The following is a 67729-nucleotide window of genomic DNA, read 5'->3' as shown; positions in this document are numbered from 1 at the left end:
CTATCTGCATAAGAGGGAAACCAGACGGTTTCTCTCTTAAATATTGATGCATTCTTTTTCACCAGAGACTGTGGCCAAGGGGCGCCATCTGCCGGCCACAAGTGGCAGTGTCCCCATTGCAGCTGTGGCTGTGTGGACACAGGGGATTGGCTTCCCAGAGTCCTGGTTCCTGCCCTCTGACCCCATCAACCAGGGAGTCGGGGAGGAGGGGTCTGCTCCTGCTCCTTGGTGACCTTCCTGACTGGTTTCCTGTCTTCCTTAAACATTCACTGACACCTGGGAATCAGTGACACCTGTGCCCTGGAGGGGCACAGGAACATGCCAGGTGCGGCAGGAGTACCAGGACTGGGGGACTAGTTCTGCCTAGGGCTGGAAGCCTTCCTGGAAGAGGTGGCATCTGAGTGCACCCTGAAGTTGGAGTTTGTCAGCTATGAGGGGGAAGTCCAGGCAAAGAGGACAAAAGAAGTTGAAGGAGCGGAGCCCAAAGAGGAGGAGGTCCAGGCTGGGTGCCTTGCGGGCTGGCTGAGGGACCACCACTTTCTGTGGGGCACCTCAGAATTTCTACTGGGGCTGGGAGCCTTGCAGGCTGGGCTGGAGGGCCAGAGTGCTGCTGTCATGGTGTGGCCACTGATTACAGGGTTTGGGGACCACTCGGTGCCACGTACATTTCCTCTCGGGAGCTAGGGAGGTGCAGACAGATCAGGAATGCTTCCATCTGGGCCAGGAAGTGTCCTCAGGCGGGTCAAACCCGCTGACCTAGGGCTGGGCTGGGCGGGTCTGGGCAAGTCATCCCAGGGTCGGGGTCTGACCCTGCAGCCTTGCTCTGGATCGGGTGGGAAGGAGGGCCAGTGTGAGGAGGCCAGAGCAGACATCCAGGTGGGGGGCCAGAAGGGCTGCACCCAGGAAGGGGATGGAGGGCAGGGGCCCCTCTGCAATGGGACTTCACACAGGAATTAGCAACAGAAAGGATGCCTGGGAATCACGCATGCCTTTATTTCTTCAACAACCATCAGTGGGGGTCCACCCTGTGTCGGGTATGAGAGGAACAGCTGATTTTCTAATGGGATGATGCGCAGTAAACAAGACAAATAAGAAACAGTCATAGTAACACAGGGTAGGTGCTGAGGAGGAAAACTAAAGCATTGCAGTGCTGGGGAATATTGGGAGGGTTTGGGGTTTTAGGTAAGGTGGGTAGGGAGGGCTTTGCCAGGAAGGTGACCGTCCAGAAAAGAGAGAGAGAGCAGAGTGGATGTCTGGGGAACAGCGTCCCCTGCAGAGGGAACAGGAATGAGCCCCTGAGGGGGCCGTGCTCAGCAACAGCAAGGAGTCTGTGAGGCTGTGGGACGCTGGGGCTCCCAGGGCATGAGAAGGGAAGCAAAAGTCCTGAGCAGAGAGGTGGTGTGGTATCACCCACCGGCTCGAAGGCACCCCTGGCTGCTGTGTTGAGAGCAGACCCAAGGAGGTGGCAGTGGTCACAGAGCCTCCAGTTAGGGGCCCCTGCAGTAAACATGACGGTGGCCGGGACAGGGCATGGGCAGCGCAGGCTGTGCAAAGCAGTCTGACTCTGGTCATTGTGTCAAGGGCGCGGGAACAGGAAATCCTGATGGATAGGACCCAAGGGCGCCGAGAGCAAGCAGGAGTCAAGGATGACTCCAGGGTGATTGAACTGAGTGAACGAATGAGCGAGTGAATGATGGAAAACCCAGCACCCAGGAGGCCCCTCCTCCACTGCCCTTATCTGAGCCCATCCCCACGTGACTTGAAGAAAGGGCCAAGGGGTGGGCCCTTGCGCCACGGCGCTGGCCGAGGTGCTGAAACCACGGTGCTGGAGGTGGTCCCATCTTTCTGGACCTGGGGCTCCTCCTGGCGTGGGGTGCTGGGCAGGGGTGCGGGCAGAGGGCAGGGAGGGGCTGGCCCAGTGACCAGTGAGGGTCCCTGTTCCACAGGGCGCTGGCCTGACTCTGCTGGTCTCTCTCTCTCTCTCTACTTGACACACCCTTATCCTGCAGCCCACTGCGGCAGGGGTGGGGGTGGGGATGTGATCATCCTCGCCTCCTGCTTCTGACCCCCGGCTGAGAGCCCCCAGGTCAAGGCCATGTCCTGCCCTCCACAGCTGCCCTACTGAGGCCAGGCCCTGGGGGTGAAGGGGCTCCTGCACAGACGCCGGATCCAGACGGCCTGGGAGGCATTCTGGCAACTTAGTTCCCCACTCTGCCTGTTTCCTCATCTGTGTGCTGGGGGTCGCAGTAACACCCCCTGCTAGAGTTGTTGTGAAAATTAAATGAGTGGCCCCCAGCACTCAGCCACCCCTGAAGGAGAACTGGGAACATGGCTGATCTTCTCCTGACCTGAAGCCTGCCCCCCCAACCCCCCCGGAGACCCTGCCCTGAGCCGAGGTGGGCTTCCCTTGCGGACACGGTGGGGCTGTCATCACGGGCCGCCCTCCTGAGGCGCCCCTCACCCACCCCAGACATGAGCCCAGCCTCTTGGAGGGGTGCTGAGGGGGCGCCTGGCGAGCTGACCAGACTTGGAGAAGCTGGGAGGGTCCCAAGCCCCCCTTGAGATAAGGGGGAAGGTTTCTTTCCCTCCCCCACCCTGCCCATGGAGGGGAGGGAGGGGCTGCTCCATGCTGAGTGGGGTCCTAGTTCGAGGACCTCAGATCATCTTATCTCCGGCAGCTTAGGCACTGCAATCCTTTTTTTTTTGGCGGTACGCGGGCCTCTCACTGCTGTGACCTCTCCCGTTGCGGAGCACAGGCTCCAGACGCGCAGGCTTAGCGGCCATGGCTCACGGGCCCAGTCGCTCCGTGGCATGTGGGATCTTCCCGGACCAGGGCACAAACCCGTGTCTCCTGCATCGGCAGACGGACTCTCAACCACTGTGCCACCAGGGAAGCCCTGCAATCCTTCTTGAACTCTTTATTAAACACCCACACTCATGGTTTAAATGCCCTGCAAGAGTTAAAACCACACGGGGGGGGCGGGGAGAAAGTGGAGAGAAGCCTCTCCCCGGCCCACCCTCTCCTCTCCGCAGAAGCAACAACTCCTACCTGTCCCTTGCGTCTCTCCCAGGAAAGGTCCAGGCCTTTATGGGCATAAATGTTCTCTAGAAACGCAAACCTGACCCTGCTGCACACGGTGTCTGGGCTTCTTTCCAGGATCCCTTGGTTTTTGACCTGTGTCTACTGTCAGCGAGGATCGAGTATTAGGATCTGTTGGCCGTTTCCCTACTGGTCCCCTTTGCCACCATCATAGAGGCTGCTGCCAGGCATTCATCTGCCAAAGTGCAACGTGGACGCATGTCAGGATGCCGGCCCAGCTCTCAGATTGCTGGCTGGAAGGGCTTGGCCCCTCTTAGAAAGGCTGGCTGGGGGTGGGCTGGAGACCACCCACGGGAACTTGGGTTGCATGTGGAGCTGGGGGCGTTTCCCAATGTTCCCAGCAGGTCGTGGTGAGGTGGGGGTATGGCTCAGGCTCCCCATGCCCGGTCCAGGACTCTGACCACTGCATCCTGGTGTCCTCCCGCTGTCCTGAAATACTGCCATGTGGGGTCTGATTGGAAGCCGAGTCCAGCAATTAATCCTGTCAGAGCTCCACTCAACTGCAGGGGTTTTTCTCCTTTGCTCCCTTGGCCTAGATTTCCCCGGGGACAGCTCTGACTGGCCGTGGCGTGCTTGGTAAATTAAATGTTAAAAAAAATCCCCACGATGGCTTTAATCAATCCACTGAGAAGGTGGCAGCCCCCTCCCAGAAGAGCGGGGTCCACAGGAGGAAGTGCCCCAGGATCAGGGTCTTGGAGAGGTGGGGAGGGAGGAGGGTGGGAGGTCCCCAGGGTGGCCTCCAGTGGCCGACAGGAGGGGCTGAGGAGGGGGAGTGGGCGACTCCGGGCCTCCTTGTGGCTTTTGCCCTGATCTCTGCCCCAGGCCAGGAGTGGCCACGGGGATGGGAAGGCGGGCAGCTCCTCCCGGGGTGTCTCTCCTGACGCGAGGCCCGGGTGGGGCAGAGCAGTGGTAATGGCCAGCCCTGCGCCGGGCAGATAAGGTGTTTATGATGAGTCCTTCGGGTGCAGTCAGGTGGAGACAATGTCCTCCAGTTGCCACTGGAGTGTCAGGGGAGGAACGCCGTGAAGCAGGAGGGTCTCCCGGCGGTGGAAGAGGGGTGAGTAGGGAGAGTCCATGGTCCTTTCCAGGGGGCAGAGGGGGCTGCGGGGCTGGCCCAGCCCAGCTGTCATTTCAGGCCATCTGCGCACCTGCGCCTCTGAAAGGGCCCAGCGCTGTGACGTCCAGGCCCTCGCTTCTCTGGTCTTCTCTCCATGCCTGCTTACCTTCCGCATCCTGTTCAGGTCCATCTCCCCCGGCAGTGTTGCCTAATACCCACCCCACTAACTCCCAAAGACCTCGCCGTGGGCCTAGGTTGTTTAGGAAACCCTGTCCCGGGGCTCCACCCTCCCCAGGCAGGCGTCCCGCCTCCTGGCCTGCGCCCACAGAGGGCGCCCGTCAGCTTGCGAGGCTGGGGGGCTGCGCACTGAAGGAGCGCGGGATTCGGGCCTGAGTTTGTATCCCGGTAGAACCCAGCCCCTGATCCCCGAGCGTCCCGCCACGGACTCCGAAATTTGGTCGCGCCTGGCGAATAGCAGGGATCCTCCAGCCCGCAGGAGTTCCAGGAACGGCCGGAGGTTCAGGTCAAGGGCAGAGAAGGCTGCAGGTGGCTGCGGAATCGGGGTGCTGGAGTGGAGGCGCTCTGAGGTCCTGGTGGGACGGGCCTTAGGAGTCCGTTGACCGAGGCTGGGGTGTGGGATGGGGAGCTTCTGAGGAGGGGCCCCAGACAGGAGCGCTGTGGAGCATGGGGAGAGGGGGGAGCGCAAGGTCACTGGGCTCCCTACACATGTCTAGGGACTGGGACCCCCAAGGCGCGGAGTCCCCAGGGCGGATTGGAGTGGGAGGGGTCACGACACGCCCCCTGTCCGCCGGGGTTTTGCGGAATCCCGTTAGGCGCTGCCGCCCGGACCCTGTGCTTCCCGGCCACAGCACCCGGTAGGAGGCGCGCGAAGCAAGGGGGTGCGGACCCAGGCCGGGTCCGGGCCCCCATCCTCCGCCCCAGGGCCAGCAGGGTACTCGCCCCCCGCCCCTCCTCCTCGGGTGTGCGTGGCCAGGAGTCTGGCTCGCCGCTCTGGCGGAGGGGGCGCTGTCGGCGCGGGCGGGCGGGGCCGGAGCGCGGGGGCGCGCGGCGCGGAGCCAGCGCAGGGGCCGCCGACGCGGGCCGCGGAGGACTGGGGACCTGGCGGGCTGCCCTGCGCGGTGCGGAGCGCGGCGGAGGCGGGCGCGCGGCCAGTGAGCGCGCGGGCGGGGAGGCGGCGGCGGCGGCGGCGGCGGCGGCGGCGCCGCTGCTCCCCGCGCTCCGCTCTTCCATGGCGCTGCCGGGGCCGCCCGAGCCGCCCCGCGGCGCGCCCCGCAAGGCGCCCAGCCTGCTGGAGATGGGGGCGCTCTGCCTGGACTCGGAGATCATCCTGGGGTTCACCAGCCACCTCCTGCGGCGGCGAGCCAAGGTGAGGGCCGGGCGGCGGGACCCGGCTGGCGGCAGAGGCGCCGTCCCGCTACTTCGCGGCGCGGCTCCCGCGGCCCAGGGTGCGGCGCCGGGAAAGAGGCGGCAGGTCCCGAGCAGCGTCGCGCAGGCCGGGCCGCACTTTTCCCCCTTAGTGCTGTCCTATCTCTCTCTCTCCCCTCAGCGAGGCGTCCTGAGCGGGGGACTGTCGGCGAGGGAGGAGAGCGCAGCGCAGGGACTCCGAGTCCCACCGCGCGCCTTGCTGGGGAGGGAAAGGCTGGGGGCCGCGGGTCTCGCGGCTGATCCCGAGTCCCGAGGTGGTCCAGGTTCCGCGGGACCGTGTCTGGCCGTCCCCGGGAACCCGGGTGTAGGGTGTGAGCGTGTGCTTCTGGAAGCGCCGCAGCCGTGCGGACAAACGAAGTTGCGGGTGTGGCCGGCCCCGGGGCATAGGACAAGGGCTCCTGGGGCCGATGTGTTTCCGGAGGTGCAGGTGAGGAGTGTGTGCGTCGGCGTGCTATAGAGTCGCGCTTCCCGGGCCTGCGTATGTGTGTGTCTGTGTCCCAGAGCAGTTGAGGGGCGGGGGCTGCGATGTCCCGCTGTACCCAGATCCGGACGGGGGTGACGCCCCTTTCCTTCGAGGAGCTAGAAAAGGAGAAGAGCTTCGGCGTCCAGGCCGAGTGGAAAGGGGCTGGACGACGTGGGACCGTGGAGTGAGAGTGGGGACCCTTTGCCCACTTTATGCTCCCCTCGCCGCTTTGCAGGCCAAGAACAACTGGGAGAGCCAGGAGGGGCAGATCACCCCGCTCCACTCTTTTCTGGGGAGTGAGTGCGTAGGTGGAGAGGACCTTTCTAGTGAAAGGCAGGGTGGGCAAAACATAAAGAAGGAGTCGCTTTGAGGGGCTCAGGAGAGGCGGGGAGCGGCTCGAATCTGTGTGAGGGTCGCACTGCGTGCCGGGGAGCTGCGGTTGGGGTCTCCGCCTGGGCCGCGGTTTTCCAGCCGCCCTCTGCTCTGGCTCCGCTCCTTCTAGCCCCCCTCCCCCGGCGTACCTCTTCGCCCCGGACGTGTGGCGCGAGGCCTCTACCGAGCCTCGCGGCGGCGGGTGCCCGGCGGCCAGCAGGGAGCGCTCGCGTCGCGAGAAACCGGGTGGCCGCGCCCGCGGAGCCCGACCCTGGATTTCTGGCTGACCCAGAGCCGGACCCGGATCCGCCTGCCGCCTCGGATAGCGAAGACACTTAGGGCTGAGCTGGAGCGGGAGCAACTGGTCGCCGGAGAAGGGGGGCGACCTCCCAGCCGGAGACTAACAGGCAATTAATTCCGGAGCTAAGTTCCCATCTGCCCGGCCGGCTGACAACAGGTCCCGCGCACACCCCCAGGGCCACCTCCTCCCTCTTCCCGGGCGCACGGCGCGCACACCGGCCTTCTTGCACACGCGCGGCTGCAAAGACTCGCGTGCCGTGTGCAGACACGCCTAGGCACAGATAGACTGGCATGGGCGCTGCACGTTCCGAGGCGCAGAGCCCGGCGATGCTCACCCATGCGTGACAGTTAGACCCAAAGTGTGGCCACCGACACGCGGAGTGCGCTGGATTTTCAGGAAAAAGCGATCGGGAGCCTGGGGGCCGGGGTTCCCTTCCACTTTGTTGTGTGACCTTGGGCAAGACCTTCCCCTCCGCGGCCTCAGTTTTCTCGCCTGTAAAGTGACGAGTGGGTTGGGGCCTCCCAGGAGACCCCAGTGTCCCAGGAGAGGAGCAGGAAGGCGCATACGCGCGCGTGTACGGGGTATCTCACCGCGGCCCCCAGCGCCCCTCCCTCGGGCTGGGACTCGCCTAACAGGTTGGGGGCCTCGGAGTGGGTGCGGCCGCGCGGCGCTGCGGGACCCCCTCCCCCACACACTGCAGAGAGAGGGCTTGGGCGGGGCGGGACAGCTCTCCCGGAGCCCCGCCCCTCCCCGCCCCCGGAGTCCCCGGCCCCGCCCTCGTTTCCGAGCGCGCTCGCCGCCACAGCCATCGCGCTCTCCGCCACTTGCCTGCTCCGCGAACTTCGGAGCGGCCGGCCTCGCCATGGGGGCGTCCTCAGGCCGGATCACGTAGCCGCGGCGACCCCGGAGAGCCCTCGTGGCCCCGAAGCGACGGCCCAGCCCTTCCTGCGTCCCGGCCATGGGCAGCCGCGGCGCCCCCCTGTGTGCGGCGCAGCCCGCGGTACGCGCAGCGGGGCACGAGAGGGAGGCGGGCGACGGGGGGCCGGCGGACGGCCCGGGACCGAGCCCGGGACGCAGAGGACACTGGCAGGGTGCGCGGCGGCCCCTGGGGGCCGGGCCTGGAGCGGAGCGCGGGTGGCGACGGGCCTCCTGCTGGGGGGGGTGGCGGGCAATGAAGCCCTCCCGGGATGGAAGAACACGTTGCGCTGCAGGTTCGTGCCCAGCGCTCGTAACTTTGTCGAGTGAGTCACTCGGCCTGGGTCGCTCTGAGGTCGGGAGTCTCCGGTGCTGGGTACCGGGGTGGCGCCGCCCAGCGGCCCAAGCTCACTGTCCCCTTCTGCCCCCCCCACCAGGTGACAGAGGGCGGCCCGGCCCGCGAGACGTTGCAGCTGCTGGAGGTGCCCCCCCGCAAGAGGCTGACCGCCGGGCCCGAGCAGAATCCATGCGGCAGCCGCCCTGCGCCCGAGGGCGCCGGGGCGGGCGCGGAGCAGGGCCACTCGGCTGGTGGAGGCGGCTGGTGCCGCCACTGCCACACGAAGCTCGCCGAGCTCAAGCGACAGGCGTGGAAGCTGGTCGGCGGGCCCGGGACACCCCTCCGGGTAAGTGACCCTTCCTCAGGCCGCCCCCTGGGACGGGTTCTATGCTGACACTTGGGAGTCTTCGGGGCCCGGAGGGAGGCGAGGTTCCACCGTGGATTTGGGGCCAGTCCCTTCCCTTCTCTGGGCCTCGGTTTCCCGTCTGTTAACACCTTGTGTGTGAGTTGAGGCATTTCATCCTAAGAGGGTCCCACTGTCTGATGGGAGGGGCTGGGTGGGCGTTTCTGCTGCAGATGTCCCACAGCTGGAAGCCAAGTGTGTGTTTGGGAGAGGGAGAAGAGGGGGAGGCGGCGGGGCCTCCACCCCGGGCGGGACAGCTCCTGCCTTGCCAGCGGCAAGAGGTTATTTGGTGCGTTGTTGCCCTTGGAGCACCTGGGCCCCCAGCCAGGTGTCTGGAAACTGCACACCTGGGGCAGGAGGGCTTGGAGGGCCAGAGGGTGGGCCAGCTGCTGTGAGGGGGGCCCCCCTCCCTGTCCCCTCCCAGGGCCATAGCTAAGAGTTGCATGTGGCCCACAGCCTGGGACTCTGCCACTTTAGGCAGTGGCCACCCATCTGGCCTCCCAGGCTCCAGACCCAGCTGCCAAGGTGTTGGCCAGGGGAGGGCGCTCTGCCGACTTCTGTAGCCAACGGGCTTGCCCTGGTCTTGGAAGGAGCAGGGACCATTGTTCCAGGAACAAAGGGCTCTGGAAGTTCGCACAGCCTGGGAAGCTGGGGGCTGGGTGGGGGGTTCTCCAGAGGAAGCCCTTCCCGCCCGACCTGCAGCCTTTCTGAAAGCTGTCCTGGGAAGTAAGCCTGCATAATCCCCATTGAATCTAAATATAGTTCTCCGAGGAGGCCCTGTTGTCTGGGCGAGACCCCGGCCTCCTGGGGTCCAGCGGTGTTCCCCGCGGCATTGGGAGTGGGGATGTGAGTCTGGTTTGTGTCCTGGGCACCCTCGCTCTGCGGTCAGGGGAGGGGGCCTGTGGCCCGTCCTGGGGTGGGGCTGCACGCTCCCGCATCTGCTGCCCTGAGCAGGGTGCAGCCTTGCCACGCTCTGTGCCCCACATGGCCTGAATCTGGTTGAAAAGACGTGAGAAGACCTTCACGGCCCCAGGAGAGGGTGTTCTGGGCTAGACTCCTGGGGGCCTGACGGGGCCACAGGGCCATCTTACTACCCTGTTAGGGGAAATTGAGGCCAGAGAGAGGAGAGGCTTTAGTGACTGAACTGGGCTTTGCCTGGTGGTGCTGGACATGTGGCCGGTGGGTCGCAGGTGGGCAGGGGATCCTGGTGGAGAGAGCTGCAGGTCACACCAGTCGCCGGTGGATTCGGGGTCCCTCATCTGGATGTCTCAGTGGTCGTTTCCTGCAGACAGCTCATCAGGGAAGGCCCTGGACCACCCATAGTGCTCACCTTCCACCTCCCCTGGCCTCCCCGAGTTTGGCGTTTGACACTGGGCACCCCTCAGTGCCAGGTGAGGGCTCACCCCCTTCCCCAGCTGTCCCTGGCACCCAGCGGCCTGTTCATGCAGCAGACCAGGGTCTCTGGCTTTGTTGATCTCTTTGGGCCCTTCCCCCGCTGCATTTCCTCCTTTGTCAGATGGGGGTAGCCTCCAGCGGCCCTTCTGGGGTGCTGTCCAACCTGTAGGGTGCTGTGCCTGAGGAAGGGAGGGCCCCGTCATCCACTGTTTCTCCAGAGAGGGTGGGAATGGGCCCAAGGGGGCTTCAGGCCCTTGGGCTGAGCCGCCCGGGCCGTGGGACATGGGACAAGGTGGCTGGGGCCTTGGCGGGTGTCATTGTCCTGTGTGACCCAGGCTGATGCGCGCACAGCCTGCAGCCTCACCCGGCCTGCCCCAGAGCTTCCTGCAGGCAGGCTGGGGAGACGGTGCCCGGGATGGGCTTGTGCAGCTGCTTCTGCTTTTGGTTTGCGAAGGAGGCTGGGGCAGCCGGGGGACCCGCGTGTGCCCGGCTCTGGGTGAGCCCCAGGGGGGCCTCCCAGGAGTCTGGCCCGATGGTCCAGGGGCACTGGGCTCTGCTCTGAGACTGACAAGGCACTGGAATGTAGTTTGTGGTCTAGAATTTTCCCTAGGGCCCTTTCTTGTTTCTCATCGTGAGGAGATGAGCTTTGTGAGAACAGCGCTTCAGTTTACAGAGAACTTTGCTGGCTGTCATCTCACTTAGTCCCATGCTTGGGGCATCTGGGGAGGCCCCGGGCCGGAGGTGGCTTGCTGGGCTCCCCTGGCCTGGGATGAGGGTGGAGCTGGGACCCCAGGCTGGCTGAGAGGCCCTTGCCCCTGCGGTCCCTGCCTGGTCTCAGGTGGGAGGGAGCCTTGCAAGGGTCGAGGGACGGCCACCCCATCCTCTGCCTGAGGCATCCCTGCCGGGGCTCGACTCCCCGCTGGCTTCTTGCCCACCCTCCTGCCAGCTGCCAGCTCCAGGCTGGGGCCTTGGGCAGGTTCGCTGAGAGCTCGTGGCCTCGGTTTCCCTCTCTGTACCTGGGGCCACCTTCGCACCCCTTTCACAGGTGTGTTGGGCCACGTCTGGCACGGGCTGGCCCGTACGCCTCAGCCCTTGTTGCTTTTGCTGGGATGTAGGCTCGGGGGTCATGCTGTGCCCAGGTCTTTGGTGCCCATGGGAGGTGGGCGGGCGGCCTGGGTGGAGGGCCCGCCTCCCCCTTGCTGCCTCTGCTCCCTTCTCCCTGCGCCTGCCTCAGTTTCCGCACCTGGGCAGTGAGGATGACCGTGGTTCCTGCCCAGGGACCTCATCCATGCGGAGCAGATAGGACTGTGCCCCCTGCTTTGGAGCCCCAGTGTCCCTGGGGGCCGTGGGGGAGGGAACATGCTCTGCCTGCCCAGCTTGGAGCCCAGAGACCGTCCTGCCTGAACTGGGAGGGGCGGTGGGCCTGGTTGTGGAGGGGATGCCAGGCTGGGGCCTCTGGGCCTCCACGGAGCCACCTCTGCTCTCACCAGGGCCCAAGGCCTTGTCTCTGAGTTACCCCTTCGGACCTCTGCGTGGCCTGGAGCACGCCCTTCGGACTGTCCTGTGGCCTCCACGGGCCGCTCCTCCCGTGGGCCCCGCTTCAGATGCCCTGCTTCTCCCCAGACCCCCTCCCCCTGCCCCAGCCTCCCCAGGTGGTCCTGCCAGTTCCCTGCTCTGCTCTCCCTGCCCCTGCCTCTGAGAGGCCTCTGCTGGGAGCTCCCAGAACCCCCCACCCAGGGACCAAAGCCAGGCCTTCCTCTCCTCCACGACTGAGTGCCCTCCAGCTTAGTACTGGCCACTCTATCCCCCGAGTCAGAACCTGAGGCCCCAGCCTTCCCTGGCAAACTGGTCACCAAGTTCCTGCAGGCCCCTGTCATTGTCCCCCGGCCCAGCCCACCCACAGCTGCCCGCCCTCAGGGCAGCCAGAGGGGACTCTCTGAACTGTGGAGCCCTCAGGAGGGTCCCTGGCCAGTCCTGGGTCCTGCTGTCCACCTGGGCCCTACCAGACTGAGCCCAGACCGAGGCCCCCCGAAAGGCACAGCCCCTGGGCACAGGGCCCCTTCTTCACTGAGTGGCCTCACTTTGAGCTCCTGGCACAGAGCCTGGTGGCCCTCCATGTGCAGTGAACCTCTCCTCCCCTCCCCTCCCCCGAGCTTTCCCTCCCCCACATCTCCACCGTCCTCCCAGAGGCTACCCCTGCTGCCACCTGGCCCCGCCTTTTCTGAGCCCTTCCCACACTCCACGGCCACTGTGTGGTCTCTGTGGCCAGTGTGCTACCCCCAGGCCAGGAGCTCTGTCAGGGCAGGCATGGGGTCTGGGTCACCCAGAAACGTTTGTTGAACGACTGAGTGACCAGATCTTGCCTCGCACACCCTGCTGTGTTCACCCCGAGGGCTGCTGGACTGGATCTTGGCTCTCCCCGCCGCCCCATATGAGGCCCTTGTGGAGGATGGCGGTCCCCAGCCCCTTGCAGCTGTGGGGGGCAGGGATCCTGCTTGGGGATCTGCTCCAGCTGCCGCCCAGACGCGTCGCGTGGAGGTGGTGACTCTTCTGGAACCCGTGACGTCCACGTGTCAACACGGCACTGAATTGATTAGTGCTCAGATGGGGGAAGTGATCAGTTCTCCTTTCGATCTTGGGAATCTCTCGCTCACCCGAACAGGGGGGTCTCGTCCTCCCTCACCCTGCGAATTCCAGAACCACTGCCCACCCATGCAGCCCCAGCACTGGTTCGTGTTTTTCGCCAAGCTGGACAGCGAGTCTGAAGGCTGCCGGGAGGCCGTGGGCTCACCCTGGGCACAGCTCGGGGTGAGTGACCAGGCTTCTAAGGCTAGAGGCCTGGAGACCCTCCCATCTCTCTCTGGGGCCTGGCTCAGGAGTGGTGGTCTGTCCCCACTGCCCCCAGCTCTGACCGCACTGGTATGCCACGGTGGGGTCCCGGGGCGGCAGGGGCTTGGCCCAGCTGGTGCTGGACATTTGCCACCTGGGGTCACAGTCCCTGGGCCCGTGTCCCGCATGCTGTTTGGAGCCTGGCCTGAGCTCCACCAGCTTCTGGGGGGGCTCCCCGGGGCGGGGCGCCTGGTGTCAACAGCATTCTCCTGCTGAGCCGGGTGTTGGCAAGCCCCAGAGGCAGCTGGGAGGTGTGAGAGGGGCCGGTGCTCCCTGGGGCTGGCTGCTGGGCACTGTCCCAGCTGGTAGGGGACTGATGACTCAGCCGGGGAGGGATCAGGCCGCGGGGACCAAGCCTGGGCGGGAGGAGGGAGGAGGCCGGTCAGGCCTGGCCTTGCCACCTGGCCTCTGCGAGACCTCGGCCGGCCCCTCCACACCCTGCCCTGGCCTCCTCCTCCCTAGGTGGGCGGTGGTCTAGCTGGTGTCCCCTGCTGTCCCTGAGAACTTCCTCTAGTCCCATCCGTGTGCCCGTCTTGGGTCCTTGCTGGTCTGGGGCTTCGGGGAGTGAGGGTGGGCAGTGGGGGCGGGGCTGAGCTTCGGGTCCTAAACACCTGTCCTCTGAACGTCAGCCAGAGGCGGAGATGGGGCTTTGGGGGCCGGCTGGGGTCTGGGGTAGGGAGCTTCTTGAGGGGAGTCCAGTTGCAGTCAGCACTGGGGCTGAGCAGGGGAGTGAGTTGTGGTGACTTTCCTCACTGCCTCTCTGCTGAAAGGGGGAGGGTCAGGGTGTCACCCCTGTACCTCGGGCTGCTCAGTGCCTTTCCGGGGGCTTGTCTTGGTCTGGCATGGTTTAAGGGAGGGGGTCTGGGGCCTTCTCAAGGGTCCCTCGAGTGTCCTGAAGGGATCTTTTACTTGGCAGTTGGAAGAGCTGGTTGTGGTCTTGAATGGCAAGGAAAGTCTAGTTTCCTTTTTCCTTTGCCTGCCAGGAAGCTCACAGCAAATGCAGTCTTCAGCTTCCGCCAACCGCATGGGCCCTTTCTCACACATCTGTGGGAGCTGATCGTTCCTAGCTGCTCTAACATGACTGTCTCTAGCCACGTGGTTTCACTTCCAATTTATGCCGAGTAATTCCTGGAAGCCACCGCAGTTTTTGTGCAAGAAGGTGCGGGGTATGAATAAATAAACAGGATGGAAGTGGATCGAGTGTCCCTCAGTGCGTCTGGCCTCCATCCACTCGTCTGCTTCCTGGGGACGGGGAACCCGTGAGGTGGGGGGTGGCATTCAGGGCCAGGCTGTCCCCTGTCAGGTTTCTGGAAGCAGCCAGTCTGGGCTGTCTGGGACCCTCTGGGAGCTGCTCTCTGGTCATGCACCCCTGAGCCCTGACCTCTGAGCCCCGTGATCTTCATTCCCACTGGGTGGACGCGTGGCGGACAAGCCTCTCCCCCCAGCTTCTGTGGCCCCCAGTCCCCGTGGCCCCAGTCCCCGTGGCCCTAGCTCCCGTGGCCCCAGTTCCTGTGGCCCCCAGCTCCCGTGGCCCCAGCTCCTGTGGTGTGGTCGCTTCTTGGCAGGACCTCAGCTGCCCTGTCTGGGAACAGCGTCCTTGGGCTGAGTAGACACTCTGGCCCCCTCTGGGTGAAGGGGCGCTTTTGCTTCTGGTGCTACGTTTTGTGGCCGAGGGACCAATGTGGACCGCAGGGCTCCTGGGAGGGCTCCCCGGACTCATCTGGTCTGGTCCCTGCCCCCCCGGGCAGCATCCCAGGCTTCGGCTGTGGGCGCTGGGCTGGGGCAGGGGTGGTTGGACTCAGCTGGGTGCCTGGGGCTGGTGGATTTACGGTCCTACACGGCCCAGGGACAGGCTGCTGTGTCCGCCTTGGGTGGATGTCCTTACACCGCCGTGTGCGTTCACCTCTGATCCCGTGTGATGGATGCTGGCCTGCGCAACTGCCTCCGTTTCCGGGTGGAGCGTGCCGGGCGCTGACCCTGCCCCGTGCCCTGCTCGGGGGTATGGGCTGCAGAGTCGGCTCCTTCCGAATTGCCCCGTCCTAGGCTCCCCGTCGCCATCCTCCCCCACACAGCCTTGGTGCGAGGCCACAGCCCAGTTTTGCTTCCTGGAATCCCCGCCAGCCCCACATACTTGGCCTGTTCAAAACTCGTCACCAGTGAGCAGGCCTCTGGGAATTATGTGCTTAGCTCCACCACCCCACGTGCCAGGGGAGGAAGTAGCGGACACACGGGTGTGAGTGACTTGCCCGAGGCCACGCACCCTGGCTTCTCCACCTCTGAAGTCTGTGCTCTTAACCAAAGGGCCCTGGGAGGGAGGGCTCTGGAAAGGGGCACCCAGGAGGACCTCCTGGAGGAGGTGGTATTTGATCTGGGCTGGAATTAGCCCAGAGGTGGGGTGAGGGTCTCCAGGGGTGGAGCATCAAGAGCTCGAGGATGGGGTTGCCCGGAGCACATGCGGAGACTGTGTCTTGGGTGCCCTGTAGGGTGACAAGGGGAAAGCAGGATGAGGTCGAAGGTAGGGAGGTGGGGTGGAGTGCAGTTGCGCTCCAGCCCTGGAGTAGAAGTGGGGCCTGGGGGGTCCTGGGAAGCCCTCCGATAAAGAGCCGTAGTTCCGGGCTCTTCTGGCAGCCTTGTCGGAGGGGCTGGTGGGCGGGGGTGGCCCTGTGTGCAGGAGGACACGGTATCTGGGGCCACCTGGGGGCAGGGGCCCCATTCAGCTTCTGCACCTGCCCCTTTTGCCGGGACTCAGAGCCTCCCAAGTGGCATTGGGGGCCCTGGCCGTGGCTGGGCTTGCGGGGTGCGATCTGCCACGGCCCGTTGTCCGGAAGAGGAAACTGAGGTCCACAGGCTGTGCTCGCCTCCAGAGGTGGACAGTCAGACTGAAGGCTGTGTCCGGCTGGGCGCCAGGCACCCCTCCCACCCTGCGGCGGGTGTCCTGGTAGAGCTGCTTCTCCACCACCCTCACCCGCTGAGGCCGTCCTGCCTGCCTGGCCTTTAGCCCCCCGGGCCCCCCCCACCCTGTGTGGCCTCGTGTGGAGGATAGAGAGGCCGTTGAGGGGAGGAGGTCTCAATGAGCTAGTGTGTGCCCCGAGCTGCCCAGCTGGCCGGTGCCTGGCACAGGGTCTTGGGGATAGGTGCTGGGCAGCGCTGGGTGGGCCAGGCTGCGGCCCCCCTCCCCTCCCCCCGTGTCAGCTTGGGGCCTCAGAGCTGCAGGCCTGCAGGCCGGGGTGGTCTCTGGCGGCCTGGCTGGCAGAGGGAGGGTTGGGTTTGGGTCTCCAGGCATCCCACTGGACCCAGCAGGTGGTGGGGCCTGGGGCTGGGGGCCGGGCCCCTGGTGAGGCCCTGGCTGGGTGGGAGGGAGGGAGGGAGGGCCCGGGATGGCTGCGGTGTGGCTGGAAACCGAGCCCGCTGCACGCGACCTGGGAATGTCCTCGACAGCAGAGCCCGGGAGGGCAGCGCCCGGCCCGGCAGCCAGGGGTCCCTTCCTGGACCTGTTGTCAACTCCGGAAAAGGGGGCCGCGCGGGGTCACGGCCCAGCTGCTTTGTTTGTGGAGAGAAGGGAGGATGGGGCGGAGGGAGCTGTGGCTGGTGGGACCTTGCTCAGTGCCTGCTTGTCGAGCCTGACCGTGTGGCTGGCCTCTGGGCCCATGTGCTCTCCTAGCCGCCCTGCCAGTGGGTGCCCAGGCCACCTTTTAAAAGACGGGGTGATGGGGGCTCAGAGAGGGTTGCCTCATAGCCCTGCGGCCTGGGGGCTTTTCTGAATTGGGGAATAGAACCCCTTCCCACCCCCTCCCGGGGGGCATCCGTGGCGGTGGGGTGGGGGGCTTCTGGTCAGCTCCCCTCCTGCCCTGCTGGGGGGCCTGGCCAGCCGGGCTGGGGAGGCCTCTCCTGGTGGTGATGGTGGGGCAGTGCGGCCCCCTCCAGGGCTCCCTCACAGGAGCAAATGGAAGGATTACTTAAAGCAACTTGGAGACCCAGAAACAAAGCGAAGAGTGAGAAGTCATCATTTTTAAGTGCGGGGAGGCTCCCTGAAAGCCAGGCAGCGTGCAGGGTAGGTGGTACGCGACGCTAAGTTGAATCAAATTAAGAAAAACAGTTTCCAAATGCAAGTGAAATATCTGTCTGATTAGACCTCAAAGAGGAAACTAAAAGTAATATTTTGCAGCAGGAAAACTACTGTCTTTCTGAAGGTGCTGGGCTCTGGAGGGGAGGGGTGGGTGCCAGGCTGCACGGTGGCCGGGGCTTTCAGGGGTTAAAATTCTGGAACTTGGGCCTGTGGACCCTGGAGCTGCCAGGAGCTGCTCCAGGGCTGGGAGAGGAGACCAGGCCTGGGGGAGGGAGGGCTGCTCCTCCCAGGCGTCCCCCAGCTCCCCGCCCTGTGCTGGGGTCTGAGGACTGTGGGCTGCACTGGGGGGAAGGGGTGGCTGAGAAGTGGGGAGGGGCCTTTGTCTCCCTGAGGGCTGCCCAGGGATCGGCAGTGGTGTGGAAGGTGCCGTCACCCCTCACCTTCTGGGGCCCTTCCTGGGAGTGGCCCGTGCCAGCTCCCAGGAGAAGCCCCCTCCCTGGAGCCCCGAGTGCTGGGCCAGCAGCTGGGGGCGGGGATCCTGGCTCTAGGCCTGTCCTGCCCAAAGCTTGCGGTCCCCCGGCTGGTCCCTCCAGCGAGGGCTGTGCTTCTGAGTGACCAGCGTGCAGTGACTGTCCCAGGTTGCTCAGTGGCCCAGCTGCTGCCCGAGCGCCGCTTTGGCCCCTGTGGTGGCCCAGCCGCTGCTGCCTGGCCTGTCTGAGGGGCTCAGGGTCCGCTGGGCTCTCCGTGCGGTCACTCCAGGCGGGTCCCTCCCCCTGTTGGCCTTTGCCATCTCACGTGTGTGACAGGAGATGGGTTGGAGAGACGGGCCTGCCCCACGCCGGGAGCCCCTCGAGGCCCGGGGGATCAGCCAGCCTTCGGCAGTGATGATGGGAGGGTCCCCCAAGGGGTGGGCTCGGCTGCCATTGCTGCAAGGGGGTACTTGGCCCCTCAAGGGGGCTTTGGCCATGGGGTGGGCCTGGCCTTCCTGGGAACTTGTGAGGCAGGACTCGGGAGACCTGGGGGGCCACGAGCGCAGAAACCCCCTCAATTGGCTCACCGAGCAGGTGACCGGGCAGCCCTGGGCTTGTCTCCCTGTGCGGGGTGTGCTTGAGCTAGGGGGGCCCTCTCCCCCCGGAGCAGACCCCTGTGGTTCCCACGTAGGGCTTTGATGCTCAGAGCCTGAGGCCTGGGGCCGCTGGGGCCTCCCTGGCGCCCCACCTGGATTCCTCGGGACCGGCTGGGGGCGGGGCTTGGGCGGGGGGCTGCCGTGGCCGCGCGGTGGGGATCTGGTGGGGGCCCAGGGCTGTTAGCAGCCCCCCATGCCCTGCGCTTCCCACTTGCCTTCCGCCTCCTCTTGTGCAGGCCGTGGAGGGGATGCCAGGGCTCCCCGGAAGCAGAGGCCCTAGAACAATGGGCAGCTGGGCCTGGGCCGGGCGGGGTCTGGGCCGCCTTTCAAGTTGGTTAATGGCTCTAGCGGCCGCCCTCCCTCGCCCTCTCACCAGCCCACCATTAGCTGCCTCCCGCTGAGTGGAAAAACCAGAGTCATCAGGGCTGGGCCTGGAAAACTGGCGGGGTTGGGGGTGGGGGATGGAGTGACAGCCGGCCCGTGGGAGCCAGGCGTGGCTGGGCTGCCGTCTGGATTCCATCTGTGGCCCACGGGCAACACGAGTGGGGTCCCCGCGGCGTTTCCAGGCCTCCCCGGGGCCCCACGGGGGAGCAGCAGGCGGGGGTGGTGTCACTGATTGGGACCCGACACGCTGGGCGCTTCCGAGGCTCTGGGGCCCGCCAGCCCCTGCTGGAGAAAAGCCAGGCCTTCCGGAGCGGCCCGTAAATCAGGTAGCTGGCAAGGCCTGGCCTGGCTGGGGTCACGCTGTCGTTCGGCCGGGCCTGCCCGGGGGCACGTGAGGGGGCAGCTCTATGGCCGAGCCTGCCGGGAGCGCGGGGCGGCGCAGGCACACCCGGTTGGACGCGCTTTGCTTTGCTGCGCTTCACAGGTGCGCTGTTTTCTGCGAGCCGAGGCCTCGTGGCAACCCCGTGTCCAGCGAGTCTGTCAGCGCCGTTTTTCTGACAGCGTCGTTTTTTAATCCGTGCTCTTTTTTAACATTAAATTGTTTTTTTTAGACACAATGCTACTGCACGGTGAAGATTACAGTGAGGTGTAAACATAGCTCTTATAATCGGGAAACCAAAACCTCACGTGACTAGCTTTATTTCAATAGTCCCTTTATTGCGGTGATCTGGACTGAAACTGAAATATCTCCGAGGTCTGCCTGTCTTGGGGACACAGAAGCAGAGCGATGCCCTCTGATGCTGGACCGGCAGAGTGGACTTTCACGGCAAGCCACCCTGTCCCAGCTGTCACCCTCTGGAGCCCTCCCAGGCGTCTGTGGACGCTGGTCAGGCTGGCCACAGCTCAGGCTTGGGGAACCCTGCTGGGATGAATGAGGCACCCCCTCCTGCACGATGCTTACGGCTTCTGCATCTGAGGGTTTGGGGAGGTCGTAGTCCTTTTTTGGCCAAGAGGGCCGCTGGACTGGAGCCACCCTTGCCTAGAACCTTTTGGGAGAAGCGTGGCCAGGGAGGGGGGAGGGCCCCGGCTCTGCAGACGTGCGGCGGGTCCAGGCTGTGGTGATGGGGAGGGATGGGGCCGGCTGAGTCCCCCAGCTGGCCGAATTGGAGACCCAGGCCCGCATTTGGGGTTTGCTCTGTCAGGTGACACTGGGGAAGTCCTGGGTGGTCACAGCCACGGCTGGGCTGGGCTCATGCTCTGCTCAGGGGGTGTCCCAGCCAGGCACCTGTGGTTGGGGCTTGCCCCTCGGGGAAGGGGCAAGGATGCTGAGCGGCTGGTCCCAGCATAGACCCAGAGCCCTGCGGGGCTGCCCCGGGGAGAGGCAGAGGCAGAGCCTGGTGGGGGGTCGAGGTGCAGGGGCTGGGCCCTGGGAATGGGACTCTTAACAGCTTCCCTCCAGTGAGTTTCCTTCTGAGGATTGGCTCCCTCCTCTTCTTTCTTCCAGAGATGTCACCTCCTCCAGGAAGCCCTCCCTGACCTCCAGGCTAGGCGAGGACCTCTTCTGGGCTCCCCTGGCTCCTGTTCTTAGCCCTCTCTGGTTACCAGACTTGCAGTTAGACCCGTGTGTCCCCCTCAGTGCAGGCCAGGGGGTGGGCTGCAGGGACCAAGTCCATGCCCGGGATGGAGCGTGGAGGCCATCGAGCCTTGCCTCCTGTCTGTGCTGGCCGCGCTTGGCCTCTGTTTTCCCGTGGACTTGGAATCACCAGCTCAGCCCTGTGGAGCAGGGCTAGAGATGCCGCAAAGGCAGGGGGAGGGTCTCCAGCCCCCCGGCCCCACCTCCACTGGCTCTGGAATAGACGTTGCTTCCAGCCGGGGCCCTGGTGCTGGCTGCCCCCAGCCCGCCGTGGATGCCTTGTTCTGCCGGCCCCCTGGCTGCTCCTCGGCCGGGCGGCCGCGGCCTTGGCTGCACGTCGGGGAGCGTGCAAACGCCTCCTTAGCTGTGAGCGAGCGTGGTGGTGACGGCAGGAGGAGCTGGGCAGTCGTCAAGGGCGCCGCAAGCCTCACCCTCAAGCCCCGATGATTATTTCCTGCTGGGTGTGTGCTGACGACACAGTTCGGGACTTATTAGTCAGCTACGGATGGTGCGGCGGCCGCCACGCACGCTGGCCTGGCGCCGTGGACGTGAGGGCCAGGCGGTGAGTCCTGGCACCCAGGCGCTGATCCCTTTGTCCCTTTGTCCTCTGTTCCCCCAGGACCCGTGCTTCTCCGCTCTGCTTCTTGACGAGCTGCCTGCGTGTCGCCCGGAGGCTGAGCGCCGCTGTGACGTCTGTACCACGCACCTGACCCAGCTCACACGGGAGGCTCTGCGGCTGCTTCAGGCGCCCGCCAGCCGCGAGGACCCTGACGCCCCCCATGGAGGCCCCGGACTCATGCCCCCCAGCCCCGGTGCCGCCACCGGCCCGAGGGATGGACCGGCGCCGGTGGGCCCGGTGGGGCGGCAGCTGGGCCGAGTGGGGCCGGGCAGGAGGAAGGGGCTGGGCTGGCCGTCCGGGCCCAGCGTCCAGGTGTCAGTGGCACCCGCCGGCCTGGGCGGGGCACTGAGCACGGTCACCATCCAGGCCCAGCAGTGCCTAGAGGGCATGTGGAGCGTCTCGAGGGTCAACAGCTTCCTGCCACCGACGTGCCTGGTGAGTGCCCGGGGCGCAGTGGGCCGTGGGCCCCCTGGGACACCAGGCAGGACGCTTACAGCCGGTCAGGGCTGGGCGCTCTCCGGGGCTGAGCGCCCAGCTCAGTGGGTACCCTGCAGCACGGCTCCCCCTAGAGCAGGGGGGCTGTGCCTTTTGGAGGAGGCCCCGGACATTCCCAAGGCCCTCGTCAAGTCAGCCTACGAGGTCACTGGGGCGCAGGGTCCTCTTGCGTACCGTGGAACTTCGCTTCCACCTGGCACAGGCCTGTGGTTGGGGACGGTTTGGCCATTCTGAGAGCATGCGTGGCGCCGTGGGCTGATGGAAGGGCCCTGTGGGCTGCTGGGGCAAGATCAGAACGTCATCCAACATCTCCTCCTGGTGACTCCCTGTCCAGGCTCTCCTGCCTGGAGCGCAGCAGCCCTGGGTGACACAGCCCTGCCCCCTGGACAGGTGACAGAGCCTGGAGGGTAGCGGGGGGCCTGCAGGTGGTAGGGACCCCGTTCCCACTTACACGGGGTCTGGCCTCTCAGGAGCTGCCTCTTTTTGGGTGACTGCGGGATACCCCCCTCCCCGCTCCGGGGCTCCCCTCCTCAGGCCCACCAGATTGTCACCCACAGCAGTGGCATAGCTTCCGTGGAACCAGCTCTGGGCACCAGGGGTGCCGGGGGTGCCCCAGACCTGGGCTGGGTGTGCCCAGGGAGGGCCCCGCGGCCTGAGATGACCCCAGCTCCGGAGGGTGGAGCTGGGGGCCCGGCCCCGCCTTGGTCACAGGGCTTCTCTGGTGGGAGTTTCTCCCAAGTGGCTTCTGTGTCCCCCCAGTCTTCCTTCTAAGAGAAGGCGTACCAGGGTGGGGAGGGGGTCGGGAGAGGGTGGGTTATTGGATCAGGGGTCTCCTGGGACGCTGGAGGGAGTTGCTTTGGGTTTGGTGGTACATGGGACTAGGTGTGCTGGGCGCCGGGAGGGCCTTTCCCCAGGAGGCCCAAGCCCTGCACGACATGGGGGGGGGGTGGGGTGCCTTCTCCTGGGGGCCCAGCCGTGCCCGGAATAGGGGCTCACCAGGCGACAAAGTAGAAGGGACCCTGTAAGCAGAGGGACTGGTCTGTGTGCATGGAGGTGGGGAGGCCTTACTGGGAGACAGAGCTGGGGGTGGGGTCGCGGCCGGGGGGGAGCAGGTGGCGGTGCGGCACAAGTGTGGCTGTATCGTCCGCCCCCCGTGGATCCCCAGGGGCAGGGAGACGGGTGCGTGGCTGTGAAAGCCTTTCCAGTCACCACAGCGCCAGCCGCACCAACTCGCCCAGCAAGTGTCTCTGAAATAGAGCACGAGGCAGATGTCTCCTGGGGTCTCCGTGCCCCCTGGGGCTGTGGGACATGGAGGCACGAGGAGGGCCCCCAGCTCTTGGGGCAAAGTCCGTACAGCCCCTGGGCGGGACTGACCCCCGCCCTGCCCCCGCCTCTGGGCTTGCTGGCCCCTCCGACGGCACCGAGATGTGCTGGCTGGACGTTGCTGCCTCCAGGGTGGCCCTTGGCGAGACCCTGCCCTTGCTGGGAGCTGGACCCCTGTGACTCGCTGCTGGAGCTGGTCCGCCTGAGGCTGCCCTGTCCTTGGGGCCTCCCTGGCCCTCAGTGCACAGGGGGCTCCCAGGAAGAACTTCTGGGTCTGAACTAGCCTCCAGTTGGTGTGACAACGCCCCCTGGGTGTGGCCTCACTGTGTCCGACTCCTGCATTTGTTAAGTCCTGAGTGAGGTCAAGAAGAGGGAGGCGAGCCTCTGCCGTGCCAGTCCCATGGTGCCTCCTGGCCCGAGAGCTGGGCTGCCCGGGAGGAATGTGCCGAGGGGCTCGAGAGGGCCGGGCGGCTTCCTGGAGGAGGTGGCATTGAGCTGGGCCTGGAGGGAGGTGTCAGAGATGGTGGGCCCAGCGAGAAGTATATGGGGGCAGAGGAGGCTGCTGGGAATAGCCAGGGGGCTCCTTACCTGGGGGGAGCTGAGCGCAGTCTTGCAGGTGGAGAGACGGCTTGGCCGCGGCTCTGAGGGCTCCAGGAGGCGGAGGGGTGGGGTGAGCGGAGGTGGGAGAGGGCGGGATGGCACAGCGCCCCGGTGCAGCCTCCCTGCGCTGTGGTGGGGTCACTGGCCTCTAGCTGGGCAGCCCCGCCGGTGGCCTGCACACCGTGAAACGTGAACATTTAAGGCTCCCTGTTGGTTTTATGTGTGCATTGATTGCGTTCAGGGTGGGTGGGAGTGGATTTATAATTAGACAACAGTCCTGGCGATCAATAGAGAGATTATTAGAACCATAAATAGAACTTTTGGACTCAGATGAGGTAATTTCCCCTGAACCGGGGCATTGATCGTTAGAGGCAGCCCTGGAATGTTAAAGTACTGCATGTTGGGCTCTAGAATTAAATACCTCTGGAGAGACGTGCTGTGAACCTCCAGCACAGCCCATCAGCGGCCCTGGGCGCCACAGTCTCTAGGCAGACTTGGATCTGGGCGGGCGAGGTGGGTGGAAGGCCTGGTGTGTTCTAGGCGCCGTGGCTGGGAGCCTGCCCCGTGGGCTGCCGGGGGTCGTTCTGTGCGCATGGCTGTCTACTGTCCGGAAGGAGCAGCCCTCAGCCAGCCACGCTGCTGTCGAGACTGCAGCCCGCTTCCCCGTCCAGAGCACAGAGCTCGGCCCTTTCCGGGTCATTCACCTCCCGAGTGTCCAGTGACGATTCCCGGCAGTGGGAGCCGCCCAGCGGGACAGTCGGGCAGTTGCTTTCCAGACTGTGTCAGGCAGAGGCACTTCTGCCACTGTGGGGGATGGAGGTGCCCGTGGGCCGCCCCAGGTGCTCTGCCCTGGCCTGCTCCACGGGGACACGGCTGTGAACCGTGATGTCTCCCCCATGTTGGCAGGGCCCCGTCAGATGTTCACAGGACATCTGCACTCATTTTACAGCCGATGCCAAGAGATTGAGGCTTTGGCCTCCTGACCCCACGGTAGGCTAAAGGTAGCACCGCCTGGGGCGGCTGAGGGTGGGACTGAGTAACTGGGTGAAGGGTGCGTCTACCTTGGGTCCAGGCTAGCAGAGCCTGTGCGAACCTTCCCTAGTCTTGTAGACACAGGCTGGGCCCTACCCAGGGCCCCACAGTTCGTGGAGGAGGACCTGGAGCAGAGGGTTCCCAGCCTGCCGCAGGGGCTGGGACAGCGGAGGCTCGGCCTGGACAGGGAGGATGGAGGGCTTCCTGGAGGAGGTGCTGCATGCTGCTTTGAGTGGGAGGTGAGGTCATTTTTGGTGGAGCCAGGATTTCCCTCTGTCCATGGAGGCTGGGTGGCCCCAGCTTGGGGACCTGACTCCTGCTGCCTGTGTGCCAGCCTGCTTGCCTCCCCCCACTTCCTGTGAACCCTGGCGGGGGTCCCTGGTGGGTGCTCACCTGTCCTCGGGGACAAGGCCGAAACGGCGTGGGATGGAGGGAGCTTTGTCCCTCTGACCTGGCTAACCCGTTGCTGGTACCCCCTCTGGGCCTCAGTTTACCCACCCGTGGAGTGGAAGTTGGACAGATGGGCCCCCACTTCCATGTGAGGTGCTTCTGTGACACGGGGGCGGGACAAGGCACCTGCAGAGGCTAGGACCGTCCCAGCCCAGGGCCCTCTGGGTGACCGGGCAGAGCTTTGAGGGGGCCTGGCACATGCCCAGTGGACGATGCCACCCGTGCCCCCTGCAGGGCAAGATTCAGCTCTGGCCGCCCCTTAGCCACCTCCTCCTCTGCCTCCCCACCTTTCCTCTGGGCACGAAGTGGCCCCCGGAGAGGTATTTGTCCTGAGGAGCTGGGGAGCGCTGTCCTTCACGGGCCACAATCTTGCAGATGTGGAATGCAGGCGCAGAGGGCTCCTAAGGAATGGGTTAGCTTGGTGTTTCCCAGGCCGTGCTCCTTGGCACCCCGGCGCCCCGTCGTGGGCGCCCTGCAGAGAGGCCTGGAGGCTGCCGCGGGGGCCTCCCGGGACGGCGGGCCCTCCTTACGCTCCTCTCCTCATGCTTTTCTTTCCTTGCTGCTGTGGCACCTCCATCACGTTTTCCGTTTGGCCGCCTCCCCCCCCATCTGCTGTCCCCGTGTTGTGTCGTGTCGTGTCTTCCCTCCCCCGCCCCCTCGGCTTCTTTGGGTGCGTCTGGGCTCTGCTTCCGGCAGGAGTCGGCAGCGGCCTCCCAGTGGGCTGGCGGAGCCGAGGCGCGTGCGGGACCCCCGACAGGTCAGCGTGGGGCTCGGCCGGCCGTAGGCAGGCTGGGTGGCCTGCACCGTTGCTGGTGGGGCCGGACGTCCTGGCTGAAGGCAGAGATGCCGGCATGGGAGGTGGGGTGCTTGGGCCCCGCGGGAGTGGGTGGAGGGCCGTGTGGGGCCGTGACCTCACAGCCCTGTCCCCTGCCATCCAGGCGGCCTTGCTGGCCAGCGTAGCCGGGCCAGCCTGGGCTGCTGGGCGTGGGCCCCGCCTCGGGCCGGTTGGGGCAGTGGGCACCCGGGGTGTTGCGGGGGTGAGCCCTGCCCCGGCCCCCAGGAGCCCCCGGCCGTGCGCTGCTCGCAGGGGGTTGCTCAGCCAGACCCAGGCCAGGCCCTGTGGGTGACGCAGCTTTTAACATCAGTCCTGTCCTCCACCGCTCTGCTCGACAAACGAGTTTAGATCTTTCACGGGGAGCACGTATGTGAAGTGACAGAAAAGGGACTGACGTTTGAGGTGAGGGAGCATCGCATGTCACGTGCGTGTAAGGCCGCAGGGGAAGTGGGCAGCGTCCAGGCTGTCGGGGACCTTGGCTGCCCTGCGTCACTCACATTTGCCTTGAGCTCCACAGCTGCCTGGAGGAGAAGCAGCGTCCGGTTCCCGTTATCCAGGTCCAGGCCTGGCTGACCCCCCCACCTTGTGGAATGTTCCCTGTGAGCGGGTGCCTCTCTGCTCCTGCAGCGCCCCCCTTGCCCTGGGGCACAGGGCCCACCTCCTGGCCGTGAGCTCCGCGTGTCCCTGCCACGCTTTGTGCTCCTGGAGGACAGATTTATTGAACACCTGCTACGTGCCAGGCAAGGTGCCATGGATGTGGAGGAGACCGGGCAAGTGTAGAGGCTCCCTCCGGGGCCTCCTGATTCCTGGCATGCACTAGGTGCTCATGCAAGCTTGGGGGATCGGAGAATAGGGTGCTGGGCAGTTGAGCCTGGCCTTGTTTCTCTGTGACTTGGCAGCACTACGTAGACTGGGGGAAGCTGGGGGAGGTCTGAGGGCTGGGGGAGGCCAGGGAAGGCACAGGGAGTGGCCTGGAGAAGGAGAGGGCTGGCCGGACTGGGTTCTGAGGGATGCATAGGAGTTCCTGCCCTATAGGCAGATGCGAGGCAGGTGGCAGGGTGTGGTGCGCTAGCACAGTGCCTGGCGAGGGCCTGGACTATTCCAGGTTGGCCCTTCTCTGCCACTGACCTGTCCTTGCAGCCTTGGGGGTGCTGCAGGGGGGCCAGGTGGGGGTGCTTGGCGTCCATCCAGCTTAAGGTTTGGGGCTCCCTTTGAACTTCCTTTGCAGACATGTTTTTGCTGTGTCCCTAGGGGGGTTTTGGGAGCTGGTGCTGACCACGGGCTGGGTGGGGTGAGACCCTCTGCCGTGGTGAGGAGGGATGCTGCTGTGAGGTGGCGGGACCCCCTGCCAGAACATTCCTCCTGGGGCCCATGATGGCTTATTCTGCTGAAGTGCTACCTGACGTGGCTTGTGGCCGTGTCACTTGGGAGACCCCGAGGACGCTAGGCCCCCTGGAGTGTGGCTGCCCCCTGGCTTCCTCACAGGCAGGCTCACCAGACAGGCCCCTGTCCTTTCATCCAGGTACAGAGGACTCCCTGGACAGGGCTCAGGGCCAAGTGAAGCCAGAAGCCCCAGGGACCGGGCTGTGGTGCCTGGGGAGCCTTGGGGAAGGGGATGGGGCTGGGGTGGCCGACGTCCATCCTCTTCCAGGGCCAGGTCTGGCCTGGGGGTCCAGGGCCCGACACGTGCGCGTAAATGTAATATACAGCGGGCGGATCTCAAGTCTGCCAGCGCCGTCCTGGGCGCGCTTAATTACCTTTGTGCTTCGCTACGAGCCTGTCTCCCTTTCCGGAATTTATTTTAGCTAATGAGTTGGAAATGCCAGAGTAGTATTTCAGGTGATGGGAAGACAATGCATTATCACACATGGGGCAGTTAGCGCTCATGACAAATCTTTATTGTGGTTCCTTCTCAGTCGTGCCTCTGGGTGCTCCCAGACAGATGGCCCAGGGGTGAGGGGGTGGTCCCTGTCCATCGGTCCTGACCACTGTGGTCACTGTGTTTGTGGAACTGGAAGGGGGAGGGGCTGGAAAGTCCAGTCCCTGGGCGGGCGTCTGTGCCCGCCTCTGCTCCAGCCACTCCCCAAGCCGGCTGGTCCCGTGCGTGCAGGGCCCAGGGAGCTTGCTGGGCTCCGGGGTGCACGGGCCTGCTTCCCCAGCTCCCCGGTGAGGGACGGGTGCCTGTCCCTCATGCGGGCTCCCTGCTTCCCTCCAGGCTGAAGCAGCGGTGGCCGCGGTGGCGGTGGCAGACACGGTCCGGGACGGCCCTCCGTCCGTGGGCCCTGGTGGCGCGTCGAAGACGTGGAGCCGCGGCGGGGCCTGCACCACGGCCCTGGTCACCCCAGCCCCAGGCATCCCAGCGGGAGCCTCCACGGGCCCATCAGCCGCAGCCTCCTTCTTCCTCAGGTACGTTCTCCTGGGGCAGGCCCGGGGCCTGGCTTGGGGGCAGCTTGGGCGCGGACAGTGTGAGGGGGCCTGGGGACCTCAGCCTCTGGCCTGGCAGCCTGCGGGCCTTCCCGGGGAGATCTGTGGCCTTGCGCTGCTGGCAGTCGAGCAGAAGGGGAGCTCGCAGCCGTCCTTCCGTCCGTCCGGCCTCTCAGGGCGCCACATCGACGGCAGTGTGAGTGGAGGCCTCTCGCCCTGGGGGTGGGGTACAGCCAAGGACAGGGTTCGAACTCTGCCGCTCCGAGCTGTGCAACCCTGGGCAGGTCACGTAACCTCTCTGTGCCTCAGTTTCCTCAGAGGTGCAGCGAGCTGATGTCTGTGAGGCCCTGAGAGGACGCTGCCCCAGCGGGAGGACGCTCAGCTGTGGGTGGTGGATGTCCTTGGGCGGCCCTGAGCCAGGGCCGGCGGGAGGGGGAGGGTGGCCGTGGAGGGGGGGCAGATGAGGCAGGTCTCAGGGCAGCTGTCCCAGCAGTCGGGGAGCACAGGGGTGGAACGGGCCCGGGGGAGCATCCCTGGGTGACCGAGGAGGCTGTCCTGGGGGCCGGCTGTACCCACACCCCACCTACCGGGCTCCCCCTCCTGGGGGGCTGCTGGCACACCCCCTCACGGCTCTGCTGTCAGATCTGGCTCCACCGGCAGCAGGAACCAGGTGGGTCCCCGCCCCAGCCCCGAGCTCCAGTGCGCAGGGCCGACCGGGCCGTCCGCGTCCCCGGGATGCCTTGCGTGGCCCCGCAGACACCAGGTCCTGGGCCGTCGGTTAGCGTGGACGAGGCCTGGCAGGCCGGGGCGCTGCGTCAGCAAGGTGCAGCGTGCGGGGGAGTGGTGTGTGGGAGCAGGGGGTCCCTTCTCCCACTTGCGCGCCCCCTGGCGATGCCCTTGGGTTCCGAGCTTCCCCCTGTGGCGTGGGGAACGCAGGATGTGCCGGTGGTAATGAGCGGTGATGGCTGGCCCGGCACGGGTCACTGTCCCATTAGCAGCCCCTGCGGGCACTAATCTGGTCCCCTGATCCCAGGAGCCTGCGCCGCGTCAGCTTGGCCCAGTGGCGGGCACACGGTGGGGTGTTGGGGGGCGCCAGGCTGGTGAGCACAGCATCGTGGCCCTGTGCGGGCTCACCACCCCAGCTAGGTGCAGAGAGCCCGGCTGGGACTCTGGCTACGGGGCAGGTGGGGCCTGCCTGGAGGGCCCGGGAGCCCTGTGGAGGGGACGAGAGGGGCAAAGCGGGCCTCGGGAGGTGTCCTGGCCCGGGTAGGCTCTGCCCCTGGGCTTTGGGCAGCGGCCGCACTCCATCAGGCCATGCTTGCTGGGGGATTTCAAGCCTGAGACCCTCTGAGGACGAAGACCAGCTCCGGGGGTCTGGGCGCCACACTGGCTCCTTAGCAGCCTAGGGCCCGCAAGAGGGGTGCGCCTTTTGTCTCCAGCTGAGCTAGGCTGCCTCCACTGACCTTGGGAAGTTACCATAGAAACAAGCACTGGGGGCTGGTTTACAAGGCATGGGGCGGGGGTGGGGTGGGGGGGGACACTGCCGGCTGCCATTACTTCCAGCCTGTTGGATCCCCCCAGTCACAGCGGCTTCCGGAGGGTCCTGGGCCACGTTGTGGGGTGGGTGTTCCTGAGGGGAACACCGTCTCCAGCTCGTGCCTGATTTGGGCCCGAGACCCTCTGCCCTTTGGGGCTGTGGCACCCTTCACTGTTGGGGTGAGGGGGGTGCTCTCAGCTGTATGTGCCCTTCTTTGCTTTGTGGGGCTGTGGCTCAGAGGGGAAAGGGGCTTGTCCAGAGTCCCCAAAGACCAGGAGCTGCTGGACCCCGGGGGGCCTCGGGCACGAGCTGAGCGCGTGTTCCGTGCTCCCACCTGCATCCCTCACTGGGCATCTGGGGGGCAAAGCTGACACCCAGCCCATGCCCTGCCCCTCGGAAGTTTCTGGTAGTCGGGGTGGGGTCTGTCAGCCTTTGACAGCAGCACGGAGCCTTTGAAGGAGCCGAGCAGTGTCGCAGGACACAGGCTTTGAGGGTTGAGTAGGAGTCCGGTGTTTGCCAAGTGGAGACGGGATAGGGTGGGGTCAGGATCTGGGTTCTCCACCGGCCCTGAGCACTCCCTGCGGGCATGCTAGCCGCGGGCCTTCCCGACCACCTCCGAGCCCCTCACCCTGCTGTGGGCAAGCCAAGGTGGGGGTGATTCTGTGGGTGGCTTGGTGCCCAGGGTCTTGTTACAGGGCGTAGGGCACAGGGGTGAGGCCCGGCGCCCTGCACGCCTCAGCTGGGCTGGGTGGGTCGCTCGGGCATTGCAGCCACAGCTGTGACCGAGAGCTCAGCGTGCCAGCCCCCACCAGAGTCCTGAAAAGGCCGGGCCGCCAGTAATTACATTTTCTCCGGAGGCTCTGGTGACCTTGACTCCCCCTTCCCGAGTCCTCGGGACGCTGTGTGATGTCCCCGTCCTTCCTGTCTCTGCAGCCTTTCCTTCCCCGAGATGCGTCCGTTAGTGCTCTCTCCTACCCGCGCTTCTGGGCCTCTCCGGGGCTCACCTCCTGGACCCCTGAATCTAGATGGCGTGGGAAGAACTGCTGGGGGTCTTCTGGGCAGGTGCAGGGCAGGGCGAGTGGTGGGTTCCTTCGGCGACAGGAGCCCCCTGCACTCGTAGGCACCCCCGCCGCCCCATTGCAGTCTCAGCGGAGCCCCCTTCCCGTCAGCCCGGGTGCCCAGGCCACGGAATGTCAGCCCAGGTGCCCAGGCCACGGAACGTCAGGTGTGGCACCTGGCAGAGGCCCAGAACCAGAGCGGGTGCTGCCCAGAGGTGCATGGGCAGGAGGGCCCCACGGAGAGGTGTCTGTCACCGGCAGGGTGCGTGAGGCAGCTTCGTAGCCTCAGCGTGAAGTTCCCAGGTGACGTGCAAAAGGCAAGCAGGCCATGGCAGGGAGCAGCGGTCCAGGTCAGGGCTGCTAGGACCTTGGGCCTCGGCCTCGGAGGCGTAGGCCCCCTTAGCAGGCAGCTCTGAGGGGGGATGCAGGCGTGGGGCGTGGCATGTGGCATGTGGCATGTGGCTTGGTCTGCCGGCCTCCAGGCGGCCCAGGCAGGAAGCCCTGGGTTGGCCGTAACTGACCCCCACACACATCCAGACAGGCCCGTGTGTCTCCTCAGGGTGATTAAGGACCTCACCGTCAAGGCCAACTGCCTGTGAAATTACCTTCTTGTTTGGAAGAGGCAATTTTTCTTTGTAAAAAGGCAAATATTTTCTTTTCTGTTTATGTGAATTAATGACCCGGGCCAGTGAGCCTGGGGAAAGGCCTCTGGGATTAGGTGAGAGGGCTGGGAGCTCAGAGGGAGGTTGGAGGAGCTCGGTCCCTCCCTCATTCATTAGTTCACTCCCTCCCTCCTTCCCTCCCTCCAGGCCCCATCCTGAGCTTCCCTGTGTTCTAGGCCTGGGCTTGGCAAACCCCTGCCCTCCAGAGCCCCCACCTGATGGGACACAGCCGTGTGAACCTGTGGCTCAGGGCGTGGAATGGTTCCCGTGGTAGCAGCAGGCACAGGGTTTGGGGAAGCCCAGTGTGGGGGCATCAGGGCAGGCTTCCCGGGGGAGGTGTCCTCTGAGGACGAGGAGAGCTGTGCGTGCAGGTGAAGTTCCTGCTTTTCCAAGTCTCCTCTCTAGAGCCAGACCACTCAGACGTGCCCACCCGCCCCCTGCAGGTTCTGCCTTGAGCCCCCCGCACCCCAACCCTGCTCCCCAACAATGCAGTGGGTGTTCGGGGTCCTGAGTGTGGTGCCTGTGTGTTCTCTTAGCCTCTGTGAAGCCTGGCATCACTTCCTCCCCCACCCTCACTGCCTGGAAACCAGGTCTGTGCACCCAGAGGCTGGGACCATCCCGCGACCACCCCCAGGCCGTGTGAGCTGAGGTGCAGTTGCTCAGTGGCTGACGGTCTTGTCCCGGTTTTGAAGGGAGCTGGATTTCATCACAGGAGACAGTGCTGTCCCGAGGCCTCTGAGTCATGCCCGGTGAGGCAAGCCTGTAGGAACAGAGACCTGGAGGGCTGGGCAGGCTGGGCACAGCTTCTCAGCTCCCAGCCCTGCGGGGACTGACCCAGGGCCAGGGAGGGAGGAGGGGGTGCCCCGAGTTAGGTCAGACCATGGGGCAGAGACGCCCAGCCAGTACCGTTCCAGCCTCGTGGGACTGGCGGGACTTCAGATGGCTCCGGGCCCAGCCTCTGTCCAGGCGAGACCTGGGCGTGTCCAGCGGGGAAGGACACCTCCCTGTGCTCTGCTGCTGGGACCTGAGGGTGACGGAGGGGGCTGAGGTCTGTGCCGGACACCCTGGTTCCTGAGAGGGTCACAGAGGGTGCAGAGCCGTCTGTGGCCTTGAGCAGCAGGCAGAGCACTGCCTTCTGGTGTGGCCTCTGCAGCCCGATGTCCTGTCTCCCCCAGCGCCTTACCCGTCCTCCTGGCCTTCACGTCCCCTTGAGCCTTGGGGGGTTCAGGGTGGCCCCACCCCAGCCTCGGGGACCCTGGGTGGCCCTGCCCGACCTAGGGAGGAGCAGGGAGCCAGCTGTGACGGGAGCGGGGGACACACCTCGGCTGTGGTGGTCTGCTGACCTGTCCAGTCTCCTCGAGGGCCCAGCCGGTGCCTCCCAGGACAGGCCGGTGCCGGGCAGTCCCTGTGCTGCCCTTCCCCCACGTCTTGGGGACTTCTGTTCAGGCGGTTTTGGGTTTAGGGCACATGCGCTCAGGCAGGAATCGGGGCCGCGTCTCCGGCTGAGGGCCCCGGCCCGAGTTGTCCGGGCAGCTCGTGGGTTCCGCTCACAGGCCCCCGCCCCCGCCAGGCGTGCACCGGCCGCCCCACTGAGTTAGGAAGGGTCCGCCCCGCACCGTAGATTACTTTTATTTTCCTTGATGACACCTCGCTAGGAAGAAAGCCGTCCCTGGGGTCTCTTAAAAGACAGCTCCTGTGAAAGATGAGAGGAGTTAAGCAAAACGCCGGTAGCTGCTCCGAGTGGGAGGCGGGCTGGGGGCCGTGTGCCCAGAGGGTGCAGGCCCTCCTGTCGGGCCCCTTTGAGGGGCACAGGTGAGACTCAGGGGCCTGGGGTCTTTGGGAGAAGGAGGGCGGGCGCAGCAGGACTGGGAGAGGGGCAGCTGGGCGGGGCGGCGGGGGGCTGCCTGCAGGCCTGGTGGGCAGCTTCTTTCAGCCCTGAGTTGGCCCTGCTCTGACCTCCAGCCCCTTTCACCGGGAAGGCGGGCGGGGTGGGGGGGCTGACGGAGGCCTGGGCCATCTGGAACCAGGGCCGCCTGGACCCAGGCCCGTCTGTGTCACCTGTGCTGGGTGCCTTGAATGCGTTCGCTCCTCAGGGCTATACACGAGGGCGTCTGGTGGTCATGTCATCCCATGTTAGAGATGGGGAAATCGAGGCACAGAGAGGCTAAGTCACCACGTGTGGGTCACACAGCCTGTGAGTGGCGGACCCCAGCATGTGCCGTCCCGCCCCAGCTGCTGAGTTGGGGACTTGGGGCGGCAGAGGGTGGGGGAAGGGGATGCCCTCAGTGCGGGGTGTGGAGGGGGGCCGGGGTCCCGTGTCTGCCTGGGGCCTCTGTCGCCTGGCCTGTACTGGCAGAGCTGCCAGTGGCTGGACATGGTGGCCCCAGCCCCGGGGGCCCCTGCTTGGCTGGGGGGGAATGACCTGTGGCCGTGTAGCCGCATTTAGGGTGGGGCGGGTGGCAGGACAGCTCTGAGGACCCGCACCGCCTCTCCTCCCTTCCCCTCCCCTCCCCACGCCTCCCGCCCCTGCCCTCTCCGCCCCTCCCCTCCCCAGGGCTGCCCAGAAGCTCAGCCTGGCCTCCAAGCGCAAGAAGCCCCGCCCGCCGCCGGCCCCCGCCGCCCGAGGAGCCGCCACCTACCCCACGGACTTCAGTGGGGCCCTGCAGCTGTGGCCGCCGCCCGTGCCCCCCTGCCTGCTCAGGGCCGCCTCCAAGGCCAAGCACAACCCCAGCAGTGTCGGAAAGGTAGGCCCTGCCCTGACTTGGGGGTGACCCTGGGGGGTGGCACGAGGCTGGGGTGTCTGGGCAGCTGCGGGATGGGGTGCGGGAGGTGGAGGGGATGCTTCCTTCTCCTGGGCTGGACCAGGCTGGTGAGTGTACAGATGGGGCGACAGAGGCCCAGGCCCACGGTGACGGCTCCAGGTGGTGGCAGGGAGCCTGGCAGACTGTGGTGGGCCTACAGGGAGTGGGTGGGAGGGTCCCAGGGGCACGGGCTGGTCTCAGTGTGGGGCGGGACGGCCAGGGCTTCCCGGGACTCAGGGGTGGGGTCTGGCCCCAAGAGCCCCCTTGCCTCGTCTTTGTTGGTGTGCTGCCCTCAGGGGATCCAGGGGGCAGGGGTGGGACCCCTCAGCTATCCAGAGTCCCGGCAAAGCCCAGCCGCAGCCTGACCTGAGAAGTGGGGGAGCGGTTGAGTCAGGATGCTCCCAGCTTCAGGTGGGGACGCAGGCCCCGAGTGGAGAAGGCCTCGCCCAGGCACAGGCTGGCTGCTCCTGGCTCCTGTGGCCTTTGGCTGGGACGGTTTCTGTCCCGGTCCCATCTGGGTTGCCCGTGACGGCCCCCCAGGTCTGGGTCGGGGCTGCCTGTGCGGCTCTGCGTGCGTACATTAGTGGGGGATTCTGTGCCTCTGGAGGCACAGCAGGGTGGGGCCTGTCACCAGGGCCACACGGCTCTGGGGTGAGCACAGGACCCCAACCCTGAGCGTGCACCCCATCGCGTTTCCCTGGCCTTCTGCCCGCTCTGCCCCTCCCCGAGAGTGGCGGCTGCCCACCGGGCACTGGGTCCGGCCTTTCCAGTGCCCAGAGGCCCAACCCCTGCAGAGCTGGGGAGGCGGGTTCCACGCACCCCTGGACTCAGTCTGTCCTGCCGCCTAGGACACGCCCCAGGGGGCTTCTGCTCCTAGTGATGGCTCTGCAGAGGGGTCTGATGCATCTGCAGGGGTCACCCTGCCCGGGCCCGAGCTGCTCCCCAGGCCCCCACCCCACCCTCCCCCTGGCCCTCCTGCTGTAGCCTCTGTGCTCGGCCTCCCGGAGGTCAGTCCCCGTGTCCAGACGTCCAGGAAGCCTTCCCTCACCCCATCACCACCACGCCCTGAGACGGAGGTAGACGTGTCCCCCCGGGAGCTTGCTGAAGTGGGGAATCTGGGCCCTGCTTGGGCGGTGGGAGTGCCGGGGCCAGAGGAAGGACACCGCGAGCTGGCCGTGGGGAGGGGGCTCTAAGCAGCTCTGGGCCTGGTCACTCGGCCCGTCTGGGGTGGGGGCTGGGTGGCTGGAGGGTTGGGGAGGCTCGTGGTGCGGACCCTGCTTTCTTACCGCCGCCGTGTTACTTGGGGCTCCAGCAGGCCTCCCCGTCCCCCTGGGGCCAGGCCCCCCACCCAAGTATTCCAGGGCGGGGGCTCCTCCCCTCTCTCCGGCAGACCACCGCTGTGCCCTGGTCCCCTGCGGCAGGGAGCCCGTGGCCGCCCGTCCTGGTCCTCTCACCGTGCCCCCCAGAGCCCCCTCCCCAGCTCCCTGGATGTTATTTGCATGAAGAGCACATAGTTAGAAATGCCTTCTGAAAGACATTTAATATTGTCAGAGGAAAGAAAGTTAGATTACCCTCGATTCCTGACATTAATGTACCACTTAAGGTAATTCATCATCCTGCGGTATTAAAGAAGACAGCCCCTCCCCCCAGGGCTGCCTGGGCCGTCTCTTAGGAGTGGAAGCCCCTTTTTATGCAAAATGTATTTTTTCCCTACCTAGCTGCTATTCAGCGGGGCTTTGCAATATCTGAACATTTAGGGGGGAGACGTGCTTGTGTGGCGCAAAGACCCTGTCATTTCCCCGCGGTAATGAAAGGATTCTCGCAGACAGTGACCCAGGCATTTTGCTGGGACGGTGGCGCGTGGCGTGGGGCTGGCGCATGCGATGTCCCCTCCCCGCCGGGAACGCTCTCCAATCCGCAGAACCCATTTGGCTCCTGAAGCGGCCAGGAGTTCACGCTGAAAAAAAATTGCCCAAAATTACTGGGAAATGCACGTTTTCATCTGCTTGGCAGTGGCGTTTGGAAATGAAATAGTTTTGTTCATGTCGTCGGGGAATAAGAGAATCGATTCTCGGCTAATGGAGCCCAGGTTCGGAGGAGCTCAATAGAAAAGTATGTCTTTCCGCGTCTCCCCGGAGGACCCCCTCTCCTTACGGCGGCGCGAGTTTGCATGTCAATTTGCCACATGCCGAAGGGACGGAGATGGTGCCTCGTGCGAACTACCCACGGTAAACCAATTTCGCCGGAGTTATGTATCTGTCAGTTACAATTAAACCCGTGAAAAATATTGGCTCTGAGATGAGGCTGGTAATTTGATTTACACTGTACTGGAGAAATCGGAGATTTCACCGGAGAGCGGAGGGTGGTGTCCTCCAGCGGAAACCGGAGTCTGGTGCCTTCTCCTGGGAGGGCCCCCCCCAGGGTGGCTTGCCCTGTCAGCACTCGGGCCCCCTTGGCCACACCCAAGATGTGCAGCCCAGGGTGATTGTTCTCCACGCGGGTTTGGGGGTGTTTGCAGTGTCACTTGTTCTGGGCTCCTGCATCTTGGTTCCTGGCTTCCCTCCCCTCTGAGCTTTCTGTTCCCTTGAGGGCCTTGGGGCTGGTAGTCCAGCCCCAGGAGCTGGCATGAACGTGGGTAGGGAGCACGGGCAAGCCTTGTATCTGCTTTTGTGTTTGGGGGACTCACAGTGGCAGAGGCTGCCTGGTGGCCTGTTGGGCCCTGAGCTGAGCCGAGCCCTGTCCAGCTCTGCTCTGTCCCCACCCCGGGCCCCCACCCCAGCCTTTGTCTCTCCACCATCTCCCCTGGCCTGGGGATTCAGGATTCCCGTCTCCTCTGGGATCATCCCGCCCTCTTCGTTCCGGGTTCTGTGCCAGTGGGATTGCCTCTGGCGTCCTGCTGACCCGGAGTCCTGCCACAGGTGTCCAAGGGGTTTGAGTCTCCCCAGGTGTCCTTGGGGTTCCGAGCGGCTCTGGGGTCAGAAGCACCAGATCCCGTTTCTCCCCGAGGGCGCCGCAGGCGTCAGGCCCGTCCCCCTCCGCGTGTTTGTCCTTCCTTCACTCCACACACTCCTGCCCACCCACCGCCTGAGGTGCAGACACGGGAGGATGTGCCCAGGGCTCTGAAGGCCTCTGGCTTGGGGCTGGGAGCTGGGGGAAAGGGCTCCCTGGAGGAGGTGAGGCTGGACAGACACGTGGGGGGCCGGGGTGCGGGGCACTTGTCCCTCCCCTCAGCAGGGAGGCAGCTGCTCGTGCGGCCCGCGCGCCCCTCGCCTGCCTGGCCGCGGCGCACGGCTGTCTTTCCTCGGGCCTGCCCGAGGTCGGGAGCTGGGGGGTGGGGGAGGCCCCGGCTGTGAGGCAGCCCCTGTCCTCCGCATCAGGGGTGGAGGACACGCCTTCGGAGGAGCGTGCGTGGGGCTCTGAGGGGACCCTGTGGGCGGGGCCGGGGCCTGTGCCTTCCTGTCTGGTTGGGCCGGGTCTTGCCGCCCCGATCTGCTTGCCCCTCTCTTTCCGCCCTCAGATTTGGGGTTTGGGATTTCAGGAGACCCCCTGGCAGGCTGTGTGACACGGGTGAGACAGTCGACCTCTCTGAGTGTGTTCCCTCCCCGTTCTGAAGCCTGTGCGGGCCCGGGGGTGGGTCGCCATGGCGGCTGGTCCAGCGGGGAGCTGGCGGGCCTGGGGTGGGCCTGTGTGGGGTGACCCTGCTCTCAGAGGCCTGTCTTTGGGTTCAGCTCCCTTGGTGCTGGCTCTGCCTCGGAGTCAGCGAGAGGGTGCGGAGGAGCCCCAGATCGAGGTGCGGTGCGCTCTGGGTCCCGTCCTCGTCCTTCTGTCTCTCTGCTCGCTGGGGCAGCTGGAGTCTGCTCCCTCTGTCCTGCCCTCCCTCCGCCCTGTGCCCCCCGCGCTGTGCTGACGCGCTCTGTTCCCGGCCAGCCTCTCCTCTCGCTGGCCCTCGTTTTCTCCCTGCATGGCTGACCTCATGTGGGAGGCGCTCTGGCCTGGAGCTGGGGTGCCGGCGCCGCGTTCCTGCGGCGGGGACCCCACGCCGGGGCCTGGCCCACTGTCCTGACTCGCGTGAAGCCCCTCCTGCCGTGTCCTTAGCAGCTGCTCAGATGCCCGCCCTGCCCACCTCCCCAGGTGAAGGTCATGCTGCGGATCTGGCCTGCGCAGGGGGCCCAGCGCTTGGCCGAGTCCTCGTCCTTCCTGAAGGTGGACCCGAGAAAGAAGCAGGTGACCCTCTATGACCCGGCCACGGGGCCCCCAGGCTGTGCGGGCCCCCGACACGCCACCACGGCTGCCGTTCCCAAGATGTTTGCCTTCGATGCCGTCTTCCCCCAGGACTCGGAGCAGGTGAGGGTGACAGTGGCGGCCTCGGGTGGGGGCGGGGCCTTCTCGTGCAGAGCCGGGGCTGGGCGGGGGTGGGGGTGGGGGGGAGGCCGGCTGTGTTTCCCCTTCCTCGCTGGCCTCCCAGCCCTCGTGGTGTGTCCACCCAGCTCCTGGCCTGGTTCTCAGGCCAAGTTTTTCAGAGCCCATGCCGCATGGAAGCTTTCCGAGTGGTGCTTTGTTTCCCAGAGATGCTCCTCCACGTGTCCCGTGTGTGCCGTGCGTGCGTGCAGCATGGTGTGTGCCCGGCGTGGCCGCAAGGGCACTGTGACTTCTGTGTGTGTGCGTGCACACTGCGTGTGCCTGTCAGCTGTGTCTGGCTGGTTCATGCTGTGAGTGTGTGTGTGTCCATGTCCGGTCCGTGTGTGTCTTGTGTCCACGTGGAGATTTTTGTGTCCTTGGTCTTGGGCGCCCTCCCGGCCACCTCGTGGACTCACTGTCTGTACGTAATGAGACAGAAGTGGCGGGAGGCCGGTGGCTGCCTGACTCTGTGCCTCTCCCCCAGGCCGAGGTCTGCTCGGGGACAGTGGCCGACGTGCTTCAGTCGGTGGTCAGTGGGGCCGATGGCTGCATTTTCTCCTTTGGCCACGTGAGCCTTGGTAAATGCCCCTTACCATCCCCTCTCTGCAGTCGCTGGGCGCCATTTCTGGGTGGGGTGGGGGGTGGGCATATCCCATATGGGCAGCAGGTGGGCACCTGGGGCGGGGGGCTGTGGAGAGGAAGCTGAAACCCTGTAGCCCTAGAAGGTAGAGCCGCGGAGTGGGTCGGAAGAGGCCCCCGGGGTCTCAGCGGCCCCAGGTTGGCCTGAGGGCCCCGGGCGGGGCCAGGGAAGCAGCTGCCGGGTCTGCTGGGCTCTGAGGGCTTGTCACGCTGGCCCCAGGCAAGTCGTACACCATGATCGGGAAGGACAGCTCGCCCCAGAGCCTGGGCATCGCGCCCTGCGCCATCTCCTGGCTCTTCAGGCTCATTGACGAGCGCAAGGAGAGGGTGGGCGCCCGCTTCTCCGTCCGCGTCTCGGCCGTGGAGGTGTGCGGCCGGGACCAGAGCCTGCGGGACCTGCTGGCCGAGGTGGCCTCCAGCAGCCTGCAGGACGCCCAGTCCCCGGGGGTGTACCTGCGGGAGGACCCCGTCTGCGGGGCGCAGGTACGCCGAGGCTGCCGCGCGGGGAGCAGGGCCGCGGGCTTGGGGGCCGCGTGGGGGTGGCGGCTCGGCCCCGAGCCACTCAGGCGCCCTCCCCGCTGTCCGTCTGTCTGCAGCTCCAGAACCAGAGCGAGCTGCGGGCGCCCACGGCTGAGAAGGCGGCCTTCTACCTGGACGCGGCACTGGCTGCGCGCAGTGCCAGCCAGGCCGGCGGTGGCGAGGACGCCCTGGGCGGCTCGCACATGCTCTTCACGCTGCACGTGTACCAGTACCGTGTGGAGAAGTGCGGCAGGGGCGGAAGTAGGTGGCCGTGGCGCCTGCGTGGTGTGGGTCCGGCCGCCCTCCCTCTCGGCAGGACTGTCCCGGGTGTGGGCTGCGGGGCAGGGTCTGGGTGCCCTGCGGCCGAGCCTTCACCCTCCTGCCCTGTGGTTTCAGTGTCTGGAGGCCGCAGCCGCCTGCACCTCATCGACTTCGGCAGCTGTGAGGGGGCACCTGGCAGGGGTGGGGAGGCCCCCGGGGGCCCGCCACATCTGTCCTTGTCGGCTTTGGGCAGCGTCATCTTGGCCCTGGTCAGTGGAGCCAAGCACGTGCCCTACAGGTGAGTGGTGGGCTCCTGGCCGGGGCCCTGGGGACCCAGCCCAGCCCAGCCCACGTCAGGCGTGTCCAGCTTGTCTGTGGTCCCTGAGCCCCTCAGTTCTTTGCTCCTCCATCACCTGACGGGCCTTGCTGCCCGAGGGCTGGGGGGGGGGTGGTCCTGGCGCCCAGGGCGTGGGGAACAGAGGTGGGGGTCAGCCCTGACCCCGAGGCTCCAGGCCTGGCCCTGGTCCAGCGAGAGGCCCTGCGGCAGCCCACGCGCCCAGCCTCCCACCCGGCATCCCTCCTGGGCCCTCAGCTCCTGCCCCCCGCCCCTCCCCGGCCCCCAGGGAGCACAGGCTCACCATGCTGCTGCGGGAGACCCTGGCCACCGCCAGCTGCCGCACCACCATGATCGCCCACGTCTCCGATGCGCCCGCCCGCCACGCCGAGACGCTCAGCACCGTGCAGCTGGCCGCCCACCTCCACCGCCTGCGCAGGAAGAAGGTCAAGGTTGGCTCCACCTCCCGCCTGCCCCTCCCTCTCCCCAGGGCCCCTGCCTGCATGGTGGGGGTGCCGGGGCCCCGCGTCCTGGGGTCACAGGGCTGTGCCCACACGGCCTTGCCCAGAGGCGGCGGGGCCCAGGCTCGAGGTCGCCCCAGGCAGAACCGGACCTGCTCGTGCCGGGGGCTGTGGTTGTCTGGCCTCTATCTGCCTGGCTCAGGGGTAGGTGTGTGCTCAGGGCAGCCTGGTGGGATGGCCGTTGCCTGTACCCCTCCCAGGCCTGGTCCAGCAGGGCACGCCCCAGGCAGCCCTCCGTCGGGCCGGAGGGTGGAGTTAGGGGCGCCCCGGGGTGCGCTGGGTCTGACTCCGGGGTTTGCACTTACGCGCCATGTGCTGAGGGCACGTGTTCTCACCCCCCTGTGACTCGGCTGAGCGCTTCCTTGGAAGTGGCTGAGGAGGTCCGGTTATGTTCGCGGCCTGAGACCTCTCGTGCCGGTCCAGTGCTTGATGGGACACGGTTGGTGGCTGCGCTGTCACTTCCTTCACTGGAGCGTGGTGTGTGCGGCTCGGGTGCGGGGGAAGGGGGGGCAGGCGGGGAGGCTGCTCAGGTGGGCCTGCTCTGTTCCCAGTACGCGTCCAGCTCCTCGGGTGGGGACAGCTCCTGCGAGGAAGGCCGTGCCCGCCGCCCCCCGCACCTGCGACCCTTCCACCCGCGCTCTGCAGCCCCAGACCCCGACCGCCTGGCCCCCAGCTCGCCCGGCGACCCCGACTACTCATCCAGCAGCGAGCAGTCCTGCGACACCGTCATCTACGTGGGGCCGGGGGGGGCGGCGCTGTCGGACCGCGAGCTCACGGACAGCGAGGGCCCCCCCGACTTTGTGCCCATCATCCCCGCACTGAGCCGCCGCCAGCCCTTCCGGGGCCCGCGTGACGCTGACCACTTCCGCTGCAGCACCTTCGCGGAGCTGCAGGAGCGGCTGGAGTGCATCCACGGCAGCGAGGGCCCCCCAGGAGGCCTGGGTGGCACCAGCGGAGCCCAGGCTAGCCCGGCCCGCGGGGGCAGGAAGCCCTCGCTGCCCGAGGCCACGGCCCCCAGGAAAGCCGTGGGCTCCCCACTGGCCGCCAGCACGCCTCGCGGCAGCCCCGGCCCAGATACCCACCGGGGTGCCCCAGAGCCCTCCAAGGCTGGTGGTGACCAGAGAGAGGACGGCAGTGCCAGACCCGAGCTGCCTGTGCCGGATAAGGCCACGGGGGGCAGAGGCAGGAGGCCGCTGCCCAGCCCGGCCCCCCCACTGCCTCGGCAGCTGGAAGCTGGCGGGGCCCCAGAGGAGCCTGGGGGAGCCGATGGTGTGGGTGTGGTACGGACACCCCCCGTGGGCATGAGCGGGCAGGAGGGCTGCCCCCGCCCCTCCGCACGCGGCCAGTGTCTGGAGCGGGGCCTGCTGACCACCACGGTGACCTTGCAGCAGCCCGTGGAGCTCAACGGCGAGGACGAGCTGGTGTTCACACTGGTGGAGGAGCTGTCCCTGGGGGGGCTGGCCGGCCCCGGGCGCCCCTCCAGCCTGGCCAGCCTCAGCAGCGACTGCTCCCTGCAGGCCCTGGCCTCGGGTTCGAGGCCCGTCAGCATCATCAGCAGCATTAACGACGAGTTCGACGCGTACACCTCGCAGGCGCCCGGTGGGGCTCCGAACGGGGCGGCCGAGGCTGGCGGCAGCCACGGCTCCTCCGTCAGCTCGTGGCTCAGCGAGGTCAGCGTGTGCACGGCCGACAGCCTCGGCCCCGCCCCGCGGCCTCCCTCGCGGGCCAGCCCAGACCCCTTGAGCCCCGGCTCGCCAGCGGGGCCTGAGCCTCTGGGCTCCCCGATCCTGGATGGCTCCTTGGAGGGCAGCAGCTTTCAGTTCTCAGAGCAGGACAGACCGGAGAGTCCCGGCCCCGCCCAGAGTCCTCGTCCCACGGAGGAGGCCACGGCAGCTGCCAGCCGACCTGGCCGGGAGCCCCACGCCGCGTCCCCACGGCGGGCCGCCCCAGCACCAACCATCCACTCCAGCCTTCCCCGCAGACCGAGGACTACCTCAGCGGCCGGTCGTGTGGGCTGCCCCCGCCTGGCCCCGGGCCCGCCTGGCCCCGGAGGCCTCTTCGAGGACCCTTGGCTTCTCCGGGCGGACGAATGTGGCCTGCTGCCCCTGGCCTCTGCCAGCAGGGCCCCCGGCCTGGCCCCGATGCTGGCTTGTGCCCGGAGGGTGGTGGACGGCTGTGAGGTGGGCAGGGCAGCCCACAGGCCAGAGGCCGTGGCTCAGATCCCACTGCTGCGGAGGGGAGCCACCACGCTGGGTGTGACCACGCCCTCCACATCGTTCGGGGACGCCTTGGCCGAGGTAGCGGCCTGCCTGGGCAGCCCAAAGGCCACTTCCAGCAGCAAGAAGAGTGTGGCCTCCAAAGGGGACCTCTGCCCGCGGCCTGGCGTGGGGGCGGCCCCCCCGGCCCCGCCGGTGCGCAAGTCCAGCCTGGAGCACAAGAACAGCCCGGCGCCGGCCCCTCCCCAGGCCGGGAGCCTGGCTTGGGCCGGGGCTGCCACCTGCCTCCGAGGGGAGGGGGAGGCCAGGCCTGGCGGCCGGGCCGACCACTCCATCCCCAGGGCCACATCCAGCCTGAAGGCCCGGGCTGGCAAGGCAGAGGCAGGGTGCCGTCCTGCCACTCACGGGTCTCTGGAGCGGTGCGAGGAGGGCCTGGCGCACGGCAGCAGCAAGGCCAGGGAAGGCCCCGGGAGGCCGGCCCGGGCCATGCCCAGGTTGGGTGTGCCGCCTGCCAGCCCCACGCCTGGGCCCGCTCCTGCCTGTAGGAGCAGCCCGGCCAAGGGCGTGGGGGCCCCCAAGCCCCCCACCAGCGGGGGCAAGGGCCGCAGCCCGGCGGCAGGCGGGTCCAGGGCTCTGGGTTCTTCGGTGAAGCCGCTGGCCCCTGTGGCGGGCAGGACCCCTGGGGGCCCAGTGACGGGCCCCAGGGTCGCCCCGCGAGCGGTGCCTTGCGTTGGGGCCAAGGCCAGCCGGGGCACCATCATGGGCACCAAGCAGGCGCTCCGGGCCGCCCACAGCCGTGTCAACGAGCTGGCGGCCGGCGGAGGCCACGGCCGAAGTGGCCCCTTGTGGGGCTCGGCCGACTCGGACAGCGGCAACGACAGCGGTGTGAACGTGTCCGAGGAGCGGCCGCCCGCGGGCCCGGTGCTGCCCTCCCCGTACAGCAAGGTGACGGCCCCGCGGCGGCCGCAGCGCTACAGCAGCGGCCACGGCAGCGACAACAGCAGCGTGCTGAGCGGGGAACTGCCGCCCGCCATGGGCCGCACGGCCCTCTTCTACCACAGCGGCGGCAGCAGCGGCTACGAGAGCATGATGCGCGACAGCGAGGCCACCGGCAGCGCCTCCTCGGCCCCTGACTCAATGAGCGACAGTGGGGCCGCATCCCCGGGCGCCCGCTCCCGCAGCCTCAAGTCCCCCAAGAAGAGGGCCACAGGTGGGTGTGGCCCAGCCCCTGCAGGGCCCCACCTTCGCGGATCCCAGTGTAGGCGGCCCTCGACGGTTTCACAGACGTGCCTGGGGCTGTTCAGGCTGTAGGTGTGTGCAGCCACTACCGTTTGTAGACGCACCCAGCGTGTGCCCTTCTCCGGTCCCTACGCTGCCTCTGAGGCTGGTCCCCATGCCCTCAGAGCGGGCTGGCAGGGGTGGGCCACACGGGGCACCCTGCTGAGGCGGGGGGAGCCGGGAGAGGACTTGGGTCTGGGGCTCCAAGCCTGGTGTTCCCCCCCGGGGCTGGTGCCCAGCTGCCTGGGAGCCCCCTGCTGTGCTGTTCCTGCCTCCAGCCCCTGGCCCTTCTGTCTCTGGGGACCTGGGTAGTGTGGGCCTGTTTCTTATGCTGGGTGTGGCTGGGGGGTTTGGCCACTGGCTGCTGTCCTCCGGGAGGGCGGGGGAGGCACGCCCTGGCTGAAGGTGGGCTGGGAAAGCAGGAGGCCGGCGTGGGGAGCAGGGAGGGGTGTGCTGGGAGATGTGGCTGGTGCCACAAGCATGGGCCTGGCTTGGGAGCCTGTCCGGAGGCGGTGCGGTAGAGACGGTTGCGATTAGGAAGCAGCATGGCCCCTTAGGCTGTCGGAGGGCTGCCTCCAGGGCTGGCGGGTGTGACCCTGAGGCTGCTGTCCAGCAGGGAGGGTGTGGCCGTCCCAGGCCGGCTGGGGAGGGGCTGGGGGACAGGAGCCCATCTCTCCCACCGGGCAGGCAGGGGCAGCCGGGTTTCCGGCCGGCGTAGGCTGAGCATTTCAGGACTGGGAGGGCCCCCGTGGGCTCTGCCTGTCAGAACCGCAGCCAGGCGCCCCTCTCGGTCTTGGGCTGAGGGCTGGGGTCCGGCCTCTGCTCACCCAGCGCCCGGCTCTCTGTTGCAGGTCTGCAGCGGCGACGGCTGATCCCGGCCCCGCTGCCCGATGCTGCTGCCCTGGGCCGCAAGCCCAGCCTCCCCGGCCAGTGGGTGGACCTGCCACTGCCCCTGGCTGGCTCGCTGAAGGAACCCTTTGAGATCAAGGTGTACGAGATTGATGACGTGGAGCGCCTGCAGCGGCACTGCCTGCCCCCGAGGGAGGACCCGGCCGAGGTCGGGGCTGGGGCAGTCCGGGGGCAGGCGGTCCTGGGAGGGCGGAGTGGGCCCCTGGGGTGTGGCAGGGCAGCTCACTGACCTCATCTTGCCCTCTTGTCCACAGCCCTCCCAGAATGCGGAGAAGGTAGGAAAGGCCCCGCTCGCCCCTGAACCCCTGGCATCTCCCGATGGCCCTTGTGGGCCGAGTGGGGGGCTAGAGGGGTCCTGAGGCCACCGCTCTCATGCCCTGGAGTTACGCCGGGGTGTGGGCGTGCTTCCCACCGCCGTGCTCGCTCGTCCTGGGCCCGGGTTCCAGACAGGCACGGGCTGCTTTGGGAGCACGAGGCGTGAGCTCCCTCGGGCAGGAGGGGCCCAGGTCCTACCCCCTGCCTGCCTTTGAGGCCCTGCTGTTTGCCTGCTCGGGCCCGGGGGGTGGAGCGAGGCTCACAGAACCCCTGGGAGCAGGCCGTCCTCCGTACCTGAGCCCACCCGCCGCCGTCCCCGCCGCCCAGGGCCCAGTGTGCGTCAGTGCGAAGTTGCGGCTGGCCGAGCGTCGGCAGCAGCGGCTGCAGGAGGTGTGGGCCAAGCGTGAGGCGCTCCGCGAGGAGCTGGCTGAGACCCAGGGCCGGCTGATGGTGGAGCCCGGCCGCTGGCTGGAGCAGTGTGAGTCTCCCCGCTCATCCCCCCACACCCTGGGAGGCGCAGGTGCAGGACCCCAGGCTCTGCACCCCACCTGCACCCCCAGTCCAGCCACTTCACCCCATCCCAGGTGGGGACCCAGAGGCTGGGAGGGAGAGAAGCATTTCCTGGGCCTTGCGGGGACCCCGGCCTGACCAGCGGTCTGCCGTCCATCCCTAGTCGAGGTGGACCCGGAGCTGGAGCCCGAGTCGGCCGAGTACCTGGCGGCCCTGGAGCGCGCCACGGCCGCCCTGGAGCAGTGCGTGAACCTGTGCAAGGCCCGCGTCATGATGGTCACCTGCTTCGACATCAGCGTCGCCGCCGCCACCGCTGCCCCGGGGCCGCAGGAGGTGGACGTCTGAGGCTGGGCACTGGGACACGGGGGAGGGGGTGGGGGTGTCGGGGGCTCGAGGACGGGACGTGGGACGGAGCGAGGATGTGGCGGGGGTTGGAGGGACGAGGATGCGGAGGGTCCAGTGGGGACCCGCGGGTCTTGGAGGCGATGGAGCGTGAGGCAGGGGAGGGGCCGGCCGAGCACGTGGACGGAGGAGCGAGTGAGCAGGACACGGGAAGACTATCGCCCCCAGACAGCAACGCAAGTGCCTTTAACCTTGGACTGGATTTCTCTCCTTTTCGCGTTTGGTGCTAAGGACTCGAGACACCAGCAGACGGTGCGCTGGGGCCGCCGGCCCGACTGATCTGATCGCGCCTTCTTTACAGCCAGGCAGTTCCATGTAGCAAGACAGCCCCAGGCTCGCCGGGCTCCGGGTTAGGATTCAGGGTTGCTTTTCTTTCCTAGCTGTTTCCTCTCAGCAGAGCCCGCCTTGGTGGTCTCCAGACCTCGGCCTGCGTGTGTTCTCTGCGCAGATCGAGCCGGTGGGGTCTTCCAGGCGGGGATGGCCGACCCTCCTCTCCCCAGGACCTGCTCTGTTCTGAGGTCACCGGGAGGGCGGCGCCCAAGTGTTGAGCTGAAGGCACCTGGCGCCTTCTTCCACGGCAGGAATTCTTACCAAAACCACAAGCAAAAAACAAACCAACACACACAAAAATGGGAGGGGGAGGGGGAGGGTTTTGTAAAGGTTCTGTTAGGTTCGTATTTTTATATCGTTTTGCCTATAACTGAGGTATTTGCAGTTGGAATTTGAAGACAAATGGTCTATGTTTTTATGGTTTTCTATGGAAGGTGTCACTCCGGCCGGGCTCTTTCTGGGGGTCCCCAAGCAGGGCGGGGGTCCTCAGAGCCACTTCTTGCCAAATGTAGACCAGGGGTGAGCCCGCCGGCGAGCGGGGCGCTCCCGTCACTGCGGGTTCTGTTTTCTGGTCGTCGTGTTTTCTAGGGTTGCCCAAACGTTTGTACAAATGTGGAGATAATATCTTGCTACAGCTTTTATTTGTGAATAAAAGATGCAGCCACTGTTCACGCGGCTCCTGAGTTCACTGGGCGTGCAGTCCTCTGAGGGTCCTGGGGCGAGGGCGCTGCGGAACGTTGGAGGGATGCGTCCACGGGGTCAGAGGGCTTCGGGGTCAGCAGGGGACCCTCCCTCTGCCCACAAACCCTACAGCATCCCCATGCAGGGACCAGCGTTGTAGGCGAGAAGGCACTGGCCGGGAGGAGGTCCTCCTGCAGGCTGGGATGCAAGCCCCCATCTCCTCTCTGTCCCCCTCCCCAGCCACTCCGTCTCGAGTTGCCCGGCTCTCGGGGTCCTGAGGCAGGGAGCCAGGGGCAGGGGCTGGGCTGATGGGAAGCAGCATTTTCTGGTGGGCTCCTGGCCCCTTTCCCAGAGCTTATGTTAGCTGGGGAAATCCTGGCAGCGGCCATGGTGACCCCGCGGGAGACCCCACCTGCCTTTCCAGGAGGCAGACGAGCAGACACTCCACGGGCACGTCAAGGTTCAGGACCCCCTGAGCTGGAGGGGGTCCCCACCCAGCACAGCCACCCTCCCCACCGCCCCTCTCTGCTGTGCTCAGGCCGCCCTACCCAATGGCCCTGGCTGCTCCCTGACTGCCGCCCCCGCCCCATCTGGGTGTCCCCACCGCAGGCAGCCACGCGGGCACCTCGAGGCCCCTCCCAGCCAGCCGGGCCTCTCGCAAACCCCTACGTACGCCTGGAACTTCTCCTCCGGGCGGCGAGTGTCGGGGCCCCTGCTTGGTGGCCTGGCTGCCCGGGGCTGCATCCACCCGGCACGTCACACCCGTCTCCTGGCCTCGATGGGGCCCCTTGGGGGCGTGGTGGGGTCTGAGTCATGGCTGCACCCCCTCGTCGGGCACAGGGCTGAACCCCAGTGGGGCCCCGGCGGCACATGCTGGATGAATGAACGAGCAAACAAGTGAACGAGGCCTCGCCTCAAGGAGTGTCCCTCTGGGATAGAGCAGCGCCAAGACCGAGAGCACTTAACAGCTTGCAAGCTGCTTCCCTGAACCCTCCCCGGGCCGGTGCTTTGTGTGGCCGTGTGGCCCCCGAGCCCCGCCCCGGGGTCGCCTCCTTGCTCGCTGCTGTCGATGGCATTTGGGGCCCCTGGGATCGGGGTTGCACGTCGGCCGAGAGGCACCGGGACCCTGGACCCCCCACCCCACCCTGCAGGCTCTCCCTCTCTGTTCTGAGGCCAGCCTGATGCCTCCCAAGGGGGGTTCTGGGGGGTTGGGACAGGTGTGGTGGGACTTGGGGGGGGATGGGGAGATACATCCTTTCAGGACCTGTTGTCTGAAGGGAGGGGCTGAGAAGACCCCCTGGTCTGTGGATCCGGTGATCCAGGGTCTGACCTTCCTGTGTGGAGGTGCTGGCCCGGTGGCCCTTCCATCCTGAGGGACCAGGGCGCGGCTGGGGTCTGGGTGGGTCAGGGCTCCATGCTCAGGGACCAGGGCTGGCCTGTGAGCCCGGGATCCATTCTGAGGGCTGTGCTCTTGCTCCCAGCATGCCCTGCAGCATCTCACCTGGGCTGTGTGGGGGATGGGATGGTGCGTGGGGCACGCTGGGTGGGTCCCTTTCTTCTGCGCAGAAACCCCTGCTCCCCTACCTGACCCCCAGTCACTGAGGGGCCCAGAGCCTGCTTCTCACCGAGGAGGCCCCTCCTGCCCTTGATCCTCCTGGGCCCCCGCCCCAGCACCTGTCCTGGGTGGACTGGTCTCTGTGGAGCGGGCCCAGCCTGGGGCAGTTGACCTTTGGGGCCAGCGGAGCCCTCTTCCCACAGGCCAGGGTAGGCTCGGGAGGGCAGCGCCTGCTCTGTTGGACGGGAGCCCCTGTCCTGGGGCTAGCCTGGGAGCCTGGGCGGCCTTTCATCAGGACCATCAAAGCCCTCGGCCCTGTCATTACAGGCTGGGAAGCCAGCAGGGGAGCAGCTGTGAGGACGAGAATGCCCATTTTACGGATGGGGAAGCTGCAGCGGCGTGGGACCCAGCTCCTTGAGCAAAGCCCGGGCTGCCCCCTGTCATGCTGCGGGCAGGGGTCTGTGGGCGTCCTTCTCATTCAACATCTGCGGAAGCCGACACCCAGAGTGGGCAGGTCCCTCCTCCTGGGAGGGGAGGAGGAGGGGCGCTCCCGGTGGAGGCCCGGGATCAGCCGGGTCTGGGGTGGAAGCAGAGGGCGAGGGCGAGGGCGGGGCTTCCTGGGCCGCTCGGGACAGGGGAGTGAGCCCACCCAGGTGAGGTCCTTTGCGGCCTCTGAGGTGCCCGCCTGACTCACTCTGTGAGTTCAGAGTTCAGGCCTGCTCCGCCCGCCCCCCGCCCCAGCCCTGGGCACCAGGAGGCCACGAGGGGAGGTGGGGCTGGGGGGGGGTGTCGGGCTGGGCTGGGTGGCCAGGGGCGGGGGGCTTACCAGGCCCAGCGGTGGCTGGGAACAGGCCTGAGCCAGGGAGGGTGGGCGGAATGGCGGGGCGGGAACTGAGCACCTGGCCCGCGGCCCCCGGGGGAGATTTGCCCGCTCCTTCCTGGGCCTCATCTGGACCAGGGGGCGTGCTGACCCCCGCCCAGGGCTTCAGGTGCCAGGAGAAGAGTCTGGATCTTCGAGAGCGAGCGTTCAGTCCTCTGAGCCTCCTCCTGTGGTCGCCCAAGCCGTGGCCCTGGGGAGGGTGACAGCAGTGGGGACGGTGGCGCGAGGGATCAGAGCAGTGGCAGCAGAGGTGTGGGAGCCTGGCAGACTGCCCAAGGCCTTCTGGAGCCCGGGCTGCAGCAGGCTTCTTGCCTGCCTCGGGCCCTTCTCTGCCCGTGAGGCCATCTGTCTCCTGAGCTCCGGCCCCAGTGACGCCAGGTGTGCGGCCTTGTCCCCTCCTGACCCGTGTCCTCCCTGGGAAATGGGGGTGAGGTCACGTCAGCCGCCCCCATGGGGCTCCCACTGGGCCTGAGCCCTGTGGCCTGGCAGGGGTGGAGTGGCGCGTCCTAAATAAACAGCAGTGACCCGCCGCCCGCCTGCCCCTCGGGGGGCACCTGGCGCTCTCCTGAGGTCTAGGGCAGGGGCAGCGGAGGGTAGCGGCCTCGGTTCCCGCCTCTGTTTATGCCACCGTTTGGGTGCTCACGGCTGGGCGTCTGTCCCACCCCTGGGTCTCCCCCCAGTGCCCAAAGCCCTGGCCGGCCTCCTGGTGCACGGTACCATCCACGGGTGCATGCACCACCCGTCTTGGGGTCCCTGGCCCCATGGTCCCGGGGCAGTTCGAGGCCCCCAGTGGATCTCCCTGCAGCCCTGGGTGGGGGAGGGTTTGTCTCACGGATGGAGACCCCGCTACTTGCCCCAGCAGGGTGCCCGGAGCCCCCGGGGGCCGGGGCTTGGCCCTGGAGTCTGCGCCCAGCAAACAGGAAGCTCGGAGGGTGACTTCTCCCCGATGATATTGTGTTTACCAAGGCGGGATCCAGGGTCCGTTTCCACACAGGAAGCCCAGGAGGCTGGGAGGGGGCCGGGAAGGAATTCCCTGGGCTGGCCAAGAAGCCAGGCTTCCTGTGGTCAGGTCTGTAGAGTGGGGGGTGGGGGTGGGGATGGAGCCGCCAAGAGCTCAGGGAGGCCCCTCCCCACTCGGAACTCAGGGCTGGGGACCCTGGAAGGCCTGTGCCCCCCAGCCCCTTGAGGCTGGGGACAGGAAGGCCCAGGCCCAGGGCCTATCTCCCTACCAGACGGGCAAAGGGCCGAGGGGCGTTGCGTCTCCCCCTCCCGAGTCCGGCGTGGCCTGGCACAGGGGCAGGTGGGCTCACAGGGACGTTGGAGGTCTCGGGGAGGGGTCTTCTGGGAGGGGGTGGGAGCTGAGGCGGGGCCTCCGCAGGCGCTGTACCTGGAGCCTGCCCTGTGGGCCCTCCCTCTGTGCCCGCCGCCCTGCCCGGGGGCCACCTGCCGCTGCGCCCCATTCCAGCCTTGGGCAGCCAGAGGGTCCTTCTCAAACTTCTCTGACCAGGTTACTTCACCTCAGATTAAAAACCACCGATGCTCTGCTCAGCCTTCCAAACAAAGGCGGGCCTGGTAGCCAGGCCTGGAGGCCTTCATGAATGTATGTCTTCCTCCGCACCCCGCCCTCCCCTCCCCTGCCCTCCCCTCCCCTGCCCTCCCCTCCCCTCCTCCTCCCCTCCCCCCCTTTACCTGGAGAAACAACCCCCACAGAGACAAGCACAGAGTTTCATTACGCACCCACCACCCAGCTGCACCAAACTTTAGCCTCCTGCTATCTTGTATTTGTTTCAGAATCACCTTTCGAAAATAAACTTTATCTTAGATTTATAGAAAAACTCAGAAGCTAGTACAGAGAGTTCCCGTCTGCCCCATACCCAGGCTCCTGTAATGTTAACATCTTACGCTAGTGTGGTGCTGTACATTTGTAATAATGATAATTATTATTAACTGAAGTCCATTCTTTGTTCAGATTTGCCCTAATGTCCTTTTTCTGGTCCCGGGTCCCACCCAGGGTAACACCGTGAAAGGGCGGTGGCACCTACGCAAACGACTTGGAATCATCCTACACACGCGAGCTGTTATTGCACCATCGCTCGCGTCTACTGGTGTGGACTTGCGGGCATCTATTTTATACTTCGGGTTATAATCCAATACTACTTAATTTTGTTACTCAAATCCACTGGGAGCCCTTGCATTTGGCCGGAGTCATTTTTAAAGTCCTCGATGGTTGCATGGAGGCCCTTGTGCCCTCCCCAGGTGGCCCAGTCTGGAATGGGCAGCCCACCAGCCATCCCGTGGCGAATTCGGGGCCCCCTCCCTGCCCCGGCCCGCCGGCCTGGCCTTTCTGCTGACTCTGTGTCGGTGGCCACAGCATCCTCACCAGCCTCCCACTGGACATTCTGTGCCTGTGGGCCTGGCTCTCCAGCACTGGGAGGCCCCGAGCCCCTGAGATGACAGCTGTGAGGGCTGAGGCCCTGGGGGCGCTGCAGTCTCTGAGTGCCCAGGTTGGGAGAGCAGTCAGCCTAGGTCCCCTCCTGGGGCTTCCTGAGCGGAGGGGAGCTCCAGGGGACAGGGACTGTGCCGGGGAGGCACCCAGGCCCCACCTTTGAGCAACCCTGGAGATCTGGGAGTGGTGATGGCATCCTTGGGGGTTGCCCAAGGCGGGGTCCGTCTCCTCCAAGGCCAGATGCCAGGCTCTGGGCCTCACAGTGGACTCAGTGGCTGACGCAGGAGGCGGCCTGCTGGCTGGAGGGCTTGGGGCTGCAGCCTCAGTACCGACGATGCTGGTCTAACAGCTGGTGTGACCTGGCCACCCGGCCCGGCCCCGGGGCTGGAGAAGGGGCAGTGACGTCCCTGAGAACCCATAGGGTGGCTCCAGGGTGAGGTCACCCTATACCCGACTTCACGCTCTCATCACTTGGGGAATGTGAGGTCAGCTGGGACGTGCCGCCCACCCCCTGGGCAGCCAGGCCTCCTGCCATTGGTCATCTGGTCTGCCCACCGCCTCCAGCCATCTCCAGGGACAGCCGTTTGCCCACACCCCCAGTCTGGAGAAAGGCAGCCTCTCCCCCACTGGCTCCTGCTTTTCTCAGCTATTTGGGAAAACATGGTCCAGGTTAATAAATGGTTTCAAATGTCCTCTGAAGACGACCTAGATGATCCACTGAGAGAAAACTCCCAACCTGGGGGTAGCTGGTGCCCCGAGCACCCCCAGAATGGACCCCTGGGTATGGGGCCTGAGACAGATGTGGCACTGTGGGTCCCGGGCAGGCCCCCCTCCTGTGCCTTGATTTCCCCTCCAGTGGAAGGAGCCACTGCCGGGCTGTGTCTGAGACGCCCAGACAGCGGACACAGACCTCATTGGTTTGGAATAAGTCTCTCCCGTTTCTCCAGCACCTGAGACGTGGGGCCGCATTTCTTGCAGCCTCGGTGGCCACCTGGGGGGGCTGATCTGCCTGGCAGAGGGGTGACGCTCTAAATGCAGTGCCCGGGGCTGAGCTGTGCTGCCCAGGGCTCGCCGGCATCTTTACGAGGCAGGATGAGCTCGCTGAGAACTCGGGACCGGACGGGGAGGATCTGCAGCTGAGCCGGCCCCGCCCGCCCATCCACCAGCCACACTGTGTCCCCTGAGCCGGGCCCGGCTCAGCCACCGTCTGGGCCCCAGACTGAGGTCGAGAAGAGGCTGGTGCTCGCTCCACGTCCTCGCAGTTTGGCTTCAGGGAGGAATCTTGTGGGGACTTCCCAAGCCCTGTGCGCCCAGCCCTGGGCGGGGCCGAGCCAAGGGGGACAGAAGGTGGAGACCCAGGTCCTGCCGCAGGGAACCGGGGCTTTCTGGGCGCGGGGGCAGGAGGGACCTGTGGGTGGTGGCCTGGAGCCGGGAGACGTGAGGAGGCCGTCCTGCACTGCGCTTCCCAAGGCACCAAGCCTGGGTGCGAATCCCAGCTCTGCACCTGGGGCTTCACCGTCTCCCAAACAGGGCAACAAGGCCATAGTGAGGGTCACGGGGGCTCCATGTGCACAATTCTTCGCCCGTGTCAGCAAGCCCGTCTCTGTTGTTCTAACATCGGTGCAGGGCTGACTCACGGTCCCGCCCCCCTCCACCCAGGGTGCGCAGCACGCCCCGGAAGCCAGGCTCCCCCAGGGGGTTCCCGCATCGCTCCAGCCCCCGGGGAGCCTGCTGCCTCCTTCCCAGGAGTAAAGGTCCCGGCTCCCTTTCTCGCCACTCATCTTCGGGTGATTTCATTTGCCCAGAAGTGACCTGCCGAGCTCCGGGGCTCCTACGGGATGAGTGGAGCTGAGGGGGAGGGGCAGCCCATGGAGCGAGGGGGCCGCTCCAGAAGCAGGGTGGGGGTCCAGCGTAAGGGTCAGCCTCTGATGAGGGCCCTGCGGGTCTCCCGAGGGAGTGTGCAGTGGCAGCCCTGGGATGGGACACTGACCCGCCTGGGGGCCCGCTGAGCTGTGAACGTCACCTGCCGGTCCCTGCTGGTCACCACGCGTCAGTGACTGTCCTAGCAGGACGCGTTTGGAATCCCCGAGTCTCCACACCTGTCTCACCCACCCCTCCTTGAGCTCCCACCAAGCCCCCAGCCTCCAACCCCGACAAGAACCTCGGCCCCTCTGGGTACCTGGGTGGCCATTGCCTGGATGGGCTGCAGGGAAGATCGCTGACCGGGGCCCACTGTGCCCCCAGGCCTGCTGGCCACTCCTGACTTCAAGACCACCCGCTGCCTACATGTGTGGCCCATTTCTGGGGTCCTGGTCCCTGAACCGCCCTGCAGACAGGGGGACCCTGCTCTTGCCTCTGTAAGGGATGGTCTGCCGGTGGCTCTCTCTGGCTGAGCCTGACTTTCCTGGGCGGGGATCCAGGCTCAGCCAGCACACTCATCTGCTGACTTTCCTCGGCGGGGATCCGGGCTCATCTACTCATCTGCTGAGCCTGTCACAGGAGGCTGGTCTTATGCACATGCTGGCGGGCAGCCCTCCCACAGCCAGGAAGCACAGTGTTGCCCCAGTTCCGTTTCTGGAGCAGGACAGAGCCAGGTCTGTGGCCTGGTTCCTGCACTTCCTGCTGTGTGATGCTGGGCCGGGGAGTGACCTCACCTCTCTGAGCCTCAGTCTCGCCACTGGGAAAGTGCAGAGGATAAGCAGACCGTCCCTCGGGGTGGCAGTGCGGGGGACCGAGGGAGCATTCAGTGACCCAGGGCCTATCCTTCGAGGTCAGGCACCTCCCGGCCCGGCCTGGGCTTCAGGGCCACACTCAGGCAGCTGTGGGCTGGCATCTCTGCTCCCCGCATCCGCTTCTGGGCTTGGGTTTCTGGGGCCTTCTGGGGGTTTCCCGGCTTTTCTGGAGGCCGGGCAGGACCGACCCTTTCAGGGACGTGAGCCTAGATGTTCACGTGTCTCTCAAGCCTCCGGACCCTGCACTGGTCCACTCAGAGGGGTGCACCGGGCAGTGGGAGGCCTGGGATATCCCAAGGATGGACTGTTCTCGACTGTGTCACTCTGGGGGGATGCTGAGATGCCCCCAGGGCCTGGTGAGCTCCAGCTGGGGACTCCCGTTCTCGAGCCCTTTGGGCCTGGAAACCCCAGCCTGACGGAGGCCCCGAAATCACTCCTCCTGGTCCCCAGGTCTGGGGTGGGGTTGTCTCAGAGCAGCAAAGCAGATGGCTGTGAGCTGGGCGGCCTGGCAGGTGACCCCTCCTCCAAGACCCAAGCACCGGGGCGGGGGGGGTGCATCTCACGGTCCCATCTCCCTGCTGGCCCCCTGCCGTGCTCTTCTCTCTCTCCTTGGAGAGAAAAGCATCTTCTCCTCCATCAGCCAGAAGGGAATCGGGAATCCGGGAAGCAGTGGCAGCGGGACAAGCGGGCTGGTGCCCCTGCCTGGCCTGGGAGGGCAAGGCTGGCCTCACGTTCCATCCCTGTGTGAGCCGAGGGTGGGCCGTCTACCCACAGTTCACTGTTTCCCTATAAACACCACGGTGACCCCGAGGGCCTGCCCTGAAGACCCCCAGTTAGCTTCACGCAGGGGTCGGGGTGGGGGGAAGTTTCCCAGGGCTGGCAGATGTGTGAGGGGAACCAGGAGGTCCTGGGCACAGTCCCGGGGACCCCAGGCCCCTCCATGGGCCATGACAGGCAGTGAGGGCTGGGAATCTGGCACGGCTCTGAGCCCTCGGGGGAAGGTCCAGACTCAGCCAGTCCTGGGCAGGGCCCAGGGCTGGGGCGGGCGGGTGGCAGGCGGGGAGGCGGCCGCTGGCCGAGCGCGGCTGGAGCACCGCAGGGTTCACTTATTTCACGTTATGCTGATCGGATGGCGAGATTTAGTCCCGGGGGAAACACGTGTCAGGCCATGCGATTTGTTAATAAGCTGAGGAAGAGCGTGAGCTTGGTGGGAAGCACGCCTCCCCCGGAAGGACAGAGTTATTACTCGGCGCCACGGGCACACATACACGCACACACACACATGCAGGAGCGCACACACGCGTGGGAGTTTGGCCCCAATGCTCTGTGCTTGTCACGTCAAAGTTCTTGGAATCCCGATGCTGGGGGCGTCTTTCCCACCGGGAGCCCTGCTCTCGGCCCCTTTCCCCACCTGCCCCGGTCCTGGAGGGCCAGCCGGCCGGCTCAGGGGCTCAGTGGCAGGAGTGGTGACCTTCCAAGCAGTGAGCATGTGACACTCGGGCAGAGGATGGGCAGGCTGGATGCCTGGGGCTGTTGGGGTGAAGAGTCCAGATTCTGGACCAACAGGGCAGCAGAAGGGCCCCTGAGCTGCTGCCGGGAGGAGGGTGGGGCTCTGTGCTGCTGCCGGGGAGGAGGGTGGGGCTCTGTGCTGCAGCCGGGCTGGGCAGGTGCTGTTGGCTGACGCTGGGGTTGAGAGAGCTGGGCCCAGTGGGCACCTTGGTCTGTGGAGGCCAGTGGACCAGCTGTCCCCTCATCAGCCTCCCCGCTGGGTTGCATAGGGGTCTTTAAGTGTCATTTAAGAACCCCACCCAGTTAGCCACACTGGCTGACAGCAGCTGAGCTGGTCCTGGGCCAGGTGGGATGAGAAGCCCTCCCTCCGTCTCCCCTGGGGGCAGGCGGGGGTCCAGGCTCCTGGCAGTCAAAGCTGAGGTGATGAAGCTCTGTAGGGGAACCCCTCCCTTTTGGAGCCCCCCAGGGGCTGGGGCCGCGGGGCTGGGAGGAGCGGGGGTCCGGGAGGCTGCAGGAGTTGGGTGTGGGTGGTGGTGCTTGGGCCCCGGGACCGTCCAGGGTGAGGGCAGCCACCTGGCGGGCCGGGTGGATGCCGTTTGCGGGGCACCTTTAAAAAATGATTACTTCCTCATCCTTTCTCTGGGTTTGTTTCTCCAGAAATGTTCATCTCCAGAGCCCCTGTGGCTCCACGGCAGAGAGGGGCCTGGCTCCAGAGAGGGCTGCCCCCCAGTTCCTGTAGTTCCTGCTCTTTTCCCGGGGTCTGGTGGAGGCGGGGGGCCAGCTGTCAGCTCCGAACGGCGGAGTCTGGACAGCCTCATTCAGCAAGGGGAGGGCAACTGAGGCAAGGGGCGCGGGCTCATGCCAAGGTCTCCCGGGCAGTTAGAGGGGCCAGGACTGGGCCCAGGCCGAAGGTCTCCATCAGCTCCCTTTCCTGTCCTGTCTGTCCCCCTGCCCTTGTCGGCTTCCTCTTGCCCTCCCTCTGTCCCTCATGGTGGGCTCTGTCCCTGGCCCGTTTAGTGTCGTCACAAGCCATGGTCACCGGCCCCAGTCCTCCCTGGCCGGCCCTCCCTGGGTGCCGTGAGCCAGGACCCATGCGTCTGGCTTCCAGGCCTGGTCCTGGCACTTGGATCACAAGGTGGCTTCTCCCCAGGAGGCCCCCTTTCTGTCCCCAGGCACCAGGGGCAGCGGGAGGAGGGGGTGGGTCTGGGGGCTGCTGGCTCAGGCTGCCCCCCCTCACCTCAGAGCCAGCCTCCACCGGCCATGCTCTCTGGGAGGCTCTGGCCTCCATGCCTCACTCTCAGCCCCCATCAGCAACCCCTCCCGAAATGGGGCCTCGGGCAGCAGGGCAGTGTCTCCTGCCCCCCAGCTGGCAGGTGCCCTATGTCCCCTCGCCCAGTGCTGGGGTCAGGACAGCCTGCCTTGCAGGGAGGAAGGTGTAGGTGAGATCTGAGTGAGGCACAGGTGAGGGCCGTCCCTTTGGGTGGCTGATGGAAACTTCCTGAAGGTTTTCATCTACTCCAGGCCTTCACCGTGAGCTCTGCTCAAACCGTCAACTCCAGTTCCAACTGCTCCTCGGTGGCGCCTGGGGTAGTGAGACCTTCCTGCCTCTGGCCGTGGGGGCACTCTGTGCCTGTGACGGTCTGGGGCCTGAGGGTCTCAGGGTCTCAGGCCCTGCAGGTATGGGGCTTGGGGGCCTGAGGGTCTGGGGGTCTGGGGGCCTGAGGGTCTGGGGACCTGAGGGTCTGGGGGTCTGGGGGTCTGAGGGTCTGAGGGTCTCAGGGCCCGCAGGTATGGGGCCTGGGGGCCTGGGGTTCTGGGGGTCTTGGGTCTGGGGTCTGAGGGTCTGAGTGTCTCAGGGCCCGCAGGTATGGGGGCCTGGGGGCCTGGGGGCCTGGGGGCCTGAGGGTCTGGGGGTCTGGGGTCTGAGGGTCTCAGGGCCCGCAGGTATGGGGCTTGGGGGCCTGAGGGTCTGAGGGTCTGGGGGCCTGAGGGTCTGAGGGTCTGAGGGTCTGAGGGTCTCAGGGCCCGCAGGTATGGGGCCTGGGGGCCTAGGGGCCTCAGGGTCTGGGGCTCTGGGGCAATGAGGCTCTAGGTGTCTCAGGGTCTGTGATCTGAGGGTGGGACGATTTAGGAATCTGAGGGTCTGGGGATCTGAGGGTCTAGCTCAGGTCTTTGGGCTGCTTTGGAGTTTCCCTTGAAGGAAGCTGGAGTTTGGTACAAGGATTTTCTGTTTGAAGCTTCTGTTGGCCCCAGCTGGCCATGCAAGGGGCAGGTGGGCCTCCAGAGGCCCCTGGCCTCCCAGTCTAGAGTCCTGGGCAGACTGGCCCAGACCCCAAGGGCATCCCCAAAGGCGGTGGGCCAGGGGTCCCCATGGAGGCAGCAGGTGTGGGGCTCGGAAGGGGGCAGTGAGGGAGGGGCCGGGAAGCTTCTAGGGCTGGAGTCAGGATGGAGCGGGGAGGATGGAGGGGAGGGGGCAGGGCTGAGACCTATGCAGTCCCAGAGCCACTCTCGGGGTCCCCACTGTGCTCATGTCCAGCTGTGGCCACCTTGAAGTTCTCAATTCCTAGCCCTGGGGGAGTGAGGCCCCACCTGCTCCCCGCTCTGCGGGGGCGCCGTGACGGGGAAGGGGGGAGGCAGGGTGGAGGTTGGCCCCAACGTGAGCTGCGGGAGGTGGGGAAGCAGAGTGGGGAGAGAGCCCTGTCCTTGCGTGTTCCCAGCCCCCTCCTCCAGGAAGGCCCCTGGGCCCCAGCCTGGCCTAGGCGCTCTCCCCACAACTTCCTGCCTGCCCCTTGGGGGCTCTCCCTCCTGGCTCCTGTGCTGTAAGCCGGGTGAGGAGGGGCCGCCATACTTGTGAGCTTAGAGACACAGCTCACCCAGGCAGGCATCTCGGCTCTGCCTCCGGTGCCAATATATGGGATGTGAAAGGCAGAGCGGAGCGGGGCAATTAGACTTGCAAATGGACCCACAGCCCAGGAGCGGGGCCTAGGGTGAGACCCAGCCCTGCTAGCGGGTGTCACCCCAGGGCAAGGCAGGAGGGGTTGCGGCCCCTTGCTCAGGGCTGGCCAGCCTCCCCTTCCCCACACCGAGGTCCCATACAAGCTGCAGAGGAAGGTGCCCCATGGTGTCACTCCTGGCATCTGGGCCCCTCCCCTCCGTGCTTTGCCTCCTCCCGGGATGTTCCTCAGCTGCCCCACCCTGTGGGTGTCCTTGCTCTGTCCTTTTGGTGGCCCTCCTCCCTCTCCCCTCTCCCCCAGGACAACCTTGCTCCGCCCTGTGGCTTCATGTCCCCAGATCTGTGACTCTGTCGCCCCTACCCCCACCCCTGGCCTCTGCCCTGTGCCCCTTGGACTCCCCAGACCTGCGGGATCCAAACCAGTGCTTTCTCTTCCCTCAAACCCACCCCTCACCCTGCCCTCCACCCCACTGTGGGAACTCCATCCTCCTCCCAGAACCTGGGGTGACCTGGGCTCCCCACTGCCCCCTGAGGCCTCCAACCCAACCCCATGGCCACACCAGTCCTGACCCTCGGCTCTCAGGCATGACGGGGAGAGACCCAGGTGTCTCCATCCTGGGGAGGGAGGAAGGGCGGGGGGTCTCCCGGTGACAGGCCAGAAGGTACTCTGTACTCGCAACTCAGCATCTCACTCACAAGGACAACGTATCTCCCGTGAAATCTGGGCTGCTCTTTCTAGTCTGCTTTTGCTCATTGCTTTGTTTGCCGAGTTGCTTCCCGGCGTGGTCGAGCCGAGCAGTCCCGCAGTGGATTTCGCCATCCATCTGATGTGCTCCTCATGGACGCACCTGAGGGTCTCCTGCTCTTTCTCGAAACAAATATTTGCATGGAGTCCTCTGTTGCTCAGCTCAGCCCCAGGGAGCTCTGCGGCCGAGGGGGACGCCATACCCTGTACGGTGAGCGGTCAAGGTCGGGCTAAGGCTAGGGTGGTGGGGGCATCTTCCACAGAGACCCAGCTTCCGCCCCACAAACCCAATCAACATGGGAGTGATGCTGTGCCTTTGGGGAGAGGTGCCTGTCCCACCGCGCTCAGGCTGAGCTCCCGTAGGTCCTAGAAGCAGGACATACGGTCCAGCAAGTGACCTGCAGTCTGGGAGGCGATCTAGGCCAGGAGAGAAGTCAGAGAACGTATGTGGGGGGGCTCAGACGAAGGGAGGTCCTGGGGCAGGGGTAGTCAGGGAAGGCTTCCTGGAAGAGGAGACACTTAGATCCTGGAAGGCAGAGAAGACTAGACAGGCAGGGGTGAGTGTCCTCCTGGCAGAAAGGATGCTAGGTGTAACTGCAGAGGATGTGCATGGCGAGGCGGGCAGTTCAGTCCATTGCTGTCTTGGCTGCCGGGGGAGGGGAGGCCCATCCGGGGTGGCCAGGCTGAGATGGGGCCTCGGGAGGAAAGCAAAGTGCTGTCCACCTCCCTTGCAGTCCACTGAGCACCCGAGACCTCGTTCAGCCCTCGCAGCATCCCTGCCCTGCAGCTCCAGGTCTCTCCGTAGACCCTCCACCAGCGGATGGGGAGCTGGACCCAGCACGCTGCTGGTGTTTGGCGTGCTGGGCCTCTGGCCACGGCCTCACCCGCGGTCCTTCTGGTTTAGGAGGCTGGTGAGGTGGGAGCCCCGGGACTACAGGGTTGCCAACATTGCTTTGGGAACCTGTTTAGTCTGAAATGCTTTAGACAGTCCAGGGAACCCACAGGCAGCTCCAGAAGGAAGCTTTGGGCTGAGACACAGAATTCGTCCGTTCATTCATTAATTCATTCATTTATGTCAGGCAGGTATGTAGGCAGGGACCATGCTGGGAGCCGGCTCCTCTCGGCCAGCGAGAGCTGCTAAGTTTTCAGGACTTTCATGAGCCATCTGTGAAGCGTGTATGTCGTCATGCTGGGCCGTGGTGCCGGGTCTGTCTCACCCTGTCCCCGCTGCAGAGCCCTGCGCGAGGCCAGTCCCTAGAAGTGGCCAGATGGTCTGAGGAGGGAGGGCTCTGCCACCCGGCTGTGGCAAGCCCCTGGCAAGTCCCTCGACCCCCGAGCTTCAGTTTTCTCCTCTATAAACTGGGGACAGCAATCCAGGACCTCTGCGCGCGCCGGCCCGGGCTCCCTGGAGCTGACCGCATGGGTGTGTGTGGTGGGGCTGCCACAGAAGGGCCGCTGGGGGCTCGGGGGCCTCCAGAGCCAAGAGGCAGGAAGCCCTGGGGTCTGTGGCTGAGGGAACCACTCCTGCAGGCCTCGGAACTCGCTGCTGCTCCCTGGACCTGCAGGACTGAAGCCAGAGGTTTCCTGCAGAGGGCGTGGGCCGTGTGTGCGTCGACACACGCGCCTGTGGACAGGCCTGGAGCAGGTGCCTGGGTTGAATACGTCAGATCAGGAACCCCTTTTCAGTGCGGGGGGAAGCAGCATCAGGAACAATCATTTGTGCAGACCCAGGGATGCCCGTTTCTGCTTTCCAGGAGAGGGCACTTAGGTTCCCAGCGGAGGTGACGCCCTTCGGGTTCCCGCAGGGGGCAGGTGGCGGAGCCTCTGGCCTGTGCCTCTCGTGGCCGGCACGAGGGTCCCCCTGAGCTGCCCTCCAGGACGGGTTGGCCTAGTGCAGGGGTGCAGGGCGCTCGGGCGGTCGTGGCCCAGACGCAGGCTGAGCCCGTCCTGGCCCTGGCTGAGGGCATCATGATGACCGAGGCGGGGCACCGAGGAAAAGCACTGAAACTTCACGCCATCCATCTCTGGGTGATTTGCTGTGAAGCCGGCGAGGAGCTGCGTCCTGAATCATGTCGGGGGGTGTGACACACGTATCGCGAACAGACTGGCTCCTAAATTGTCTTTTATGAGCACCCGCGAGTCTGCGGGCAGCGGGCGTCTGGACCCAAAGCCCGCCGTTATTTGTGGCGCAGACGAGGAGGCGTTAATTACTGATGCACCAGCCCACCTCCTCGCCACCTCCAGTGAAAATTCATGGTCCGGCCACGGGCAAATATTGATTCTGACCCTTAACGTTATTATAATGAGGGATACAAATCAAATTGCCTTCCCTGAGACTCAGTCGTTCTTCGAGCCATTCCTCATTGATCTTTCTTTCCCCAGGTTTTGCCATAAATTATTCTATTCAATTAAGTAAACTCGCACATAATGGCATTTTGCAAACTGAATAATTTATTGACTGTGTTTGGTAAAAGTCTGCTTCGGGGTGGGTCAGGGGACGGAGGGGATTTGGTCCCCAGCTTGTGGAGGCCGGTCTGGGCTGGGGGCTCCAGGGGTTACCTTCTCCTCCCCGAGGGGCTCTGAGGCTGTGGGGTGGGCGGGACACAGAGCAGTGACAGTGAGGTCCTTGGGGAGACTCTGAGGAGGAGGGCTGGACCTGGGTGGCTTTCAGGAGGTGAGGGAAGGGAGGGGGCGATTCAGGCTCAGGGCCTGGGGCTGGGGTCCTGGTGGCCCTGGAGAGGGGCTGAGAGCGGTCACCTGTCTGCCCTCTGCCCCGCCTCGGCCTCAGCTTTGTGTCTCAGTATAAAACATCTGTGTTCGCCTTCTCAGGGCCGCTGGAACCAAGTACCCAGCCCGGGCGACTTGGGTAACAGACATTCATCCTCTCGCAGTCCTGGAGGCTGGAAGTGTGAGATCAAGGTGTCAGCAGGGCTGGCTTCTCCCGAGGCCTCTCTCTGTGGCTTGCAGATGGCTGTCTTCCTGCTTTGTCCTCACGATCCCTGGCGTTTCCCTGTGCATCCAAATCTCCTCTTATAACCAGTCAGACTGGTTTAGGCCCTGCCCTAAGGGCCTCGTTTTCACCCAATCCCCCTTTCAAGGCCCTGTCTCCAAATGCCGTCACATTCTGAGGTGCCGGGGGTCGGCTTTGCATGGGAGCTTGGGGGACACAGTTCAGCTCATGCCAGTATCCTTGTGGCCAGCTTGGTCCTCTGACCAGCCTTGGTGTCTGGGTCCAGCTGGCTTCTCCCAGCCTCCAGCCTCGTCAGCTGCTTCTGCACAGGAGACCGAGGGGACGGTCCCACCCCGTCCCCAGGGGCCTGGCTGCCCACCCCACCACTCACTCAGCCTGTGCCCCACCCCAGTGTCTCCTGCGTCCCTGCCCTCGGCCCGCAGTCTGAGGGGAAGCAGGACACGTGGGGGCATCTCCGCACACCCCTGGGCACTCTGCGGACAGCACAGGCGGGCGGGCCCTGGGCTTCCTGAGAAGCAGCTTCCGCAGTCCCGTACGGCCAGCTCCGGACTGTCCCCTCGGCTGTCCTTGCTGCTGCCCTCACCCACCTGTGCGGCCCCACACAGCGCCGTGGCCCGCCGTGGCCAGGACAGCCTCAGCCGTGCCCTCCGTCCACACCTCCACCTCCAGCTGGTCCTGCTGTTTAAACTCCAGGTCAGGTGTCCAGCTGCCCTTTGCCTGTGTCCCCTGGACACCCCTCTGTTTCGACACGCCCCAAAGAAGACCATTGCTCCCCCCGGCCTGCCCCCCCTTTCCTGGGATCCCGCTGCCAGTGGAGTGGTCACCGTTTACCCGTGGTCCAGGCCGGGAAGCCGGGGTCACCGGGCGCCTCTCTTCTTGACCCCCCTCCACCCCCATGGCCCCCGAGCGGTGCCAGGGCGGCAGAAGCTCTCGCTTTGGGTCGGGGCAGGGTGGGAGTCAGAGACCCACCTCTAGGTCAGCCCTGGCCGGGCCTGATGCCACCTTGGCCAGGGCTCGGCTTCCAGCTCCACCCCACCCTGGAGCTGCCCCTCAACCTCAGATTCTCCTTGAGAGGCGAACAGGTCCCCTCCCTCCAGGTAGTGTGAGGTCAGGGAGGGCGTGGAAGGACCCTGAGACACAGGAAGCGCTGGTGGGCGTGGGGCAGGAGCCCGCACCGCTGTGGTCCGTGGGTGGGGTCTGGGTGGAGCCGGTAGGGGGGTGTGCGAAGGGCGGAAGGGGGAGCTAGCCTGAGCCTTCTGGAAGCCGGCTCCCTCTCCCCTGTCCCCCCCACAGACTGGCTGGGCTGCCGAGGGAGCCAGGCTGCGGACCAGGCCCCTGCTGCCGCCTGGGGGACGTCACGCAGCCCAGCCTCGACTTCTCCTTCATGGGCCTGGGGGCGGGCTGGGGGCGCGGGGACCGGGGATAATTACAGTTAATTACTCCTGGATCTGGCCCTGCAGAGGCTGCCCGGGAAAGCTGTTAGCACTCATCAAATCGATAATGAGCTGCAGTTGGCAGGGCTCTTAGGCTGCGGGCTTTCCTGGGGAGCCCTCCTCTGCACCCTCCCCACAGGCGGGGGCCCTCGCTGGAGAGAGCCCGATGAGTGGGCCCTCGGTGGGCGGAGCCGAGGGGAGGCTAGGGCTCACCCTGCCCCCCAGAACCCTCATGGGGAGGGGCATCCTTGGGGTGGGTCCCTGTTGCTGCTGTGGGGTGAGTGAGTGGATGGGTGAGCGAGTGAGTGATGCCGGCCTGAACTGTGGGGAAGGTCCACGGGGTCCTGGGGCAGAGGAAGCGCCCACACTTCTCCAGTCTCTGAACTTTGCCCGGGACACGTCAAGCGCAGGGGCACAGAGAACGCTGGACCCTGAACTCACGGTGAAAGCCAGGGGTCTGGGACACTCGGGCTGTGGAAGCTGCTGGATGCTGGAGGAAGGGGCCACTCCTTCTGGAGGACGGGAGGGGAGCTCAGGCCTCTGTGGGGCCGGGGGGCCGGGTGGGCGTCCTGGGGGTCCCGTGAGCGGCACACCGTAAGCCACCCAGGCTGAGAACAGTGTGTGAAACGCTAAGTATAGAAACACTGGGCCCGACAGAGCCACGCTTTTCCAGATCAGCAACCGCGGGGGGGCGGGGGGGGGCTGGAGTGGAGCCCCGAGGCGGGGAGTGTGGGCTCCTGGCTGTCTGCGCCCCACGGCAGAGGCCGGTGGCTCGGACCAGCTTCATTCCTGGGCAGAGTCAGCTCCGGGTGGGGACACGCTGGCCACCAGTGGCGCCGACCCGAGGGGAGGTGTGCAGGGGGCTTTGGGGATGTGCTGCGCCGGGGCATGGGCGTGGCCTTCCTCCACCTCTGCCACCACCACTGCCGCGTGAGGCCCTGGTCTGGTGGCCTGGCGTGGTGGGGACACGGAGGGGTCCCCCACTGCCCTCTGTGTCGCCAGCCTCAGCACTGGGCGAGCGGTCTCTGCGGCCTCTGGCTTCGGGGCTGGCGGTGTGCGGACCCAGGGCAGGGTCACCCCGCGGAGTCAGCCCGGGGCAGAGCCGGGCCCGGCCCTCCACCTGCACGGCGGCTGTAGGGAACTCGTGTCCTGTCTGTGTTTACGGTGCCCTGGCACGTACCCTTTAGGAGTTGTTCATAGAACAGCGACAGAAGGGGACAGGAGCAAGGTGCCAGGAGGGGGGCTCTGGCTGCCCCGAAACTCTGAGTCCCAGGGGAGCAAAGACCGCGGGGGCCGGCTGGGGGGGATGACGCTGGTTTAGACCTGCAGGTTTATCCTGGGACAGCGCATCTGGCCTTTTCTGTGTTGTTCGGATTTTCTACGATGACCTTGAGCTGTTTTGAAACAGATGAAAAAAATGTAAGAAAGTGAAGGGATTGCACCTAAAAATGTGACTTGAAGAATAAGGTTTCCTTTCTCATACCCAGTAACATTTTCACTTATCCCGGGCCTGAGCAGAGGAAGCCGGACAGGGTCAGCCCTCAGACTCGCAGTTTAAGCCCAGTTCCGGCAAACCCCTGATGCAGCAGGTGGGCACACGGTGTGGGGGAGGGGCGCTGCTAGGGGCAGGTGTGGTGACCGGGTTGGGGGGACAGCTGGCAGGAGCCTGGCACATCCGCTCATCAGGGCATCCCAGGCCCCCGAATGCTGAAGGTCACTGCAAGGACATTGCACAAAAGGTGTGTCCCTGGCTGTGTTTAAGCTGAACGGTGGGCACACACAGTCCTTATTTCCAACCAAGAGACTTGAAACCCTGCAGCGAAGCCCTGGCACCTAACCGGAACATTTGCATTTGGAGCGCATCTGTGCGCGGTTGCCAGAGGGAGGGAGGGGTGTGCTCCACAGCTCCAGCTTTCCTCCACTGATTGAATCACTCAGCGAACAGCAGCCCACGTGGGCTGGGGTTCAGCATGTGCCCGCCTTGTCCTAAGGGCGAAAATGTCCTGTCTCCCCCCATGAAGGGAGGTGGCAGGGGGACAAGGCCCAGGCTGCCCAGCGATGGCCTGGGATTGGGGAGGGGGGAACCCTCCAATGGTCCCACCCTCTGCCTCCGTCTGCTGTTGGGTGGGGGACAAATACCGGTACTTGAGGAAGAGTTCATTTTAGGTGTGCAAAGGCCACCTGGGCTCGGAAGCTTCCTGCCTCCCAGGCCGCCCAGAGGGGCTCAGCTGGCCCTGCCCCTCTGGCTGTGGGCAGGGGGAGGGCCTTCTGGGGAGTGGCCACTTGCTCCCAGGGGATGGCCTTGGGCTACATATCTGAGCAGGACCCGAACCCCACGGGCCTGCGCGGTGGGTATGTGGGGGGCAGGCAGAGCGGGGGGCCATCCCCCAGCCCTCTGTCTGTTCTGCTCCTTCAGAATGAGCTCCCCGAGGCACCGCTCTGATCGTGGCCTGCGCTGCTCACACACCTTCCGTAGCTCCCTACCACTTCGGCCACCCAGCCTGCTCTCCCACCATTCCCCGTCCTTCCCCGACCTTGGAGTTTGCTTAGCTGCTGCCCGGCACACCGTACCATGGCCTGGGGGGCTTAAACAGCAGGTATTTATTGTTTCAGCCCGAGCCATTGTGGGGGGCTGGGGGTAGACTGGGTGAAGCAGCCCCTGAGAGCCTGTGACACACCCCCACCCCACTCACCTTATGCTCTAACCCCTCCTTCCCAGCTCCACCTCCATCCCTTGTGGAGGTGGACGGCCCCAGGCAGCAGGCCTGTGGAGCAAGGGTCTGGGGGTCAGGACGAGGGGTGGCGGGGGTGGTGGGCCTGGAAGAGCCAGGCCGTGGGTTCCCGTGGAGCCATAACAAAGACTCCAGAACTCCCTGCCTCCTTTAGGAGGAAGGGGGCGAGGGACCAGTGGGCCGACTGCACCATCTGTCGGGTGTGACCGGCCTGCGGGGTGCCAGGGAGGTGGGCAGAGGGCCGGGCAGACAGGGCGGCCCCCATGCCAGAAGCCCCGCTCGGCGAGTGGCCAGCCTGCAGGTCAGCATGCCCAGCTGGGTCATTCCTGGGCCTGGGGCTCGGAGGACGGTCCCCAGCGACCCCAGGATGGACTTCCAGGGTGAGGATTAACTCGTTTCAGGCAGTCAAGCGGCAGCGAGGCCGGTAAGTGAATTTCGCTGGGGGAGGCCTCCCGTGAGGGCTTCCGGGCTGGCTGGTGGCCTGCCCTTCACCGCGCCCCCTCTTACGGGTCCTTTAGCTCTGTCTGGCTTTTGTTCTACTGGGTGTCCTGGGGGTGCAACCTGGGAGGTGAATTAGGGGAATCTCCTGGCCAGAAGTAACATCAAGGAAAAATGGGTCTTGGACCATCTTTTGGTTTTTCCATTAAATCCTGTTCGTTTCCATTTCACAAAATGGTTTTCTAATCCTATTTGTGACATGCCTGTAAGCCACAGATAAAAATGGGACATTTGCATCG

The 67729-nt window shown here is 65.8% G+C and overlaps 1 protein-coding gene across 2 annotated transcripts; it reads left to right on the top strand.

Annotated features, from left to right (window-relative positions):
- Positions 1-7697: 7697 nt before the first annotated feature.
- KIF26A (kinesin family member 26A) lies at positions 7698-46944 on the top strand (the record flags this gene model as incomplete). 2 transcript variants are annotated; one of them, XM_082649446.1, is made up of 16 exons in its annotated part: positions 7698-7739; positions 8092-8337; positions 20507-20941; positions 27457-27647; positions 33477-33666; positions 37855-38067; positions 38606-38699; positions 38981-39243; positions 39357-39540; positions 39676-39838; positions 40164-40326; positions 40947-43821; positions 44741-44946; positions 45053-45073; positions 45441-45591; positions 45787-46944. In XM_082649446.1, the coding sequence occupies 16 exons, from the start codon at positions 7698-7700 to the stop codon at positions 45966-45968; spliced, it is 5619 nt and encodes a 1872-aa protein (XP_082505572.1). In that variant the 3' UTR covers positions 45969-46944. The 2 variants fall into 2 exon arrangements, with proteins under 2 accessions (XP_082505572.1, XP_082505573.1); XM_082649447.1 differs by lacking the exon at positions 45053-45073.
- Between the last annotated feature and the right edge of the window lie 20785 nt (positions 46945-67729).

Source organism: Grampus griseus (assembly GCF_964374135.1).
Source record: "Grampus griseus genome assembly, chromosome: 2".
Taxonomy (NCBI): Eukaryota; Metazoa; Chordata; class Mammalia; order Artiodactyla; family Delphinidae; genus Grampus; species Grampus griseus.
Note: the sequence above shows the minus strand (reverse complement) of the source record. Positions and strands in the feature narration are given on the sequence as shown.